Below are 72,089 nucleotides of genomic sequence, written 5' to 3' on the forward strand. Positions count from 1 at the left end.
CAATAAGTGTATTGGGCTCCACCACACGCACACGAATGTTCTAAAAGACACACACATGTGCACACACACATGTGCACACTCCCCTGTGGCGCTGCTCTGTGCAACTCCTTCATGTTACCATGGAGATGATGAGCTTGCTGTACATCATCATAATGGGGTCGTGGCACAGTTAAAGGTCAAAGGTTGTGGGTGGCATGGTGTGTTTGTGTATAAGGTATCAGTGTGATTGTCCCGGTGGTTAAATCTTGCAATGTGAGAACTTTTCATGGGAAGTCAGCCTAAAAATTAAAAAAAAAAAGTTTGGAGTCATTTACATGCGGGAGACATAATTTAATGCATGAAACTGAGTTAAAAAGACAGCTAGTAGAAAGCATTGCCTAAACATTTACACTGTGTGGCTTAAATTCCCTACATTTTTAACCCAGTCTGGAGTAAAATAAACTATCTTGTAAGATTCGGATAAATTTAAAGCTACGTGTTAACCTAACTGAAACAAAGTGATATGCATTATATATATATATATATGATATATATACAAATTTAGTATTCTCAGTATATATAATTAGAGCAACCTTTACGAGAACAGTTGGTATAGTTTGCCACACAACTAGGGTCCATTTAGGTCCAAGTAACATAGATTTTTTTCCATCAGGCGGTGGGTGAGAGTTAGGGTCTGTGCTGATGTCTGCATGCCTGCCAAGTTTTTATGACCCTACAGACTCATCCGTGGAGACTTAATATTACAGTGCACCTACTATGCATGCGCAGCAAGCACAGGGCTTCAAGCAGACTTCAAAGAAGTATAACAAAAACGACTCCTGGGCTGTCAAGCCTCCTGCTGTCTGGATCTAAATAAGACCTTACAACTCCAATAAGCCTGGCTTAGAAGTTAAAGGTGGGATATTTCAAGAGCTTTATTTAAAAAAAAAAAAAAAAAAAAGTTTAATTTCTCCACCCTTTTTTAAAAGCAAAATAATTTTTATAGTGCATGACTCCATGCGTGACTCTGCTGCATCTGCCAGAGAAACTATAAGAAACTGTTTAGCTGGAGACCTAAACTTCAAGGCTATGGTATCAGCAGGTGTCTGTGCCCAGAGGGTAAAGCTGGATTCTCTAAAATTCTCCAAAAGTCTCAAGTTCAAAAGTAGTGGGTGACGTCACAGTGGCAACATCCATCATTTTCACGCAGGGTGGACCAAGAAGAAGCTATTTTTTCTGCTTGTTTTTAGCCTGCACTAGGCTAAAAATGAATGTTAGCCTGCATTTAATCATTCCCTCCAGTCGTTGCTTGCCAAGAGCTTCAGCAGTTGTTGCATGTACCGTTTCTTGTATTGACACCTTCCACACTGAATCAGCAATAAAGTTCACATTAAAAGGCTATAGAAGGTGGTTATAGAAGGTGAAGGTGAAGTTTCATGACCTTCACTTAAAAGATTGTTGTTTGAATCCTATGCAGTACACATATTTTTACATTCAATGTATAGTAGAAAATGATTGTGGTTGGAGTTAAAATCCTGTGTTTATCACATTTTTGAAAGCTCCACAGTTTAGGTTGCTTGGCTTATGACTTCAGTCAGGGGGCTGTATTCAAAAATATTTGATCCAGGCAGAAAATCTATTTTATATTTAAATAAAGTCAGAGTCATGAAGTGACACAATCACATTTTGTTACTTTTTCACAAATCATCATGAGACCGAGCTGGCAGTAGTCGGTGTTTCTCTTCTTCAACATGAGCATCCGTTGCCTCTGCAGTAAATAAAGTGACGCTGACGTGATTCTCGTGTGTTTGTGTGTTTGTGGGTGTGTGTTTGTGTTTGTGCGGTGCTGAGCGGGAAAGAATAGAAAGGAAGAGAGAGAAAGAGAGATAAATGCTGCTGTCGTGCTGTGCGGTGCGCCCCGTCACTTTGATGAATCTCACAGTGAGCTGACGACACCTGCTGACAGCACACTCAAACCTGATTGGCTGGAAAGGCTCCAGGTCAGGAGGATGCTAATGGATATGATGTGGACAACAAATCGCACGCAGCAATGCAGACTCACACAAGGACACACATGAAGAAATAGGTCACGCACGCCCACATTAAGAATATCCAGCACACAAATGCAGTACGAGCACACAATCAGCCCTTGTCTGGCTTTGTGTACATCATTATCGGGGCAATTATAGCTAATGATACAGTTGCCGCTCTGACTTACCTGATAATTAATTAACTCATTCATTATTATATTACAATATGCAGCTATTTTAAAGAAAATCCCTCCTGCTAGGCCATTACAGCCTACAGTGAATCCAGGAAAAGTGTTAACATGAGCAACCGTATACAGAACACAGAGTAGGGCCACTTGATACACATGTCAAGCATGTAACATGAGCACTCTATAACAAAAGAGCCACTCTGCTCTCTGTTTTGATTTGTGCTTTCATCATAGAGGTCAGAAAGCCTCATGCTCTTCCACTTGACTCCCTGTATCTGAACTCCGCATATTTCTTTTTCAAAATGATTTGATTTCGTTCTGATTATGATTTCAGCGCTTGCTGCTGAGAGAGAAACGCAGACACACACACACACAGAAAGAAAAACAGGGTGAACGGAGTCCAGCATGAGTGAAACATCAGTGAGAGGAGCTGGAGAAAGTCATGGTGTGTGGGGGCGAGGGCGGGATGATGAAACGCAGGAGCAGTCTGACCTTTGAAGAGCCGGTGGAAAATGTAGGGACAACTTCAAAAAGAGCACCATGAAATATACAACACACCACCGCCTCTGTCGTCGGAAAACCTCGTACCTCCAGGTGTGCTGTTTTCCAGCTGGTTGTTTTCGGGCCTGGGCTCGCCTTTGATATTTACCTTCACAGGTCAGATAAGCAGCGTTACCTCAGAAGGCCCTGTGAAACACGAGCTGCTGAGATACAGACTTGTTTTTTTGTTTGTTTCTGTCACTGTATTCGGCCAACTTTGGCTCTGAGATGGCAGGAGTTGTTTTTTTCTGTCTGTTGACAGTGAATCAGATGCAGCTTTGTCTCCATCCCTCTTTAAATCATCTCTCCTTCCATCTCTGTCCACGCTTCACATCTTTCACTTGCCCTATGTGCCTTTCCCTCATTCGTGCTGTTCCCCCGTCCTCTGCTATGCAAGTGTGTGTGTGTGTGTCCTTTCTCTTGATCTGCCCATCTATCCGTCTGTCTCTTTCTATCTTGCTTGCTTTCTCTCTATGTGTGTGTGTGTGTGTCTGGTTGATGCAGATGAGACAGTGATACATGATTTGCTGCGAGTCTTTCTGTCAGAGGACATCAGATCATCAGCAGCACACACACACACACACACACACACTCACACTGTCACACACACTTGCAGGCAAGCACACATACATAGACATGGGGTGTCTGAGGAGATAAGGGAGTCTTTGAAGGTGGAAATTAGTTTTGGCGCCTGGCTGCTCCTGTCTTGCAGGTCATGTGACTAAATCCTCCAGTTACACCAACATAAACTGATAAGACAGCTACTCCGAGTGTGTGTTTGTATGTGTGAGTGTGTGTGACTGTGCACATTTACCTGAATGCATGAACCCATGTGTGTGTGTGTGTGTGTGTGTGTGTGTATGTTTATAGATTCCATTTATCCAGTGTGCATCTCTTGTGGCAGGCCGAGGTAATTGGTGGCAGATAAACAGCGCTTAACACACACACACACACAGACACACAGATATACACATGCACAGTAATCAGAGGGGATTTACAATGTGTAGTTTGGAGCCTAATTGCTCTTCAGGTCCCAGTGAGAGTGCTGCCAAAGCCATTAGCCACTACTGTTCTCTGAGTATTCAGTGCGTTGTCACTTGAATGTCTGTGTGTGTGTTTGGTCTCTAGAAAATGATCGTGCACACCACTTCAATGTATTTATGCATGCAAGCAAGTGTGTGTGTGCTTGTTCTTCTGTGTGTAGATCCTTATTTGCTTCTCATTGGTGCGCGCGTGCCCGTAGCTTTAGTGTTTTTCTCAGAGACTTGGCTCCCTTCCAAGCCCGAAGAGCTAATTGGAATTAGAATAACATTCCTCAAAGGCCGCTCGTTTAGTGCCAGAGCTGAGTGCTAACGACAGAGTAGTGGGTGAGAGCAAGGTGGGAGTGAGCGCCCTAACGATCTGCGCTAACAATGTTTTATTCTGATTTTTAATGAGGGGTAATCACTCAGCTGGATAAGAAGAGCAGCAAAAAAAAAAAAAAGGAGGGAGATGGAGGGGGTGGAGAGGAGAGAGGAAGAGAGGTGATGAGGAAACAGTAATTATCTCCTCTTCGAGCTCTGAATCACAGCCGTCTTGCTGTCTCTCCCAGGGAAATTAGAGATGCACACTAACTGCCTTTATTCAGAGTCACTGCTACCTGACAGCACCGTGATAACACACACACACACACACACATAAACATAAAAAAAAGGCCTTTCAGAACAACAAAACTGCAGCCGTCACCTGATTCTGGTTCTGATGTCATTTAAATGGTTTGCACACTGCTGGATGTTTCCCTAATCAGTGAAAACTGACTACATAGGAATATTTCTACAAACAAACTCACGGAGATGGATGTTTAAATTGGAGTTTTGTGGATTAAAGGTGGGCCAGTCTGTTGATCTTAAAGAAAACCCCAACAATTTTAACTTGTAGCCTCAATATTGTATAAATGTGCCCTCCTATTAACTCCACTGCTTTTGTCTGTAGTATTTAGTCAGAAGGAAGAAACTATGTCCACACTAGCCCGGATAGATTTGAAATTAAGCGCAATCAAAACAACTGCTCTATAATGCCCTCCGCTAGCTTTGTTTAATTGGTCACATGACTGCATCACATGACTAAAATGCCTCATTGTTCTAGAAAGTCTGCGTTTTCGAGAGCATTGTACCTTGGCGAAAACGCTGTTTTCAAACGAAAACGCATTAGTGTGGACGTAGCCTAAAGTAATATTAGTCTTCACACCTTTCCTGTCAATGAGAGAAGGCCTGGTTCTTCTGGGGGGAAGGGTTATAGAGCTTACGATATAACCTACGTAACAGGACGACATTTTTGCATTTCTTTGTAAATTCACATCCACTCTGGTAGTTTCAGGAATTTCCCACCAGGAATTTGCTCATAAGTTGCTCATAATTTCCTTATGATAGGCAACGATTACTATTCTTTCACTGATAAATTAAAAAACTGTGGTAAAAAAAAAAGTAGCCATACATACACAGGAGGATAATCACAATAGCTTCTGCTTGCATCGAGCCAATGTGTGGTTACACGTTCTCAGGAAGTGTACGACAGGTTTCGGCATTTTGATTCAGGCTCATCTTCTAGTCATGACTCCTTCTGTGTCAAACAGTTTTCTAATGTAGACTGTTTTTGATATAGTATATATTTTTTTAACATTCACGACTGTAGCTAATGGCTGTGAGATGGAAAAGCAACACTGGTATCACACTCATCATACAACTTTACTTCCTGGATGGATGCCATCTTTGTTCGGCTTGTGGCAATTTTCTTTTAGCATACGATGGCGTTCCCCTAAACTCACTTCACTAAAGACTAGAGAGGAGCATGGAGCTGCTGTAGCACTTGTGTTAAGTGCAGCGTCCTTATCCACTTGGCTCATACTCAGACATCCAGATTTGGTTGATTATATACAGAATGATCGGCAGGGCCGGGTATGGAGCGAGAAGGATGAGTAATAAATGCTATCCTACAACACTCAGCGTCAGAGAAAAACAGCCTATGTGTATTAACACTCGACAGATCACTGATGTAACAAAGATGGAGCATCCAAATGCTTTCATAAATATTTAAGCATTAGATGTTTGGTTTTTTGTTTGCTTTTTTGCTCAAATTTGCTTTTCCTCTCATCACGCCTTTTCTTTAGGAAGTTCTACCAAACAGATAAACAACATAAAATGAGCTCTTGTAAACACATAAATCTTACCCCCGGGCTGTTTTCATAACAAAACATTCTCCCAGATGTTTAGTGACATATACCCTTCGGCATAGTCACATAAAACATATAAAATGAGCATTAATGGGAAGTTGATGCCGTATATTAAAATCTTACCGACAGAAGACAACATTTAAAGACTCCATCCCCATTAAATCAACTAAATGTCACCGCGTGTGGTCGTGAATTCAAATTGAAATCCCACAATACCTTGTTCCCAATCCACCTAGGCCTTTAAATTGGTTTATATAAGCTTTACACTGGTGATAATGTTCCTTTCTTCAGAAATCAGTAAACGAAAAAGAAGAAAAAGACCCCTGTTCACCCCCATAGGCACTGAAAAAAAAAGGCCCGTAACATTAAAAGCTTAGAGAAAGAAATAGCTTGATGTAGACTTTTTCTGGGTCATTTATAATTGATAAAATACACATACTGTACAAAAGGGATGCGGTTTCTTTTTATATATATATTTTTGTGTATTTCCCACAACATGAACAATAAAGTCACCTGTTAGTTAACTGATATTGCATAGAGTGAATATTAAATTGCACTGTGTTTCCCCCGACGTTTCACAGTCATGGCACTTAGTTAATATGTATCATAGTTTAACAGAAATCTTTCCAATCTGGCCAATAAGATTGAATCAGACAAGCCAGTGAGCAGCTTTTGCATTAAAAATCCCACCAGGAAGCCATCAAGGCTAGCAGTTACCCCCCCCCCCCCCCCCCCCCCCCCCCCATCAATATATTGTAAACTTGCAAGATTTTTCACCCAGTCCGACTGAGCGTTAATCAATACAAACCACAGAGGGGGTTGGTGAGAGAGCAAAAGCGGGGCGAGGGAAAGGACTTGAAAGAAATCAGATTTGCAAAAGAATCAGGGATGCACTTAAATGGAAATGATGGCCGAGAGAGAGATGAAGCCAGAGAGAGAGAGATGGAGTGATATGGCATACAGCAGTAGTGGAGTGTGAAACAGATGCTGCTCAGTGGAGAGTAAGAGGCCAATGGAGCTTGTAGCTTCGAAAGGGCAGAGGCTGAATCGATTCAAGCACGCAAACACACACAACGATCTGCACTACATCTGCGTGTGTGTGTGTTTGTGCAAAGTGGGATTGTGGGGGTGAAGGAGAGTGAAAAATGGATGAAGAAAGGAGGGGTGGGTGTGTGGAGGGTACAGTGAGTGATAGCAGCAGGGGAGAGATAGAGGTGGAGATGGATCAGCAGAGAGATAGAGGCTGATTATCACTGAGCACTGACAGAGTAAAGGTCCTGTGGGTGTGTTACTAATACGCATACATCTACACGCGCGTGCGCGCACCAACACACACACCCACACCAGGTCTTCAAGTAAACACATGAACTTACGCACTCAGCCACAAAGTGATGGAGATGAAGCAGCCAGTGTGTAATACAGTTAAACCCCCATTTCCACAGGCATCATTACTAAATGCCTGTACCCCCTCCTCTCAGCTCCGCCTCTTTCCTCCTGTTTTCCCCCTCCCTCCGACAGCCTTTCAGCTCCCCCAACCCAAATCACAATCAACTCTCAGTGTTCCTCTGTCTTCAGCATCCTACCTCTTTTCTCCTTCTTTACACGCACCCCTCTTCCTTCTCCCCTTTTCCCCCCACTCCTCTTCTGCTTACTTTATCATAGCTCCTCTCTACGTGAGGGGATTCTCTGGCCCCTCGGAGCAGAAAATGGAGGCTAGTCGAGGGAGACAGCAAGAGATAAAGAAAAGCAAATATGTTGCACTGACACACATGTAGACACAGAGACATACATGCCTCAGAAATGCTCCTGTTCAGTAGTACAAACGTCCAGTTTCAGCCATATTCAGTTCAAATCAGTTTTCTGTATATAGTGCAAATTCACAATAAAGGTCACCTCAAAACGCTTTACGGTTAAGATCTTAAATGAATACAGAGAAAACACCAACAATTCGGCAAACCCCTGTGTGTAAGCACTCGGCGACAGTGGGAAGAAAAAAGTCCCTTTTAACAGGAAGAAACAAGCTCAAGGAGGGCAGGTCACATATTAGGAAAGAGACAAGAATACAGGTGAGAGACTCTCTTCTGTGACTCAGCTGAGAGGAGATGAAGGCAAGCAGGCAGCTCAGGGCTACTGTCACGTATGTCACAATCCACCCGTCCGTCAAGTAGCTGACACATGTACCTTTAACTAATCAGTTTTGATGAACATTATACGTTCTGCTTCTCTGTAATTTTTGGCCATTTTAACAAACTAATATGGATATAGCATTACGTGACTTGTTGGCTAGTGAAGTCTAATTATGAGGGCTCGAGCTGACCTTTGCTGAATTAGCCATTATGGTATTTTCAAACCAGGTGTGATGAGGAGGGGTGGATCTGATCTGGTAAAACCTGGGACAGTGCATTTGTATGCCCTGGATAATCCTATTCTAACCACATTTTACCAGTTTAACTTAATTTTGTATTCGATTAGGCCTAAAACTAGCAACTGAGCCCACAATGGATTTACTGGTGTCACAGAGCAAAGGAACTGAGGACTATTTTCAACCTCGAAGATTTTCTGAAACCAGAGGAGTTGCGCTCTGCTGGTTATTAATGTTAAATTCTGGTTTTAGACACTTCCATCTTTGCTTCACCCTTCTCTCATCTTTAATACAGTGGTCCCTCGCTATATTGCAGTTCACCTTTCACAGCCTCGCTGTTTCGCTGATTTTTTTTGTGCAATTTTGCATGTTTTTTTGTTTGCTTGTTTTTACAGCGCATTGTGTTCTGCATCCTGATTGGCTGTAGACCATTGTCAATCAATCTCGTGCTGGGTCTCCTGTACGGTAATGCCTCCAGCATGTCAAATTTACTTAAATCTTCGATCGCTAGCACTGTGACTCTGAAGTACCGAACTGTATGTTTGTAAGTTTTCTCCCCAATGTCGATGAAACGTTTTGCACCGGCAAAGGCACCTGGTTTCATTCTATAATACTGGACTTATTTTTCTGTTGTTCATACCTGTCTGAGAAAAGTGTGTAAAGTGTGTAGTGAGGGGGTTTTAGAGCCTTAAAACATCTATAATAATTGTAAAAAAATAAAAATAAAAATAGCGTTGGCTACTTCAAGGATTTCACCTATCGTGGGTTATTTTTATAACGTAACTCCGGCGATAAACGAGGGACCACTGTACACGTTATTTGATAGTGCCTCTAGTGGCCACCTGAAAAACTGTAGTTTCTTGGAACTTCCTGTTGGCTTCATTTTTCAGTGTGTTATGTTGTGAAATTGATTGTAATTCAACTACCCTTATCGTTAAAGGGATATCTGGCAATTACTTGGATAGAATTTCTAACTTATCCAAATGGAAGATAAATGTACACCTCCCCTTAGCTGGTCTGTCTTTTTCTGTGTTGATTAGAACCTTTGAAGTGGTGCTCAAACTTCAGGTCTTCTTTTGGGACCTCAGATTTCATGGCAGCATGTACTTTACACTGTGGTGGAAAGCTTACGTCACAACATTTAAAACTACAATTGTGTGGGTAAATGTTTTTCTTAAATAGCTAACAGATTGGACATTTGAGTGTTTGGTGTTCCATGTTTGATTCTGCACAGTACATAAACTACAATAATAGCCAAATAATGTCATTTTCAAATAAATAAGGACTTGCTTTGAGACCACAGTGAGAAGGATCCAAGCGTGCTTCATTTAACATGATACAGCAGCATCAGAGGTGACCTGTAGAATTAACAATGTCGACAGATTAAAAGGAAAAAAAACATAAAGCAATCAGAATCCAGTGTTTAATCTCCATTATGATTAGAATTTTGATCAAGTGAAGTCTAGCGGGAATGGAGAACATTACAACGCCCTTTTGTTCTGGATTTGACTGTGAGCATGAAACACCGAGTTTGTCGGAGTGCGAAGAATAACACCTTTAGAATCAGTGAAACAAATGGATGCTGTTTCACAGTCTGACAAAAAGGATGGGATGGGGGCGACAAACAGAGTTCTATCAGAAGAGGAGGATTATGGAAATCAGGTTGTGATCTCTGGTGCGGTAATCCTCGCCACAGCAAGCAATCCCATAAAAAGTGTTAGTGAGATTAACCAGCAGATTAGCCACGTAGCCACACACATGTTTAACTGATTAAAACCCTTAAAAATCCAGACTCTGGGGAAGACCCATTCCATTTAGCGTCTGTATTCAGAGTTTCCTCAAGCATAATTAAAGAAAATTTTCTGAGTTGCCCCCTGAGTGTGTGAGCAGTGGCAGAGGCAGGCTAAAATGAATGAAGATAGAGGATTAGTATGACCCAGAGAGCGATAAAAGAATTTTAATTCCCTTTGTATCCTGATGATTGATGAGAAATCCCCTTTTCCCCTCCACTCTATTGCTGACTGAAAACATAACATTTTGAATTAAAAATGAAATAAAGAAAATGGAGATATGAACTACGAGGGGGTTTATGCATGTATGTTTAGTTGCTTGTGGTTAGCGATAGCTGAAATGAGGTAATCGATGTCTCTGATCGGCAGACTCCAGTTTATAGCTATTGACTGGGTGGTCAATACATGATGAGCTTTCAGCCTGCTGGGAAAAACAACCCTGGAGCCGTGTGTTTGAAAGCAGCTCGCCAATTTTCTGATCAATTCCCCAAAACTGGGTGAGTCAAGGGCTGAATGTCGAAAGTTGTTCCACTCATAGGAAAACAAGCTCAGTTAGACTCATAAATTAGAAATATTGAAGAAGCTTGTGCTGGTATATGCTGCAAGTTAAACGCACACACGCACACAAAATAAACAGCAGATAAGGTCAGTGTACTAGGATCAAAGAGCCAGTACATCAGAAGAAGTCTTGCACATATAGAAATGACCCTAAAATAAGACTGAAAGAAGAAGAAAATAAATGCAAGTGCAGTTTTTTCCTTAGTAAACTTTACTGAATATGACTTTTTATGTGGTGCTGTATTTTCAATCGGTCTCTACAGTGCATTATTGTGCAAAGGCCAAGTGAGGTAAATAAAGTCACCTCCCATTACCACCCAGGTAGGCCACGCAAGACATCTGGATGAGCTTACTGTAGTTCTTCTGTGGATTTAGGCTGTCTTAGTGACTTCCGCCTCGTCTAATCCCACATTTACTCAGTGATGCAGAGATCAGGGCTCCATCTGTTGCAGGACTCCTTGTTTTTGTTGTTGCTGAGGAAAGATCTCTGCGTATCTGGGATAAGTCAGACACTTCCCTGATGCTCCTGGATAATGGGCAACAAGTTAAACACCTACGCTGCCTAAAAGTTGAAGTACAGTATTGTGTTACTTCCCACCTTACCAGGATCGCAGATAGAGTGATTATTGTGATGCAGACAACTGTATCCTATAAGTGAATTCAGTGTTTAAACCTACAATGAGTGAGAAAATAGTAAATGTGCAAAGACCGAATCCTTGTGAATGCTATCATCTGTGCCAGTGGCTGAGGTTTCTTAGATACCTTAGCACTATTCACTTACACGGCACTCTAATCATTACCACATTTTCATAAACGATTTATTTTACAAGACTAATCCAAGTTACATTTCTCTGATTATGCAAGTCCAAGGTTAGGAAAACTCTGTGGCTTATTTAATCCTAAAACCTCAACTGACTCAAATATGAAAAACACATTCACATATAATGAATAACTACAATTACACACCCCTTCAACAAATTGCCACCCACAAACTCAATAAATGAAATTTGTGTGGCAGGAGTAGAGATCAGGCTGGAAAGGTGGAGGTATGATCTGGAGAGAAGAGGAATGAAAGTCAGTAGAAAAAAGATAGACTACATATGTGGGAATGAAAGAGAGACAGGTGTAATAGTGAAAATGGAATGAGCAGAGGTTGTGAAGGTGGATAAGTTTAAATCCAAAGCAACGGACAGTGCATATGAGAGGTGATAAAGAGAGTGTAGGCAGGGTGGCATGGGTGGAGATGAGAGTCAGGGGTGTTTTTTGACAGATGGAGTGAAAGGGAAGGTTTATAAGATAGTAGTGAGACCTGCTGCGAGGTATGATTTGGAGACGGTGACACTAACAAAAAGGCAGGACGCAGGATGTTCTTTGGCGTTCGTCTGCTTAACAATTAAGCTCCTAATTAAGACTTTATTGTAGATGACATTTCAGCAGCTGCAGTTCCTCTGGGTGGGGCCCAGGCTGAGGTTTAGCTGCTGGTGCGGACCGCTGTGGTGTGCTTCTTTTTTTTAAATTTTTTCAATAACTCTGACTGACAGTCAGCTTCAGGTGAGGATGCATATTAAAGATGGAAAAGCCTCACTCACATTCACACACACATACACACACAGATGCAAGTACACACCTTTATCTCTGTCCTATTGAATAACTCTCTGATGCTTTCCATATTCCATGCAAGGGATTATTACAGCTTACCCACAATCCCCAGCAGCTGATTATCCTGTGTGTTGACAGGACAGAGTTGTGCTATCGGCCCTGCGCAGCAGTCAGCAGTCAGCTGTGTGTGTGTGTGTGTGTGTGTGTGTGTGTGTGTGTGTGTGTGTGTGTGTGTGGTTGAGAAAAACATACCGTGTTTGATGTGTGAATGAACATGAAAAGGAAAAGGAAAGATGTATTCTGCATTTATGTGTACGAGTGTAGCAGAGGAGGAAGAAGGAAATGATTTTATTCTCACGTGTCTGTGTTAATGTGAGTAAAATGGAATGAAAATTAGTGCGTGTGTATGTGTGTGTGTGTGTGTGTGTGTGTGTGTGTGTGTGTGTGTGTGTAGTAGTAGTCCTGAAACAGGCAGGTGTTTGTGGTTGATACCTGCAGCTCCAGCAGTGCTGATCACCCCAGCATGGTACCTCACCTTGGGAGGGAGGCAACTCTAAGCTTATTAACACGCACACACGCATGCACAGAAACACACACACACACGGGGGGGGGGGGGGGATTATTATAATAATGATAATAATAATAGTAGGAAATAGAAAAGTAAAAGGGAAAAATCGAATAAGCTCGGGGGAGAGCGAGGAGGAGAAACCATCGTATGTTTCCAAAGGAGAAGGAGACGTGTGGAAAACAAGTAGAGAAAGATGAAGGAAGGCGCACCAAGCAGGACCAAGCGGAACTATAAGAGAAGAGGAACCACAAAAGGCAAAAGCATCTTAGCTTTGAAAGAAGATAGAACAGAGGGAGGTGGGAAATAAAAATGAGAGTGAGGGCAGGAATAGAGAAAGGAGGAGAAAGAAAAGTAGAAGGAGGCTTGAAGACACAGCATAACAGCATGTAATAGTTTTAGAGGCCCCGGTTTTATTCATGCTGGCAGCACCCGCTCTCTCATTATCCCCTAGTCAGATTTGTGTGAATTTAATTTAATATAGGCATTTTGTAGCTTGTCTTTCTTCAGACTCTCTACTGTATGAGAGATGTCCTCAAACTCTGTGAGGAAAATGTAAACAGCATTAGAATAGAGTAACATAAAGCACACAAGTGATCCCGGAGTGACCATTAATAGTGTTGGAGTGCTTGTGTGACAACATTATAGCTCGTGCTATTATCATCTTTCACATCGAGGTGTCATTTTTCAACTTGAAGGGTTAATTCGACCTAAAAATCAATGTTTCCCCCAGCCTGCAGTGATACTTATTCACTAGATTGTTTGTGTGTGTGTGTGTGTGTGTGCGTGCGTGCGTGTGTGTGTGTGTGTGTGTGTGTTGGCCAGGTTTAGCAGAATAACACAGAATTGGATGGCACTCGGTTTAAAGAGCAGATAAAACAAAATAACTTGAAAAACTATGCAGCAGGTAGACGAAGTTTCACCTCTCTAAAAGCAGAGGTTTGGGCAGGTTGCTGGTCTGGCGCAGTAAGGTGTCAGTGTATACAATTACCAAATAGGAAAGACATCAGCAAGGATCGTTATTGCTGTCTGCCAGTTTAGGAAGGGTTATAAGGTCATGTCCAAACACTTTGAAGTTCTACAGTCAAAAAAATTATTCATAGGTAGAAATCCTTCAGGCTGATGTTAGAAATGATAGTGCAAGAGACTGGCTGGGTTTAGGATTTATTTTTTTTTTATCAGTTTTCTTTCCTTCAGCAGCCTGAATGACGTGACTGCACCCACTTGATTTTTCTCGTTACCGACCAGACCAAATTGAAACAACCTAAGAACAGTTTTCCCATTGCACTACAATTATATGCAATTGTGTTGTTTTGCTGCTAGTTAATGTCCAGCTGCAGAAAGCTGCATATTCATACTGCATTGTAACCATTTCTCATGCCTGTGTGCACTGACATAGTATTGCTATATGATTTTAACTCCTGAAAATGTTGATTTTTGAGGAGAAATTATCCTTAAATACCCATGTGTGCCAACTTTGCTTCCAAGTGTTTAGTCAGGAAGAGTGTCAGATCAAGAGGAGCTTGTGTTTTTTTTTTAAATCATTTCTTTGTGCCATGCAGCTTTTAACTCACTACAGCAATAACCAGTTTGAGTTGTTATGAAGCTTCCTGGTCCTCTGTCCCCAAGCTTTTCACCGTTACCTTCTCAAAATTATCCACAAAAACAAAACAAAACATGGTGACTCACGTTTGCATGCCAACTTTTTTTTCTTTTCCAGTTTTAGAGGTAGTTGAAGCCTATGATGTTCCTGTCTTTGCTCCTTCTGCCTGTGAGTTAGAATGTAAACCCTCCTCCCTTTGCTTATATCGCTGCTCTTTGACCTCCAGTGAACTCTGTCTAGCTAGCATTGCTATACGCTAACTCAGCATCTTATCTCTTGACCTTGACCGGTGTGCACAGTTCAAACTCCTAACCTTGTTTTGAATGTGATTATGACAATGAAGCAGAAAATACTAAGAAATACTTTGTACATAGTTCAAATTCAGTACTTGGGTAAGTGAGTATGTACGTAGCGTGAGCTAGAAGGTAAAGTTGGCTTTTTAAAAATGATAATTTATCAATAAAAAAATAAAAAATAAAAAAGAAATCCTTCAGGCATTTGCCAATCTTCCCGGGAGTGGACATGTCAGAGAAACTGCAAAAAACATAAAGGCTACATCTCAGACACTACAGGCCTCAGTTAGCATGTTCAATTTTTCATGACAGCACAGTTAGATAAAGACTGGACAAGCCTGGCCTGGGTTGCCAGGAGAAAACATCTTCTCTCTAGTGAGGATGTTTCGCTATAATGCACAGCATCACATTTGGAGGAAACCAAACACAGCATATCAGCACAAACAGCTCCCACCAGCTGTCAAGCACACTGGTGAAGGAGTGATGATTTAAACTTGCTTTGTAGCCACAGCACCTAGACGCCACGCAGTCATTCAGATGACATTCAACTGTATTCCAGTATAAGTAAATGTGTAACTTTTGTATAGGCGACTCCATCTGTCTGACACCTAAAGCTTCCCAAAGCTGGGCCATGCAAGAGGAGAACAACAAGCAAAACAGGAACAGAAAGACTGAAAAAGAAAAGAATCATGGTGTTGCAGAGACGAGACCTCAACCCGATTTAAATGCTGTGGTGGGAACTTTAAGAGCGCTGTACACAAACAAATGCCCACAAACCTCAATGAACTGAATCAGCGCTGTAAGGAAGAGAGAGCTGAAATTCTTTCACAATGACAAGAGACTGATAAAGTCATACAGAAAGGATTATTGGGGAGTACTTAGTTGTTCACAGGAACTGCATAGTAGTGTCCAGTGAGAACTTTCTTTTTCGCATTGACTATGCATGCCTGAATAATATAAATATTAATCACAATGATGGAACTGACTGTATGAAGTATTTTAAGAGCTTTTTTGGTCGTTCTGATCTTCCAGTCTAAAACTTTACTGTTTAACGTTGAGTTTCTCTGATCTTAACTGAGATTTTGTCCACAGCCAACTGTTTTTAGGCACTCCAAAAATCTGCGATAAAGACAATAACCCACTGTGCACCACCTCGTAACATGAAATGGTCCGTGGCGTTAACAACCAGTAGGTACAGATATGGTGTCACATTTATCAGTTAAAGATTCATGTGTAGAAAACCAGAAAAGATAAAAGAAGAGTGAACATTAAATATTACTAAAAAGGTGGCTAGAAACAAAACTACAAAAGAAAACAAAGCTGTCCTTGTGTCTCTGTGTCATCCGGATAAACATGTTTGCTTTAACATTTAAAGCTGTAATATCTGAGTGCAACTCGTGTCACTTCCCTGAGAGATGGAAGACGCTGATTGTCGGCCTTAAAACACAATAAAGTCTGAATTATGCTGAATCCATGCATTATAGTTTGTGATAAGGTTGAACCCTGCACGTGCATGAATCAGTCGCGTTAACGGAACTTTTTCATTCATCAGTAGATCATTTCTTTCTGTCTCAGGCATGCTGAAGGAAGAAATATCTTGTACCATACATACGCACTTCACCGTATGGGGTTTTTGTATTTGTCTGTATGAACGCTGTAGGAACCCAAATCCAATCTCTACTTGTGTTTAAATCCTTCAACAGAAAGAGCACAGCCTGAAATATCTTATATCCCAAACCGGTCCTCATGAATGTAGAGATTCGTTTCTACATACTCACACCCGTACTGTACACATAAGCTGAGCAGCAGGAAGAGAGCACCTTTTTTGTGTGGCGTTGAGATAAATAGGATTAGGGATTTGGGAGATTTAGGAGGAATAATCCGTCTGTGTATCGGAGAGAGGCAGCAGCGGTGATGATCAAAAGAGAACACTGTGATTCGGAGCTCAGACATCTCCGGATGGACTGAAAACTTGGAGTGACATTTTCTCCATTTTTTTCCTCCAAGGATCAGCTCTCATTTTGTCACTGTGAGTGCTGTAATTGCCACATAATCACCTCGTACTGTACGACAGTGTGTTTATGCAAGTGCCAGGAACGGATGGAGAATTATATATTCAAAGTAATTAATCAGATTTACAGTTTACATCGGGGGAAACAGCGAGCTAGTCTGCTTGTTGTTGGTGTTAGTATTAAGCAGGGGATTGGACTTAGTTATTTAACACACAGATGATTTGAACAGCTGCTTTGTTCAGCTGTTATCTATATGTCCACATCAGTACAATACAGACAAAAAATGTTTAAAAAACAACAACTTTTTTTTCCTGCGGACAGATTGTTAAGTGGGCCACCCAACAGCTCCATTCTTCATCTACCCATTTAATGCTACTCTTAGCCATGAGATTTACCCTCAAAGCAATGCACAGAAAGCAGGAAAACACTTCATAGATGGAGGTCAGGTGTTTCTTCTAGTCAAAATGAGTGGTAACACAGGAAGAGGTTAGACTTTAGTGAAATTCAGCAACTTGTTAGCAAGACGAAGGCAGTCAACTGAAGCAACAGGAGAAATGGACGCTGTCACGTACAGATGTGGTCAGAAGTTTACATACACTCATCATGGGTCGTTAATGTCATGGTGATTTGTGGATTTTAATGATTTCTTTGAACTGTTCTTAATTGTACAACATGCATCAGAATTTAAAAAAGATTTTTTCAAAGAGAGCTGGATGCAAAAGTAGGTGGTTATATTTTGTCAAACATCCCAGTATGCAGTTGGACATCCACCAGATGTTTTTGGTAGCCATCAACAAAATTGGTTGGTTTCCTGGCACGGACCCAGCTTTTAAGAATAGTCCACAGATTTTCAGTAGGGTTAAGGTTAGGTTGGTTTTGATGTGTGTTTGTTGAGACCATCGTCCTGTTGGAACACCCAGTTGTGTTTCAGTTTCAGCTATTGAAACTATTGATTTTATCGATTTACCTTAGCTGTTTACTTGAAGAATTTGGAGGTAGTCTTTCATTATTCCATCTACATGCAATGTACCAGTGCCCCTGGGACCAAAGCATGATGCTACCACCACCATGCTTGACATTTGATACAGGGTTCTTAGGTTTGAAAGCCTCCCCTTTACTGTCATTGAGGTCAGATAACTCCGTCTTTTATTGATCTGAAGATAAAAAAAAAACATTCCCCAGAAGGCACCTGACTTTCTCCTACAGGCAGCTACAAATTTCAGTGGAGCCTGAAGGTGTCAATTTTGAAGCAGGGCCTTTTTTTTAGTCTGCACCCTCTCAGTTCATGGTGATTTAAAACTCTGAAAACCTTCTATGCCCTTTTGCTTTTAATCATTCAGTGCAGTCTAATACCAAAACATTTCGCTCACTGCTCTTCTTCTGTTTATTTGCTGATGTTGTGCGTTTTCCATTTAGCACCTATATATGTTTACATTTAAGACATCCCATGAGGTTATTCTCCAACTGTCAACACCAGCAGACCCAAACCCAATCCAGTCAGTAATTATGGTCAAAACATACTCATTAGGTGTCTTCCTGTTCAAACAACGTTCAACCCCAACCGGGACAGACTGTGTCACGCCTCCCTTTAGCAATAACCAACTGTAATATACCAGAGTGCTGTCATTAGTGAGTGAAACAGTTACACAACTGCGTTGCCTTAACGGCAGGTCTCACCATTCAGATGTTGTACTAGTGTTGCAATCTTGGCAAAGGTAAAGCCCTGAGGAAGTATTTTGGACAAAGCAAGCACCAGTACATCTCCCAAGTTATTCAGCTGACTTTTCTTGGCGACCCTCTCAAAGCTGCAGTCATCCCAGTTGCTCGTGAAACTTTTCCTGCCACACGTTTCCAGTTAACGTTCAATTTAAATGCTTTGATAAAGTTAATCTGTGAGCAGCCAGCTTTCTGTGGTGTACCCTCCTTGTGAAGAGTATCGATAATCATCATCTAAGCAACTGTCAAATCAGCAGTGTTCCCCATGATTGTGGTTGCATTTATTGAACTTTGTGTTCTGGATGTACTCAAACTTGAAATGATCTATTCTGATCATTTGAGGTGCTGATTTTATGATTTTTATGATCTGTAAAAAGCCTTCAAAGTTAAAACAAAAAAAAGGCTTGCAATATGCCATGTTCAGTAAAGAGTTTCTAAATTATGAAAAAACTATGTTCTCATAATATCTTTTTGTTGTTGTTGTTAGATGCACTGGCATGCTAGCTTCACTTAGGACTGTACAGGTTGGACCTTTCAGCTTATAAAGTAACAGAGGTGACAAAATCATAAGATTTTATCTCGTGTCAGCAGTTATGTGGGAAGCAGCGCACTCTGAATCTTCACTGGATGTTTTTCATGTGACTCCCAAAATAATTATCCTTGATCAGATGCAGTAGGCCAAGTCACAGCTATTCATTTCATGCAAGTTTATAGTGGTAAGATGGCCAATAGGAGCAGACAGGATGCAGCTTTTAGCTAAGAAAAGCAATGTGTTGTATGAGAGTTACATAATGACACTCAACTACAGTGCATTTTATTTTCATGATTCATCCACAAAAGCCAATAATTCCCTACATCTTCCTCCTTTAAAAACTTGAGTGTTGTTGTATCAAAGTGCAAAGTTAAAAGACACACGTTTTAAAAAAGAAACATTTATTGTCTAGACATTTCAATCATTTTAGACCCACTAGCATTAAGATCACTTAGTATTTCTCCCGATTAGACGTTTCTGCTTCATGTAAAAGACGTACAAAAAGTTTGTTTCTAAAGCAAATCTGGTAAGAAAAAAAGAACATATGTACATTTATACAAACAGAAACAGATTTAAGAACAAGCTAAGCACAAGGTCGTGAAATTAATGAGCTGAAGCTAACCGACTCCTTCCTGAAGCTGAAGTGCGACTGCACCTTCTCTACCCTCGTCCTTAAGACGACGGTGAAAAATAACGATTTAAGCTTTTCTTTAAAAAGTGACATCACATGTTTCATTTCAAAGCTAAACTTTGACCTAGTGTCCAAATTCAGAAATACAAGGTAAAGAAAGTATATAGCAAAAAAAAAAAAAAAAGTAATTTATTTAGTGAGTATAATCAGGAGAAGTTTTGTTTTGTTTTTTTACCCATCCTAGTCACTTATGATTTTCCAAATACAAGAACATTAAATTACATGTTAAGCCTTAATTTGTTCCCATCCAGGAAATATAATCATCGATTCATACAATAAGACATGACGTGTTTCAAAGATTGGTAAAGGCAGGGTGGGGGTGACTTACAGCGGTAAAGACATGGTGATTCTGTGACATCATTTCAGATCCATTGAGCAAAGCCCTTTCCGACATGCATTTCTTTCCTTTAATCACACAGCTTCATGTCTGAATGCACGAAGCAGCCTGTCACACTAGAATGGAGCCGGAAACACTGAAGTGTCACTTTCAACACAGAACAAAGTCTATTTGTCATGCCACTGTATTAACGGATGCACAAAAACTACTGCTGTCTCTCTCTCTCACACACTCTCTCTCTCACACACACACACACACACACACACACCTTTCAGTGACTGACAGGGAGTTTTAAACATCCAAATGTAACCACACTAGAGTTAACACTGCCAGTGCAATAAATCTTTTGCACGTATTGCAAAACTCAAATCGGACATCTGCATATATCACGTCTGAATGAATTCGTGTTTACTTTACCACTGCCCACACCCTACAAGTCAAAGAACATAAACCCCAAATATTTTTTTTAAAGTCATTATACTCACTTCACTACCCCAAAGTAGTCAACCTGGAAGAAACAAAAAGGGACCTACAGCACTTTACCAGTATGATGAAGCCATGGAGTATGATGTCTGAAAGGGACTTAACTGTGGGGTTACTCTAAGGAAACACCCACCAACATGCACTGATGGCATAGATTACTGCCATATTGTTATTATTGCCATGCCCCTGCCCCTTGCTTTTGTTAGAATAAAGCTCCATCTAAATATTTCTGTCAATATTGTGGAGATTTTACATTTGTGTAGGACAACTTTAGTGTGAAAATATATGAAACCTATGTAATAATAGAATTTGACAATTAGTTAATCAACTTTTTTGAAAACACCAGGTTTTCACTCTTGCTCTCACCTTTTCCCCTTTTCTTTTTTAAAATTAAGATCACAGAAAGAAGGTTTTTCAGAATAACCCAAGTTAAGCATTCTGTAACATATTACCATTTCCTGTTCTTGAAGCTTATCTGGATTGTTATGCTAATTTTTCTTCACATAGCTGAGTGCTTCACTTTTTCCATTTGAAACTGGTATGGATCTTTAAAAAAGAAAACAACAAAAAAAACCCTATCATGTTACATGAGGATCAAATAAACTCATGACAGATGTTCGTGGCAGCATAATGTGAGACAAGTCATCATAGCCTTCAGCGTGTTTTAAAAAAATGTACCATTTGGACATTTTAAGTAGTTAAGTACAGCGTGTAGGTGGAAAGCTACAACTACAGTGCAGTTAGTGAGGATAGGACTTAAGGTAAAGACAGAGAATGTACTTTTCAGACAGAGTAGGCGTATCAGAACAGTAAGCTGAGGTTTTAAGGTCAAACAGCCATAGCTAAGAGGAACGAAAGGCTGTGAGCGTCTTCTGAACCAAAATACAAATCAACATATTCCGCATTCACTGTTTGAAAATGTCCCTCCATTCTGTTGTTCCTCTTTTTCTACCATCTTTCCAACATGATGCCAATTCTTGTCCATTCTTCCTTTTCCATTTGTCGTTTTTTTTTTACACAGTCACCCCGCAGGCCTGAGAGGTTGTCCAAATGTAGTTGTGCTGACATTTAGTGTGTTTCAATATCTGATGTTCAGCAGTGTTGTCTGAAGAGCTCGTTTCAGAGTCCCCTTTGGTCCTTCTCTGATTCGTGTAAATGATCCCAGGTTAGCCCCCAGCAGTAAGCAGATATCTGAATATTTCCTGTGCTTCCATTATCATCCACTTGCTCCAGTTTATTCCCAGCTGAGTTGGAGTCATGTACACAGGCACAACAGATCAGTGCATATACAACATGGGTCTCCTTAATGTGTTTCTCTGAAGGTTTCTAACAGAATAAAGAATGTGCCATCAAGGTCCACCTTATCTGTGGTGTGTTTCTAGAAACACAGAGCATATTGGAAAAAGAAGAAATGTCCCAGCTTTCTTTCCATATATTTAGTAGATGACCTCATAAACAGTGGCCTTCTTGTCCCCTGAACCAGTAACAATGTACTTGTCATCCACAGATATGTCACAGCTTAGTACCGAGGATGATTCTTTAGACTGAGGAAAAAAGAGATAGGGGAGAAAAAAAAAAAGTCAGTAATGAAACGTTTTAAAAGAAAACTAGAAAATAAATTCATGTGTGTTTGTATGGAACACAGTGCTTAAAAGTTTTAAAGTTGTGCTTTTAAAATTTACTGAATAGTACTGAAAGTAATATAGGAGCGACTATGAGACTGCGAGGCTTTTACCTCAGTACTCATATTCAAAGTTTAAGCACGTTTTTCTGTATAATTCTCTTTAAACAACCTCCTTTGTTGGACAGCACTGACTGTTTCATAGCATTGACTCAGTTACTGCATGGATGCAAAACAGTGCTAGTGGATTTTGCAGGGTGGTTTATTAAAGCCAATGCAGCAACTTTCGAGGAGCACATTTTGTGTCATTTATGAAAATATATAATACAATGAATGTACTGATCAATTGCCACCAACCTGGAATATGCTCGCCCCATAAGGTGTCCTCCATGCATTCAGTAAGTTGTCCTTTCCTGTGCTCACAAACCATTTGCCTAGTAGAAGAGTAAATACAAGCATGCACAATATAAAAAATGAAAGCACTGTAGAATGGAACATACAACGTACAGACATAACTTCAGTGAAACCACTGGGCTGGGGGTGTCTTCACCTAACAATGGATTCCAAGCCCACGTTTTTTTTTTCCACCTCTATTTTGCAGCTCATTTAATATGCAAGTTGCTTACCACAGTAGGCAAACTGCAGGGAGAGCACACAGCTCTCATGTAGATGAAGCTGGTATTTATCCGGTTTGGTTACATGAAGGACCTCAACATTGCTACTCTCCATTCCAACAGCGAGCCATTCTCCTGTCGGACAGTAGCCGAGCGAGAAGATCTGAACACAAGAGAAAATAAATATTAATAAGTCCTGTCAGGATTACAAATTTAACCAACTGATACACACAGATTTTGTTTTAGTGGGGATGCTACTTTAAAATAAAAACTGAAACTTGTGGATTTCTTTTTAAGTAAATGACTGAAATAATGTTCAAATGCCTGTATGATTGTGCACCTGTGATGTAAAGTCATGCTGCTGCAGCTGCCGTCCCTCCCTCAGATCCCAGGAGCGGACTGTGTTATCCAAGCCTCCGGTCCACAGCTTGGTGCCATCATTGGAGATGTCGATACAGCTGGCTCCATCTGTGTGGCCCTGGAACTGCCTGTGGGATACACACATACATTCTCAATTAAATAAAGACGGACATTTTGGAACAAGGCACCAACCATGAGCTGTGCAGGGCAGTTGGTATGCATCACATGTTACCATATGGAGAGTGCTTACAGCATTTCTCATCAGAAGCCACTTTTGTAGTACTAACACTACAGATTGTCTGCCTCTTGGTGCTACAATCATAAAGGTTAAATCAGTCAGGGGCTGAGACTGCAAATTAAAGGTCAAATCTGTTGCTTAGAGGAGATTAGAAAAGCCAAGCAGTGATTGTAGATGTCCTTAACATTTAGCAGAGGCATATATTTATTTGCAGCAATCTTCTGAAGAGTGACAGAAGTAAAAGCATACAGTTATCTTTTACCTAACGAGTGTCTGGTTGTGCAAGTCCCAGACTGCAATGTTTCCATCGCTGCAGCAAGAAAAGCAAACTTTGGAGTCTGGGCTAATTGCCAGAGCGTAGCATGCTGGTGCTGATGATGTTAACTCTGCTTTAATCCTGGGAGTAGGCGTGGCCAAATCCCAGATTGACAACGTGCTTGCCTCGCCTCCCACAATAAGCGTCCGACCATCAGGGAGAAGACGGCAAGACCGGATGTAGTTGTCTCGGTTCTAATTTGGTAGGCACAAAAAAAGTTAATATTTAGTACAATATACAACATTTTATTGTGTTGTATATTCACCACATACATTTCATTCACTATTCTGCAATCTAGAGCACAAATTCTAGTCTGATCATTTCTGACAAACAAGTGTTCCTCAAACTAATACTCAACTATATATTATAAGGCCATTACTGTAGTCCTATCCCGGAAGGAGTATAGTAAGTAAAGCTAATTTTTCATGGGGATTCGACAAATTTGGCCTGTCCAAACAGTCCAATACTTTTTGTTATATGGACTGATCACCATCAAAACACTGCCAAGTGGTCAAACCAAGTCTGGACAGGTAAAAGGGGAGCTGTTGTCACCACACGAATAACACAGACAGGCAGAATAACAACAAATTAGTGTTGTAGAACAGTTTTCTCCGCTATGCATGTTGATGGCAGCTGGCCAGTCTCCCCTCACAGCTTCTATGTTTGGCTTTGTTTTGTGCTCATGTTAATTTCCCTTTTACTTCTGCAAAATAAACTCATTGTTATATGTGGTCTCCTCTTTTGAGCTAGTCCAAAACCCTATTGTGGCAGGAAATATTTTCCACTTCTGCACCTCAACAGGCCTTGCAGCAAAAGTACATTAACTTTTGGGTGGTGCAATTTTGAGAGTCTCAAACTGGTAGGCCTGGGAAGACTTGTTTTGTTAGAATTCATTTGCTGCTACAACTCGCCTTGCTCTTGTGGCGGCTGATTCCTTTGCAAATTATCCCCTAAATTCTAACTTAAGCTATGTATATATTGAAAAATTCTCCTGTGTTTGTAAACTGCTATCCACTTTATGCAAACCATGAGCCAGCTCATAACAATACACCTCACTCACCAGACAGTCTAGCTGGGACACAGGACTCTTGTTTCCTGGGTGACTAATGTCCCACACCTTGACACAGCCCTTTCCTCCTGTGTACACATGTCGGGTGGGGTTACTGATGGTAACGGCACACACCACCTCTCCGTGGTTCAGTGTGTTGATCTGACGGGCATGGCGAGGGATCCCAGGCCCCACCAAAGCATCTGGAGGAAATGGAACTGGCTGCATCTGTCCGTCGGCCGCGACATGAAATGAATAAGCACTGATGACAGAGTGGAAAAAGGATCAAGAAAAAGAAATCATCATTGTCACCATCATCATGGGAATTATAAGACTAATTAGTTTTACAACTATACTTACGGTTTGCCACCAGGGATTCCTGTCAGACTAGGAGGCATTCCAGGAACTCGCATGTGAGGATGAGGATCAAAACCAACCTTTTGGACAGAAAACAGACATTTTATAAGCCCAGGACTAACAAATACCCATGAGAATTGGCAAAATGCTCACAGGTCAATACTAACCTGTGAAAAAGAGCATAAACACTCATGAGCGCAAAGCTAACACATACTCTCAAGCACACATTAAACTGCTTATTCTAAATGACAACTACAAGAGACAGCAAACACACACAGGCAGATCTGTAGGTATTTGTGACTGCCTCCCACCCCATCCTCATCCAACAAACAAACACACACAGCTGCTAAGTACACAACCTGAGTTGCTATCAAGTGTTGCTCAGACACTGCTGTGTGACTACTAAAGATATTTAAACAGTGTAATGAACACTATGCAAATACAGCAAAGAGTAATGTGGCGAATGTACTGCACATAGGTATGCCATCTGTATAAATACTATCCAAAAGAAAGCAGGGACATGAAGCTTTGCAACTATTCACAATTTAATAGTAGGTTTTTGTTGTTGTTTTGATTCTTGTTTTAAAGTATTCACATTGATTAATGTCACTTTCTTTAAAATAAAATTTCCATTCTTTTGAGTATTTAAATGCCCTTTTAAGTTACAATGCATGACACGGGAAACTACAACATAATGACTATTTCTTTAGAGGGGTGTAAGTTCAATGAATGTGGTAGAGATGAAAATCTGCCTGGAGCAGGTTACAGAGTTTTATGGCTGAGAGGTGACAACAACTGCTGCCCACCTGCTTCAGGTATAATAGCAAAGAGAAAGGCACAGTTGAAAAGTTTCATGTGAAGGGAGCAGAACTCAAAAATGCACTCTGTTCTTTTCACACACATTCACTGACATGAAAATTCATAAAACTAAAGAATCCAGAAGTGCAAACCTGACACCAGGCTAACATAACTCTAGCATCTGAGTTTCTGCCAAAGTTCTATCTTGGCATGCAATCCATAGACATACACAGATTTAAAGGGTCACCTCATTTTATCACGTTAGTCTTGTTCTTCTACTCACCATTGGTGACCGCCCGTATGCGGCCACTGCAGCTGCCGCTGCAGCACTCATCTGAGGTGACATGTTGTGCAGCCCAGCAGCATAGGCTGCAGCTCCAGCTGCACCAGCTAGCTCCCCGTTCATTCCTGCTGTGTGGGGCAACATGCCAAATGCACCTGGATATGGACCTGGTACAGCCAGGGGAGTTCGCAAACCTGCAGCTGGAAACAAGCACAAGAGGATTAATTAGTTAATGTCTAAGAATGCAAGTCTACGTCTTTTCACCATGCACTTACCAGACATTACTGCCAACGCTTGACTAGGCTATCATGTAAAAGCAACTTAAGCCTAGGTAAACTGAGATTTCTAACCAGATATCTTGCAGTCACACTTCATATTAAGCTGTCTCTAGGATAAGGTTTTAAATATCTTCCATGAAACTGACTGAACGAGCAGACTTCTGCCTGAAGCAAGCAAACTCATTTTATTTGCCTCTAACAGAAAACTACATCATTTTTATAACCATTTATTAAGTAGTAAGTTTAAATGACCTACTAGGTGGATGTGGTATTTCCATTGAGGGGGGTTTTGAAAGATTTGGTCGGATTCCAGGTGTGGAGCTGGGCCCGGGGGTGGAGTCACCTCTAGGCGTGGGTGTGCTTGACTTCAGCCCAGGTGTACCTGCCTTATCTCGCTGCCAAACACCAAGGAATAATTATAAATATACAATAAATAAATAAATCACTCCATTTACTGGGTTTATTTATATAAAACAAATAAGTTTTTCTTTTCCATTCCTACCATTGCCATCTCTTTAGACTTTAAGGAGGAGGAGCTGGCTGATGATGCAGTAGAGGCTGGACTACAGGGGTCTTTCTTGAGAAGACGCGCTTTATCCAAACCATTTTCTCTAGGAGAAGGAAGAGGTGTGCCACGAGGGGAGGCTGGATCCTGGTGAAGTAACAAGAATTCTGTTAACTATTTGGGAGTTCAACTTAATACAATCCTTGAAAGAAGAAGACCACAGACGCCTGAATATGATGCACATCTTAAAAATGGACCATTGATGTAATGTAATTTAAGCATGTACCAGACAGCACAAAAACTAACATTTATAAAATATATTCAAATGTACTGACCTCATTTGAGACATCCACCACCAAATTGTCATCACTTTTCTCTGCGTCACTATCCTAGGGAAGAGGATCAGTTAGATAATCAAATTAGTCCATTGACTGGCTGTATAATTAATAAAATATGTTCAAATGAATGAAGACATTCCTTTTCCTTTGTCACGTTACATTAAAGACACAGGTACCAGAGAGATTCCTTACATAGTGACTTGAGTCCTTGTCATCCACCTTTCGCTTTTTGGTGTCATTTGAGAAGTCAGGTCCGTTGCGTCGCTTATCTGAATTCCTAAGACTTTCTGGCAGCAATGAGTTACTCTGCGAATGAAAGCAACGAGGAGGATGAGAAGGGCAGAACACTGCCGTTCATAAAAATATGAAAAAGAAAAAGGACAATTTGGAGGATAAAGACAAATTTTGCCATTTACGGTTCTGATTTCACTCAGTTGTGTATGCATCCTGCATGAGCTCACTAAAGTGTCTGATCCGTCTACCACTAATTACAAGAGCTATTCAGCTATGTAGAGCAGGTTAGAAAAACATACTCCTACTTGCAAATAGGTTAATAGTTCACAGAAGCATGAATTAAGCAGCACTAACACTTAAACAGCAACCTCTTTTCTCACTTGACCAAAGCCCGTCACAGCCACACACAAACACATGCCTCTGAAGTTGATGATTACATTAAGTGGCTCTCAAAATCTATCAGTGCTCCCTCTCCTGGCTCTGACAAGCTGCACTGGCTGTACTGAGAGTGTGGGTGAGAGTGTGTGTGTTTGTGTGCACAGTGTGTAATTGACTGTGAAAGCCTGTGTGTACGAACAAGTGTGTAACAGACTGTGAGTGTGTATTGCTTGCATAACACTCCTGTGTCCCTGCGTCCCAAGACTACACATACACACAGAGCTGCCTCCCCCTGGCCTCCTGACCAATGGATCCTTTAATGGATTAAAGCTTCATGTTGAGTCCATTATAGTCTCAACCTGTCAATGAAATGTGCATCCAACATACACAAACACATGCGCATGCACAAATCAAGCAAGGGAGTGAGTGCTTGGGCTTTGAGGGGGGAAAAGGGTAAATGAAGGAGGAATGGAGGGAGGGTGTGAGAGTGTGGAGGAAAAGAAAGGGTGACAAGAGACGAGGGACGGAAAAGAGTTTCGGGGGGGGGGGGGATCTGTATTCTGCCAAAGGCCCCTTCCTTCATACCCCCCCAAACCTCCTTTCCTCCCCTCCTCTCTTTATTGAAAGGTTTTAGTGAGCTGAGCACAGAAGCACTGACCCGCAAAACGTAAGCAATTTCCCCCCTCCCTCACTCTCTGTTCGCTTTTAGCATGGTGCCTCTCTCTCCCATCTCTGAAATACACACATATACACACGATGTCACATGACTGCTGGTCCCTCACCCCCCACTCTTCCCCAAGCCCTCCCCTCTCAGTGGTGATGATATTAAACACAATGAGAGTCTTTAAGCGCGGGATAAGGGGCGGTGGGAGGGGGAGAAGGGGGTAATCTGCTCACTGAGGTGTTAAATAGGCACAACAATGCAGGCTAGGGTTGAGAAGTGTGTGTGTATGAAAAATGTGTGTGTGTCTGTGTGTGACCATGCTAAAAAGCTCATTTGGAGGAGAAAGGAAACCTAAGTTCAGAGCAGATCTAGGGCAGAACTAAAGAGGCAGGCCAAAGCCCTACCCAAAGAAATCCCACCACCCCTGCAGACACAGACACACACAGAGACACGGACACACACACACACACAAGCTGAGAGTCAAAATGCACAACTTAAAAAGGTAAAAGCTACCTGGGTGTGAAACAGCACTAAAAACTACAAGGTGCTTTTATTCATAATGACATGTCATAAATTTTATTGATCCCTCAGGGGGAGTTACATAATAAAAGCAATTTCCATATAATGGGGACACACACACACACACACACACACACACACACACACACACACACACAGCAACAGGTGACATCTACTCGCATTATGAAATTCTGTCCTACAGCATTTGGATGGATTTGACATCAACCTTTAGCTACTGCATTTTCAATTAAGCCCTACACCTTCTAAGAACTGTATGAGTGGCCAAAAATAACCTTTTATATAAGTGCATTAGTAAAAACCAAGCAATTAGCATATCTCTTGAAATTATATAAATTAAATATGTATAATTAATGTGTGTGTAAATTTGCATTTGACCATGTTTAGGAGCAGTTTACTTACTCACAGCTATCTATTAACTAGAAGAACAAAGCAAATTTCCCGTAAACCTAAACTATCCCTCAAACAAAAGTAAGACAATAGTAGCTCACCAGAGCAGTAAACATTGCTGCAGAAAGAGGAAGTACTTACTGTGCTGGGCTCTCGCTCTGTTGTCATTGGAAAAGCATGTGTGTGGTTGAGGTCACGGGGGGTTTACCAGAGCAGAAAAAAAACCAAACAGATAAGGGAAGAAGAATGAGTTCAAACAGACTTCATTGCAACACAACTCATACATAAACAACCCCTTTCTATCAGAAGTGTTTCTGTGCTGGAAGGTGCGTCTCCTTACCTCTCAGGTGTTCAGGTCCTGCAGGGTGAGAGTCTTGTCCAGACATGTGAGGTTTTTTCTCACCACTCTCTTTTCCTGCCAGATGAGGAGGAACAGCTCCGAGTGCTCCTGACAGAGCCAGAAGACTAGCTGAACCACCCAGCTGAGAAGGATGGAGGCCAGCAGGGTGAGGAGTGAGGGGCACAGGAGCACCACCATGGTTATGGGACAAGTGCTGCTGCTTTAAGAGAGGGGAAGGGGAAAAAAACAGAAGGCGAAAGAGGTGGTTAGTTGGGAAAAACATTTTTAAAAAAGTGACCTGCTACAAAGAGGCACCAGTCCATTTTTATTTAGTCTGTGGTATACACAGCTGGACCTGTAACAGACAGGTCAGACAGATGAATAAAAAGCAGTTTAAAAGAACCACACCTATGTGGGTATGGCTTAATTCAGCAGTTGTGATGTAGTGCAGTACATCACAATCATGGCTAAAACAAAAAACAAAAAAAACAGAGAAGTTGAGTTCAACGAGAAGTCTCAAATTTCATAATACAACTACCATAAATGTTTAAAGCATCAGTATCCGACACCAAAAACCCAACATAAAAGCAAGCCAAAAACAGCTAAAACTTAACAATGCTCTGTAACCTAATCAAAAGAGACTTCTGTCCCTATTAAAGTCTTCAACAGATGGGACAGTTTCTCCACTGTCTGGGGTTTACACCACCTCAACAAGCTGCTGCGCTCTACAAGGTGGTGAACACAGCCTCTCCCCCCTACACACATCCTCCTCCCTCTAAGGTCAAACACTGAACAATACTGACAGCTGGGATCACAGCCCAAACCCTGAGGATGTGGAGGGGGTAGGAGGGAGGAATGACGAGAGCCCCAGCTGCTGCTTGCACTGTCAGATCTTGTGAGAGAGTGAGGCGACTGAGCAGAGAGGGGAGGAGAGAAGGAGAGAAGAGGGTCAGAGAGACAGAGAGAGAGGGAGAGCCAGTTTGGCTGGCAGCCCTGCTCTCTCTTTCACACCAAATCAGGCGCTCGTCTGAGCGTGAAATGCCTTTGTGTTCCAAAACATCATTATTGCCTCCTCAGACAGTAGCTGCGGGAATCCAAGCTCACTGATTCGCCGCAGGGAGGGGAGGAGGAAGGAGGGAGAGAAGAAGGAAAGGTGGGGCACAGGAGGCGACTCGGCGGGGGTGGAAGCAGTGCTGAAGGTCAAACCGACTTTTATCTCACCTAATTGACGCACCCACCCCCATCTCACTTTGGATCCCCCGCCTCCTTTTACCTCTCCATCTATCCTTTGCTCCCTGCATCCTCCCCCAAAGAATGGAGGTAAAACAACAAAACAGTCTTTTAGCATCAACCCCCATGCCTGCCTGCGCTCACACACTCAATTTCCAGAGTTAGCTCGCCTGCCAAACAATCAAACATAAACACACCCACACGTCACACTTGATCACACTTAACATGCATACGCATAGTCTAGATAAACAAGGCAGGCACACACATCCTCACTCAACCATCCTACCTCTGCCTGTTGTTTTCTGGGGATAACAGAAAAGCATGCTCTGCTACACACAAACGCACACACACACAAACAGATGCAAAGCACACACACGCACGCACACGGATACACAAACAGGACCCCTGATGGGAGTAAATGGAGGGGAAGTATTGGTAGAGGCAAGGGGAGCCTGGTTTGTCATGGGATGTTAGTGTGAACTGGTGTGTCTGCGTGCATTTGTGTGGGATGTGCATGCGTGTGTGTGTGTGTGTGTGTGTGTGTGTGTGTGTGTGTGTGTGTGAGAGAGAGTGTGATGGTAGGGGCAACATGCTTCATTACGCTCATTTAACTCACAAACGGGGTGAATGACAGGCTGGCGTGGGAGACGAGAGGAGATGGGAAGGGGGGGGGTGTAAGGGCAACGCTGTGACCCCCCCTTTTACAAACACAAAAATCCTGCAATTAAGACTCAAACAGCAACTGCCAAATCCACCTCTCACACCAATCAGACACTAACAGAGATCCCCATCAGTTCACGCCAACTAACAAGCCCACCCCACATCACACCAAGCCCTCTCCAGACCCCTCCTCTTTCCCACATTCCCCTTGAACCAAAACCCATAGCGTCTCCTCCAGCCAGTCAAGCCCCTATGGCTCCTATAAGTCCGAGTAATAATGGTTCTCTAATCCCACCCAAAGAGTCATCACCACCAACAGCTAGACTCTCCATCTCCGTTTTACGTTGAGCATCACTGTCAAACCTCAAGGAAAAAAACTACTTTTTACTCTTAGTGTGCCAAATCATTTTCTACTTAAGTATGAATAGCTGGTCATGCCCCATCAGTCTTCCAAGTCTGTCAACATCTTTTCAATAAACACCTTTCATAATTCCTGAAGCATATCCTCTTTGTCAACTTACTCATAACGAAAGAGTCCAGTTCTATCAATCAAAATCAAAACCATAGTCTCAAAAGAGAAAACATATTTGCACAAGGGTTAATTTTCTTTCATTTCCCATAAAAATCACTCATATGCCCTACATCTAATTCTACAGTCTAAGTCCAGTGTTGGCTTATATCCTTGAGTTAAGTCTGGTGACAAAGGAATAAGGAATCTCATTTAAAAAAAAAAAAAAAAAAAAAAAAAAAAAAAAAAAAAAAAAAAAACAACACACAGTCTCAGGCATATTCCTAAAACTTTATATAGATATCTGTTATGATTTGGTAGCAGTTCTCAGGGTTTTAACTGAAATGAGAAGAGAGAAAAAAAAAGACAAGACAGGTGACCAAAATGAGGACTTTTACCTTGTGTTTGACTTTGACCCATTTGTGTTTGAGTAAACAGTAAGATGTGTATTTACAATCCGTTTTTACTATGTAAACAGTACAAATTGTTTCTTCAAATAGAACACAGACCTTTGATGACACAACAAGACTGTGGAAAATGTGGCTTCTATGTTAATCATTAAATGGTGCATATGCAATGTATTAGGTAATTTGCTATACTAATGTCCATGTCCTTATTATGGTTGCCCCCTAGGCAGCGACTAACACTAGTCATACTTACTATGTTAATTACACACAAAGAACAACAAGAACAAACAAAGAAGATTACTGTGGTAGCCAACAACAACCTGAGAACTGAAATAATTTTATTACCAGAGCAAAATCAAACTGTGTTCCAAACTTGTTTGTGTAGGGAAAGAAATATTTCCTATGGAGTAAACACACACACTGCGATAGTTAATGCAAAGAGAAATTAAAGGAATACACACTGTAGGTGGAAGACCGGGCAGTCCACGTACCCCGATGACAGCATTGAGCTCTGCCATGGTCACCTGTTTGGCTCGCTCCACAGCCTGAACCACCTGCTGCTGATGCTGTAAAACAAAGATGCACAAACGTTTGCCAAAGCCTGAGAGTAATGGCAGATTTACCAGTAAAATTAGAGTGTATAAATGGGATACAAAGCACAGTCTGTAGCTCTAAGTCACACATACTTACCTCCTGTGAGAGGAAGGGAATGACTTGTGCACAGATGGTGTTTAGTCTCTTGGCAATCTCAGTCTGATGAAGTAAGAGACACACACAGATAGAAAGAGACTTAATTGTTGATAACATAATTACATTCATTTAGAAAAGACATCTGTTCAGTAACACCAATAAAGCAATAAACGTGCACACACACACACACACACACACAAGAAAGTGCTGCCACCACAGCAAGCAAGCAAAATACCCCCCCCCCAAAAAAAAAACCCTACCAGACAATGATACCGATGACACTCATCGACTTCTCTCCACACAGAAATCCAGTGTGTGCCATTTTCAGCACACACAGTGTAATGAGATTTTCCTCTCTAATTATAATTGTGGGCTCAGCTCAGGTTTCTCTCTTACCCGTTCTATTTCTTTTGCTCCCTCTCCGCCTGTCCTCTGTGTTCTTGTCCCCCTTCCCATCAGCACTTCAACATAATCTCATCAACTACTAACTTGGTTTGCTCTCCCTCGGTATCCATGCCAACACATCCGCCTGCCCCTTAAACCCCCGGAGGTGGTTACAATTGGCTGAAACCAGATACCCCCGTGGTGGCATCAAATCAGATAAGGGGACTCATATTACACATCATCCAATCAAATTGATACGAGGACGACCAGAGTGAAGTGGGAATCGGGGACCATGAAAGGTAGTAATGGCTCAGACGACACACACATAAATATATAGATACATAGAAACATGCATCATATCACTTTTTATTGTTGGGTGAATACTCAGGAAAAATGCGATGGTTGTCGTCACCGAAACAACAAATGGTTTTATGGAAACTTTTCAAAACTCAGCCAAAATTAAGTCATCAAGCTAGAAAGAAATGTAATATCCCACAGCACAAAGCAACCACCTGTGTGGGTTTAACTAACCCAAAAATGACTTCCCTTGCTATGCAACTGTTATATGTCCTGTTGACTCACTTTACAGTAATAGCAAACAAGTAACTGTTCAAGAATTCATTGCCCTAATCTCCCATCTACATATAATTAATTTAACCTGACAATCTGCTATTGTTTACAAATTAGAAATTTGAAGAAATGGCCACAAAATCAGGGGATTAAAGCTATTACAGATCATCCAGAGAGTGATGGTAAAGCTAACATAGGCAAAACCTTTTTTATGCTGTCACCGAGCAAAAATTCAAGACTAATCTATGAGTAAAGTGTAATCAAAATGGTCCGAGAGGAAACCTGACTTCTGCATGTTCTCTTGGCTGTTTTAAAACTGTGAAAAAATGCAGAGAGGAAGACTTTGGGAAAACGCTTATATTTTTAAGAATAAAGGAGCTCCTGTTGGCTGTTCTACAAATGCAGATGTACATGAATGTCCCTTCAGATGGAAACCCTGATTGAGTCATGGGAAATCCCACTGGGAAACTTGCTCTTCAATCACTGGCATGAACTGGCCGCACAAAAAGGAAGATGGTCTTGTCAAACAAAGAGTCTAAAAGGGAGACAGCCAATAAACATATTAAAGCATGGTGTATGTTTCTTTTACAAGTTGGAGGATCGCTCATTAGGTAAAGGGGAGTGTTAGTAACGTTACACACCTAGCTAATGGCATGGTAAGTTCCCAGACATCAGCAACTGTTTGAAGGAGACATCAATATACAATATGTTATAGAGTTTTATTACCCGATGAAGGTACATCACAGCACGACCGTTTTGGAAGCATGACTGTCTGTTAAAACTTCATCTCAGTCCTTCCACTAGTCACTAAGATATTTCAGCCTGGGCCAAAGTCCAAAGGCTGACAGGCACTGCCATCTCTAAAACTTTAAAACCATGGCGTTGCTGCTCTAAATTATTTAATGATTTTAATGGGTCTGACAGCTCCTGAAAAACTGAAGTGGAGACGTCCTCTTTAGCTGGAGCATACTTGCGCTCAATTAGATGTCTCTGTCACGCACACACCTGTCAGCTCGCCAAACAGCCACAGTTCAGCCAATTATGTACTTGGATGAGCTAAATCAAGTGCTACCGTTTTCACAATGAGTCTTGAACTACACACATAACTGCTTCAAAAATAATAGTACTTTCAGTTATATTTATAAAAATTATGAATATATTTATAAAGTAACACAACATACATCTTGACAAGTCAACAAATGATACTCCCCAGACAAATTTAAATAAGGTGGTTGAATAAATACTCCACGTAAAAGTAAGCAAAGTCAGAACAAATAGACGTAAGTATATATGGAACAGCTTCCCTCTGAGAAAACTAAACACCGAACAACTGACTCTTTATCCAGAATCAAAAGACATGTTAAGCCTTCAGAGTACGCATACCTCCGTGTCATAACTACATGAGCTCAGCAGCCTTGCCACAGTTTTAACATTGCTGTCTGTGTATGTGCACCTGATGGCTACAGGACACTTTCGACAAATAAGAAAGGGGGATCTTAAAAACCTGTATTCTGTCCAGTTTTAAAGTTTCAGACTTTCCTGTACTGCCAAAGTGCGTCAAAAATAACCAAGTCATTCCATACCAAGAAAGTTTGAAATGAAAAGCTATTTCTGGCATACTATGTATATCCATTCTCAGAATTATGAGTTGTAAGCCTATAATTAGCTTTGTATACAGGGTCAATCATTAGGCTGCCTGAGAATAGTGTGACCAGATACTAGGGCAACCCAGCAAACCTAAGTCGAGAGACAAAGTCAAATGCTCAAATTTCCCAGGCTGCAGCCAAGACTTACAAGTTCATGGTGTTGGCCTCAAAGGTTTCTCCTCTCACTCACTTTGAACAGGGTAACGTTATATGTTATCTAACTGAATTATATTTGCTTGTGGGGAAAAGCTGCAAAAAGTTTTCAGGCAGCAGCTCAGGTGCTAACCAATCAAATTATGTTATGCAAATGTCCTGAGAGAGCAGAATGAAGATTGAGTACTCTGTCATTCATTTGAACTTTAGCAATAATCTCCAGAAAACAAACTAGACTTCTATCAGTGGAGGGACGAAGACTGTTTTGTGATTTTTGGCAATATTTATGATGAAAATGATCAAGTTAGAAGCAACAAAACATGTTTCTTTTTCCTCTACTTGGTGCCCAGCCTTTGTATAGGTGGTACAAAGGAAGGGAAATAAAGTATTGTTGTGTGCACTAAAGGAAAAAGCAATGTGACTGTGATATTACTAAACCTAAATGTCAAAACTGAAAGCTGAATATCCACCCAATAATCAAATATTAGTGTCCAGCTCGACCAGTTCTCTTGTATATGCTTACATTTAGACCCAACCAGCTACACTAAGCTCATAACTGCTAATCAAAGCTTTCTTTGCTTGCTTTGTGATTTTACACAATATGATCTGTTGTTACTCTACTACGCCTCTCCCCCAACATTGAGACATGTCTAATGTCAAGCATAAAAAAGTAACAAAATCCACAAAAACTCACAGCCCGTGCATCCAAACCCTTAAATTAACATTTCTATATAGTGAATGAATCGAACAATGACTCATAACTGAGACAGTGGGTGAACAGAAGTTGAGGATGCAGAGACAAGATGCAAGCATACACAGAAAATGTGCGAACAGAGAAGCAGCTTCCCATTACACATATAATTGGAGCATTATGCACCCCCCACAAACGTACATCCTCAGCAGGAGGTGAGTTGTTAGTCTATATCCTCCATACCCCCACCCACCCACAGAAGCTTGTTGCTCTGACAACTGCAGTCCCAAGCTAATGACCTCCCCTGGAGCTTTAGTGAGTGTAACTGTGTGTTTATGTGTGTGTGTGGACAATAGGAAGAGATGCATCTCCCTTACAATGAAAGAGCAGTAGCTTCACATGGACATAAAATGAAAGAGGAGCCAAAGAAGGGGGAATTTGGGGTGGGGGGTGGTTTGTAGCAAAAAGGAAGAAGAGATCCCATAACTGTTATTGGAGAGCAGAGGAAGGCAGAAAGAAAAGAAGAGGACTTGGGGTATAAAAAGGGAGAATAACACAAGAGGAGAAGGAAGGGGAAGGAGTGTGAGAGAGGCGGAGAAGTATCCCCACTCTTCACTGAAGCATCCAGCCAATCCACCTCCAATTTCCTCTGGTCTGACTGGTCGATAGCTGTGGTAATTACTGGTAAACGCTCTGAGCCCTGCACCACTCCTGTGGGGAAATGTGTTTGTGTGTAGCGAGAGGGTGAGTTTTTCCCCTGCTCATCATCCACATGTCTACACACTTAAAAGAAAATTTTTAACTTTCACTGTCTGTGTACATATGTATATGCATCAACAAGTTCTGTGCTTGTGTTCACTCTACCGTCTGTGAACTGAAACTGTCACTATCGTCGCGTTTTTGCATACATTACTTAGAGCTATGCAAAGTGCCCTTGCCTTTCTGCATGTGCATGTACACTGATTGGGTAATTGCCCTTGTTATTGTGCGCTTCATGTTTGAGTCTGCCTCGTTACTGTGTTAACCTCCCAACTTCAAAAAAGGGAGAGCTCCACTGTATCTCCTCCGTCTGCCTCACCGTGATCGATTCCTCTGCCCTCACCAGCCCTACCCCTCTAATGTAATAAAGCAGGCCGCTCCCCTAGACAGCACCAATCAATCTACAGAGCCATTCATCCTGCCTCTGGGCTCAGCCGGCCGGCCCTAACTGGGGAAATGGAGACAGAGCCCCATCGATCACAAATAAACACACATCCACACACACATATACAAGCATACAGTAAAAGAGAGACACACACACACACACACAAATGCACTCGTGCACACGCAAGGACACGTCAACAGGCCCACACTCCACATACATCAAAATCCATCCATGAGAGGAAGATAAACAAGAAGACCGACAGAGTAGACGAGCAGCCATACCTGTTTGTGCATTTCAATGTTGAGGCCATACGACATCTCATAGTACTGGGGGAGGGGAGGGAGGCAAAGAGTGAGAGGGTTAGAGGGGGTGAAACAAATCCTAAACCCCTGAAAGAAAAAGCCTGAATAACTTAAACAATAATTAGCTACACTGTAGATGTCTTTGAGGATATTTGCAGATCTTTTTAAATGAAGTGTTCCACAAAGAGGTCAAACTACTTTGAAAGTCAAAACATGCAAGTCAAATGCTTTTTAACTTGAACATGAGGCAATGCAACATGCTCGCAAACAATCTGAACTGAACAGCATTCGTGTCCATGTTATGTTTGTTTCTGTGCTAGATTAGAAGCTTTTGACACACAGCCACATTGCTTTGTGTAAAAGAGGTAAAACTTCAGTGATTTAAGGTGAAAAGTAAGCTCTCATGTATATTTTATTTTCTGAAACAGTGAAACACATTTTAAATCAACGTGAAAAGTCGTAACAGCACAGCATCTTTACGCAGTAAAAGCAGGTGACACTTGCATGTTGCTCTTCCTCTTCCCTTCATTTAGTATTTAACAATACATATATTTTGTATTACGAGTCTTCAGATAGGAATTTGTCCATACCTTATAAAGCAGAATACAACTTTCTCCTCTAGGAAACTTTAGAACTCAGGCATGTGATGTGTGACCCTGCAGGGCAAATGAATTGAGTATAGGGAGCTCACCATGACGTAGTGCCTCTGCATCTCTGTTTTTTCACTGGCCAGCTTCTCACACTCCAGTTTGAGACTTTAAAAAAAACAACAAGAAATACAATACACCATTTACTTTGAGTGGGACTCAACATTTCAAGTTAAACTAATCAGTTTTCATTCTTTCTCTCACCCCTCTTGCTTGATGATTTAAACACCTTCTAAAACAGACCATGGAGATGTTTTTAAAAGAATTGGTGCAAAAATGGAAAATAAAATGATTGTTCCCGTCAAATAATGGGTATATGTTTATGACAATCCTCTTCTTTGAATATGTAAATCAGAAACATTATGTCTGCAGGTCTAGCTTTCACCTGTTGTGAATGACCCACACTGACAACATCTAGAGCAAAGTTAAAAAAAACAAAAAGAAAAAAAAGAAACACTCACATGTAGTACTTAAGCAAGCCTTTTCCCTACACAGCTACACACACAGGGGAAAATAAGGCGTGATTTATGAAACCCTCAGCCCACACGCCACCCCTCTGGCTCTCACCCATCAAGAAGATGTAGACCTACCGCAGTGCAAGCGCTAACACTGATGCCTGCTTGCATATGTGTGCACTTTTGTATGTGTACGTGAACCTAATCCAGGTTTATGGGTTAGTCTGAAGCCAGGGTTGAGGTTTTGTTCATTATGGTTATGAGGATGACTGTGGTTAGGGTGAAGTTTAGTGTTGGGAGGGCAGATGACAATAGAGGAAAATGTGAATTGAGTGTTTGTGTTATCCACCTGTGGTACTGTGCCTGAAGAAACTGAAACTCCTCCTTGATGCGGTCCAGTGACTCTGGGATGGTGAACTTGAAGGGCTGGCCTGGAGCCTGGTGGGGCGTCTGGCGCGTGCGCGCGCGCGCAAACACACACACACACAGAGACGGATTACCAACATCACACTGGTACATTACTTACACATTATTGGTTACATTATGAATCTGGTACTTTTCAGCACAAATACAATATCAACAACTTCGAAATATTAGTCGTTATTTAAAAAAAAAAAAAAAAACACAAAAAGCTAAAACGCAGTATAATCAATCCCACTGTAGAGCCCAATTAGTTAGAGGACTGAGCTTAATATAAACACACAGGCAGCCCGGAGGGGCGGGTCATATAACGAGGTAATGTTACCCGGTTAGCCCGGTGAAATGAGCGTCTGTTAATGCACAAAGAGCGTCTTACCGGGTGTCGCCCCTGGGGAAACATTGTTATCTCCGGGAGGATGAAACTGTTTCTTTCTTAAAACCCCGTCAAAGTGGGATCAAATGGGGATGAAAAGTAAGGTTGTGGGAAGCTCCCAATCACGGAGAGGAATCCATCCGCCGTTGTTATTAGGACCCCCGGTCGTTAATTACAAAAAAGCACCGCTTGTCCGCTTCGTCTGGGTTCACCGACCGTTTAACGTGAATTTCCGCTTCTCCCTGTCTCTCGGTCGTCTGTCCTCCGCTCCACAGGCAGCGCGACCGTAAATCAACCGGAAAAACACGGGAAACGGCTCATTAGTTGAAAGCAGCTGAAGGGGGAGGGAAGAGAAGGGCAGGAGAGCCAGGTGAGAAATGAAGAAAAAAAAATAGGGCTGGAGCCACCTTCGCCACTCCGGCGTTTGTTTTGTGTGCGAACTGATGTATTCCGAGTACGGAGGGCCGACCAAACAAACAAACAAGATAAAATCAACCCCGTAGATCCTCAACAGACAGCCGCAAACTGCCGGCGCTCAGTCAGAGCATCAGAAACAAATCCACACAAGTTAATTGTAGAGAAGAGTTCCCACTTGACTCGCCGCAGTCGCTGGCTGGCGGTTGAACGGTCAACAAATACAGAAATATTTACTTCCTCGATCAGTGTGGAAGCAAGCCTTGCCTCCAAAATAGATTTCTCGTTTTTAAGACAAAAGATAAAAAACGAGGAAATATATCGTTAATTTTGATAACAACAACTCCCACAGCGGCGGGAACTGCTCACGGTCTTGCTCTGCTTTACCTCAATGGCAACTTTCTCACGCGGTTTCACGCTCACCCAGCTAACCGAAACTATAGGCCAGCCCACAAAACGCCTCCGAACCAATCAAAGTCTCCGCTCCACGTGGGGACAATAATGTGGGTTATGAAACTGGCCAATGGTCTCTCTGCGAAGTTCCTCGATTCCGTTGACCTCGTTGAGCTACGCAGATTTTGACCAATCAGCGCGTCGCAAGGAGTTGCCACTTCGGAAGCGCGCAGGGCGGGCAGTGCGGTGGGGAAAAAGGCAAGTCTCAGCTGTCAATCAAAGTAACGTGGGTTCCAAGAGCAGAGCTGTAAATGTGCGCGTCCACACATACACACACACGCACACATTAACAAGCACACGCAGGCACACACTCAAACAGAAAAACACAAATATTGTTTTTCTTAGCTGCCGTGAACCTTCCCAGCAAGTGTCGTGACAAATAACCCCAAATCTCTCTCTTCCTCTGCTTTCTCTCCCCTTCTATGTAATAATTTTCAGCGTGGGAATTGATTTAGTAGGACTTGAACGCGCTTTATGTTCTGCTCCTAAAAAAAATCTAATTATGCTGCTCATCTGTTGCAGTTTATTGCTATTTTCATACAGTCAGTCTACAGAAATCGCTCAGTTTGCCTGATCATGTTTCCTTCGCTGGCCAAGGACAAATCCAAAACTCCTTACTTGTACTGTGATGTCTTTATATCTCTTCAAAAACGTAGCTCGGCATTGTGCAAATGCGATTTTGACCCAAAGAAAGCAGAAAAATGCCAGGGGGGTTCCCGATTCGTTGTAATAAAGCTCACAGAATGGTATTTTATTATACCAGCAGTCAAAGCCAGACTGAAGCAGCTGTAAATAAAGACACACTAACAAGTGAGCAGCGCACACAAAGAAAAAAAGCAGATAACAAGTCAAGAGTAGCTGCTAAAGTAATGAATACAAAAATATAAATGATAAAGAGGCTTTTATTGAAAATGTGTGAAGAGATATGCCACCTTCATCAAAAACGAAGACCATATCTTTTGCACATAAAAGTTTCAGCAATGTTTTTAAAATAAAGACGTCACCATTTATTGCTCTTCTAACCAACAAGCACAAGTTATAGCTCCATTCCCAATAAAGGCTATTGCTAAGTTACACTCATGTGCCAGCTACCTGATGAAATACTGCATGGCTGAAGTCCCCACGTTGTGACTGGCGAGGGGTGTTTGAAGCTGAGTCATAAAGGAGGCTCGCGGGATCTTCTTTACTCCTCTTATCCCATCTACGCACTGCTCACTTCACATTGGATGGCCCCTCAGAGACACACTGGCCCGTGATTGGCTTGGAGACCTCAACCCCCTGACCCACGTGACCTCTGACCTCTATGGTGGCTGATCCAGTCCATATGAGAGACTCCTGACTGTGACCAACAGTGACCTTTTTTTGCAGGTCTCACACATGCACAGACACGCAGGTGCTGTGGAGTGGGTGGTACGGTTACAAAGGCTTGCATGGCAGCTACACATTTGTGTGGGTGCTTAAACGCATTTTGTCTTTTATAAGTGTTGGTTCACATTTGTGTTAACCTTTGCTGCCTGTGACCCACACCCTCACCCCACCCCCGGTCCCTCTAAAATGAACAACCAGGATTTCCTTGAAGTGCAACTCAGCCACACTGTTTGGAATTCACAGGAAAATTTTGTGCTGCATCAACCTAATGGTTGGACCTTTTCATTTAGGCTGTTTATATTAATTTATTCGTTTTGGCTGTATGCGACTGGCTTCTGGAGCTACAGTTAATCACAGTTACTGCCTTTGAATATATGGTAAATTTCCACTAAAGAAAATCATCCTGAGTGTGTGTAATTTCTGAAATTTACAGCATGTTTTTAGAATCTTGGCTAGTTATCTGTTTGCTGCATAATGTTTTGTTTTTTATTGTTTTCCATTCTTAAACCTCTCTACGGTGCACTGAATTATGCACATTGCTACACTTTCATGGCCCCAGTTCCCCCATCTTCTCTTCTGTTCTTCTCAAATGCTTCAAGGCTTAATGTCATCATTTTTTTAGTGCAGATTCAGTTGTTCAGAATCAAGTGCAGTGTTGGCCTTATTGAGTGTACCTGAAACGTAATCTAAAATTTAGATCAATAACTTGTCCATACTGTGTGATAAGTTCCTACAAAAAAGAGGTACAATCCCAGTTCTGCAAAGTTGTGATGTGGTGAAAAATGTAAAAAATTAATAAATAAATAATCTCATAAACACATACTTTATTTACACATCAAATCTTTCTTTTTAAAGTATTGAATTGAATTCGGTGGCAGCAACATGTCTCAAAAGTTGGAGTACTGCCACATTTACACCTGTGTAGTATCCCCTCCTCTTTACCACTCTGTAAGTGTCTCGGAACTGTGGAGACCAGCGGCTGCCCCCCTTTAGAGCAATGTCATCCCATTCCCTGGGTCTTCTTTATCATATTTTCCATTTTATGATCTGCCAATTTCTTTTAGTTGTTGGAAGGAGTGGGCCGCAAGCAATCCAGTTCAGCATCTGAACTCTTCTACTACAAAGTCATGCTGTTGTAAAATAGATGGAACATGCAGTTTAGCATTGTCTTGCTGAGGTATGCAAGGTCTTCCAAGAAAAAGATGTCATCTTTTAGGATACGTTGTCTAAAGCCTCTGTATACCGTTCAGCATTGATGCCTTTCCAGATGTGGAAGCTGCCAGTTCTTTTCACTATTATATCGCCATAGCATCAGAGACTTTTGAACTGCAGACTTTTGAACTGAGTGCTGCAAACCAGATGGTCCCTGTCCTCTTTAGCCTAGAGGATGCAGCGTCCATGTTTTCCCAAGAGAATTTCAAATTTCGATTCATCTGATCACAAAACAGTTTCCCACTCTCCTCTGTCCAGCTTTGGCCCACAGAAGACACCAGCAGAATTTCAGGATCATGTTCACATATGACTTCTTCAGTGATTTGCATGACAGAATCATCCCTGTTTTTAATGCAATGTTGCCCAAGGGCCCAAAGATCAAGAGCATCCCAACTTTTGTGAAGCATGTTGCTGCCATCAAATTATATTTGAGCTGTTATTTTTCATGAAATAGTAAAAATTTAAATATTTGATGTTTTTCATGTTCTTATGTGGATAAAAAATATGGTTCAGTGCAAATCACTGCATTCTATTTTGATCTACTCTTTACAGAGAATCCCAACCTTTTCAAAAACTGGGGTTGTAATCATTAACATTTTTAGTGCTCTATTAGTTCTACAAACACAGCAAAACAAGAAGAAGCACAAGGCAATATGCTCCTTTTTTCCTTACCTTAACTCACCTCAATGCAAAGATCCTAACAGCCCATCAAGTAATAGTTAAGAGGTCACACACCAGTCAAAACTAAACCTTTTTAATACACAACACAACATCTATAGTTAAACTATACATTGTATTAATAAAGATCCATGTTTTCTGTTGGTGTCTTTTCTGCACTATAGTATTTTATTTAACACTGTATTTTGAATATGCTAATCATCCAGTATCCCCAAATAAACAGGATGATTAGCATTTTATTATTACTTTATGAGAGATTTGCATTTGAGGTTATAGACACAAGACACCACAAAGTGTTGAGTAATGATGAAAGTGATGAGTGAGACAAATTGCTTCTACCTAATGTTAACCACAGGTTACTGGAGAAAAAAGTAAAAATACAGAAAAACACATGTCCTGTATAATAGAACGCTGCATTTTTTCTTAAAAGAAACACTGGCGGTTTTTTAAATACAGTTCAGTTTAATTTAAATTATATGGCATCAACTCACAAGAACAGTTTCCTCAAGGTACTCTAATGTAGAAACCTCCATATCGTGCACTTGGCGAAAGTAGGAAGGAAGAACTGCCTTTTAACAGGAAGATGCAACCAGAGAGGGGCAGCTATGTGCTGTGATTGGTTACGGGGTGAAGGGAAATATAAGAAAAATAGAAAGCATGAGGAGATAAGGACACATCACAAATTATGTTAGAAGTAAAACACGGAAAGTGAAAAGAGTAGTGTGGAGAAGAAATGCTCAGTGCAGCAGGGGAAGTCCCCCAACACCCTACTTGGCTCGATTCGACTCAAATCTACTCTACCCGGTTTCCATCATTTTCCATTACAACTAAGTATCACCTCAATGTGGGTGGGGTCATTATAGAAAGACTGCCAGAAAGTATGTTCACATTATTTGTATACAACACAAACACAGCACAACGAAGCGATGGTATACCTGCTGCTCGGTCCATGGCTTTCTGTCAGACTCAGGGTAAAAGAAGAGCACCGGAAAAGAGTGAAGTCGGCAAGACAAAACACTCCAGACCACGATGTTGGTTTGCGTGTTGCCATTTCCCTCAGTTTCAAAAATCACAGGCTTTATTCTTGTGAAGGAGTTGCTCTCATGACTCATCCAGTGACATCACTTCCTGGCCAATTAATGACATGCAGTCTGTTAACGTTACATTTTTGGTTCAACTCACCTTACTTGGAAACCCATAAGTAATAAAACCCATTATTACGGGTAGATTCGATCTGACCCAAGTATGTACTATTGAAAAAGAGGCATAATAGATAAGTCAGTTGATCTAGCTCTAACTATAAGCTTTACCAAAAATGGTTTGACCTTAACCCCAAAACTAGATAGGATGTCTTCTTATTTATATATATTAAATTTATAGTGCTGGTTTAAATCTGCGCCATAACAGCCCCCAGCTATTGTGATCGGCCGCTGTGTGTACCCGCTGTGCGTGTTCAGCTAGTTTTTCACTTCAGTTTTTGAATTTATCAGTGCGATGATAACAGTCATCACCTCAATATAAGTACTCAAAGACATCAGCAAATCTCTAGACTGGGACTGCAGAATCAGATTAAGGGAAGGAAGGCACAAATTAGTGGAAAAACTTAAGGGATACATATGATAAAAATGCAAAACACAACCTCTTTGCCTTTACTTGTCATTTTGTATTCTATTTGCATTCTATTCATTTTATATTCTATTCTATTTGTATTCTATCTTGATGTAAGTACATTAATCAATGTATCATGACAGGATTAATCATGATTTCTGGGACTAGTATCAAAAGAATCTCTAATTCACTCATGAGCGTTGATAAAAATCTAAAGGTCATCAGTGGATCAGTAGCGGATGTTTGAAAGTCTGTATCCTGTGCAGTGAACATAAAAAAGAGGTATCCATACTTGGTAAATCTAGACCTCTATAAATATATTTAAGCAGGTCTTCTAAAGCAGGGGTATCAAACTTAAGGTCCAGGGGCCAGAATTGGCCTGGCAAAGACTCCAGTCCAGCCATCTGATGGCTTTGGAAAATGTGAAGGAGCGCATAAAGGTTTTTAACTTTAGTTCAATTGCAGCTTTTTCTTGTGATAAAGACGCCCCCCTTCTCTCCCATACCATTTTATTACACCAAAGTAATTAAGAAATGAATGAACAATTAAATGACACAAAAGTTCGCGTTTTTCAACTATCTGCTATAGAAATGTCTCTTCTGTTTGTTTGGTTTTTGTTACAGTGATTTCACTGGTGCAGCCCACTTGGGCTGAATGTGGTTCTCAATGTAAAAAGAGTTTGACATCCCTGGTATGAAGCGTTCATTTCTACTGCCACATGCCTCAGATATCCTCAGGAAGATTCAAGAGAGCAGGTCCAATGCCCTCAATGATACCTTGAGTTCCACTCCAGTGATTAGACGGCAACAGCGATTAGACGGCAACAGCGATTAGACGGCAACAGTGAAGATGGCGCATGAGCTCACTGGCCTCATGCTTTCCCTAACAAATGCCCTTCCCTTCATTCACTTCTAAAGTCTCTCCCTCTCTGTGTCCCAGTCATTTGTTTAGAGTGGGCAAGCACACAATTAGCCTCTGCTTTCGATGGGGTAAAAGAGCCTGCCATACAGGCCTCATTTGGTTTGCAAATGCCCAATTTCTTTCTGATTTTAGTAGCTAAAACAAATGCTTGAGCTTTGTTTATAAAAGAGGAGGGAGAGAGAGTGGGGTAGAGCGAGAGAGTGAGAGGAGCGAGGAGGCAGAAGTGGCTATTTTAACTGTGACCCGGTCATCTTGCCTGTAGAGGAGAGAAGAGGCTCTCCCAGATAATGACTGAACAAGCAGCTTTGTGTGGGATGACAAATGGAGTGATCCCACTCTCATCCCACTTACCACAAGAAGAGCTTTGGCGCAGTGTGTGTGTGTCTTTGTGCGCGATCTTATATGCAAACATATGTGTTTTGTTGGGCTGTGTGTCATTTGAATGTGTGCATATGCATACATCGGGTTAGTTTGGTTAGTGTCATTGTGTGTGTGTGTGTGTGTGTGTGTGTGTGTGTGTGTGTGTGTGTGTGTGTGTGTGTGTGTCAGGAGAGGGTGTTAAAGAGTGTATTCATGGTCAGGAGGTGGTGTGTGTCAACAGCAGATGATTTGCGTGAGGGTTCTGGCCAAGCTGTCCTACGGAGGCCTTTTGTTTTGTTTTGACTCTTCTGTTTTTAATAGACAACCAAGGGCGTAATTTGAATACCACCGACCCCGCCTGTGTGCCACTTTCTCTGTATTCTGGCTGTGGAAGTTCTAGGCACCGGTCAGCTCCTTCTCTGGAAAAACGCAACTCCCTTTGTGCCAAATCCAGTCATCCTGTGCACACTTTGGGATGAGGTTCTGCATGAAGAAGAGCAAAGGATATAATACTGTATATATGTTCCAAAACAGGTAGGAGGCCAAAGTCTTTGGGCAGATGTCTGAATCTGTTCACTGGTTCAATATTTGTCAGGATCAACTGAAAGATCAAAACCATCTCTAATCTGTAGAGTCAACATAAACTGCTGCCAGTGAAGAGCCATGACGCAAACATACAGAAATGTATTTGCTTTGCTTGTTTCACTGTACCCTTTGAGAACTTCACTCTTGATGCCTTCTCAGTTAACACAACCCTTTTTTTTTTGTCATTTTCCATTTTTCTTCAAGAGCAAATATAAAATCTTTTACATATTTATCAGATTTCACCTTTCCAATCAAAAACATGCTTTTTTATTATGACTCTGGAAGTCTGTTTTGGCATCCGCCTGGATCACTTGTATCACCCTCTTGCTCAAGTTCAATCTCAGTCTAAGGAGTGCCCATATACAAACAGGATTTTGAGATGTAGCAACTAGTTTGGAAGCCAGTTGCGATCCAATATGCAACTTACGCAAGTGTGATGTGGAAAGCTGAAACCACAGGTACACATATACTGACAATGGATGTTTGAGCGAGAGGTATCTTGGATCTACAAAGCTAAAGTTTGTGAATTGATTTCATTAGTTTTAATTAATCATTTTAATCATTTTCACTAGTACATGCGCATGCTGCTGTATTATTTGGTGTGTTTCAGGTGTTGGCAAGCTGACGTGTTTAACCACACTGGGACAAGTAAAAAAAAAAAAAAAAAATCCGGAGTGGTAGATGGTTTTTTAAATAAACAGAAGAAAAGTATGCAATTCACTGTGTTTACAGTGCTTAACGAATTTATTACACCATCACACAATACATCCAATGTAAGGTTTATGCAGCATCTTACCTAAATTAACAGTACTGGTAATTACCCAAATCATTATTTGTGTTTCTGTAATATTAATCCACAAGTATGTACAATCTCTTTAATCAAAATCACAGGTTTAATACTAAAATGTGATTATTGTTGTTATCCATGAACGTTCAAATGTACTATTTTACAGAAAGGCAGAAAAAAACAGCAACACACGTTATTACAGTCAAATTACAGTTATTTACTTGGATTGACTCATTTCCAGTGTGTCACCTCAAATTTGTGTATAAAAATGTGAATTCAGTTTCTCATTTCAGAGTCAGAATACTTTGTTAGTCCCAGAGGAAATTATGTGATCACAGTTGCTCTGAGAACAATAATAAACAAGTTAATGTACTAAAATAAAATAATACAATATATTACAAAATTCCATATAGCTTAATAATACAAATATCTTTAATATAAAAGTATCCTGATTTGTTACACAAATTATAATATTAATAAAGTTGTATAATAAATAGCAATATTTAATAATAATTTTTAGTTTTAAATAAGATTTTGAGAGCTTTATAAGATATTTGTGTTTTCTTGTTTTTATGACAGGTGGTTTAATAAATTTGTTTAGCACTAATATATATATATACGGGTCCAGGTCAACATATAACTTCATTCATCAGACACTGTCAACCCCTGTAAAGTGTAAAGGGAAAAAAATTGGTATCCTGAATTTGCATTAGTATTTATTTATTTTTCAGTGGCCATGTACAAAAATTAGTCTCCTAAGCGACTCACTGAACCAGATTTAGATATTTGCTAATTTCCATCTGCAGTCTCTGGGTGGGTCAAACTGTAATAAAAATACTAGAGATGGCACGATACCACTTTTTTATGTCCGATACCGATATCATAAATTTGGATATCTGCCGATACCGATATGAATCCGATATAGTGTTTTTTAATCAACAAAACTGTTTTTTAAAATATCTTGCTGCATTTTGCAAGTCTGCAAGTTCATACTCAAGTTTAAAACAACAACTACACTAAAGCTATTCTGTTATACCTGTATACAAAAAAAATATTTCATAGTTCAGCAATACTGATCAATCTAATAAACTTAAACCTACACCATCCTCCCTATTCTGGTATTTTAAAGAGTACTTAGCGTAAATATTAAGCAACCTAACTAATAGGGTTCCAACTCCCAGCAACAACAAAAATAAATAAATAAAAAATAGGGAACCACCCCTCACACTCCACCTCATGATGCTTAATCGACGTAATCAACCTTAATTTGATGCAGTGTGAAAAAAAATGCACAGAAATCAATTATTTTTCAAGAAATATTAAATAGATTCAACATCTTTCTTCAACAAAATTGCAGACTGCACAGATGGTACCTTCCCAAAGGAAAAAGTACTATAGCTTACTAGGGTATATATATTAGACTTAATAGTTACTATATACAGTAATTGACTTCTATTCATTTTACATCAAATTAAAACTTTGTGTGTCAGATAATTATTTATTAAAAGCTAGACATTTTAAATGAGAATAAGAAAGAAAAGTATGTCTTTGTGCCCCCTTTTCCCAGTTAATGCCCTATCGGCCCCCCTGGCTAAACTTTGCTAGATCCGCCCCTGCACAGTTACCAGCGTCAGCTACGTAGATAAAGATCCTCGAGTAGAAAGTAATATTAAATAAATTCTAACAACAGCTTATCAAGCTTAAACGTGCTGCTGTTGTTCAGCCGCTGGTTTCCTCTTTCTGGTGCAAAGTGGGCCAAAAACAAAGACGGACTCGCGACAGAAAAGCCGACCAGCTGATCATTTAAGCAGTTTCACGATTGAAGTAGCAGCCGGAGAGCGAGAGGCAGTCGCTCGTTAAGCTTAACGCAGGAATGCTTTACAAACATTCAGAGATGGACTTACACACTTGCTTTACTTCTCTCGGGGATAACTTTGTCGGAGATGAAATGCCAGGTTGCTAGCGAAGCTCCAAATGCTATCCAGACCACAGGTCCCGCATGCCACAGCCGCTCTATCACGTGATGCATACTGCTCCGACATGCTAATGTTCTGAGGTGAGTTACGGCGTGTTGCAAGTTTTGTGAGGTGCTTTCGTGATATTTAATGGATCGGATTACATTTTTTATTTTTCTCCGATATCCGATCCAGTAATTTAGGTCAGTATCGGACCGATACCGATAGGTAATATCGGATCGGTCCATCTCTAAAAAATACACAAAAAAACATCATCAAGGAACAAATGATACTAATATACAACCTACTCACAGTTCCCACATGATAACCCAAAGCTCAGCTCAGGTGGTAGATCAGGTCACCTACTAATTGGAAGGTTTGTGGGTTGATCCCGTCTACTCGAGTTGCTCTCTGATGCAGCCACTGGAGTATGAATGTGTGTGAATCATACTGAAATATCAAAGACACCTAAATGGCCCTCTTAAATCTTCATATTTAAAAGAAACAAAAGGACTACAAACTCTCTGTTTTTGACAGATTCTCAAAATCCACCTTTTGATATCACATGAGACAGACTAGAGATGTATTCCAGATTTCAAGCATTCAGGAAGATAATAGTTTTAAAAGAAGATGCAGGTTGGGAGAAAGCAGAGTATCTCAAAGCTCCAGAATAAATATATTCTTAGCAGCTGAATAAAGTTTTTTGCAACGTTATTTTTTAAAAAACTGTTAACAATAGTTAATGTAAGAAAAAATAAACATTCTGTTTCTTTCATGAGTAAATTGTGAACTTGTCCAAAGGTAATATTGTGTGTTTCCTGTCATTTTAAAACTTTTAAAACTAAGTTTAGGTTTCCCTTAATGTTTAACTTCACCAATGTTGCTTATTGTGATCATTTCATTTAAGAAAAGAGGATTTAGTACAACAACAAGTTGTTTATATCCCTGCTGTTATTTGCACAGTTTTCCCATTTTCTGTAAATAGTCGGTTGTTTGTTTGTTTTTTAAGCGCAAATCATTTTAAATGCACTTTTTCTACATTAAAAAAAATCTTACTCAGTTGCACATTTCTTTCAATGTGAGCCTGCTGTCTTTAATAACCGTACAGTTTGATATTCTCTACTTTTGTGCGAATCTGCGTGCTCCATCTTCCTGTCACTTTGCTGCCGGAACACCTGCATTTTCCCAATGAGGGACAATAAAGGACAATTCTATTCTATTCTATTAACTTCACCAAGGTTGATTATATTAGGAATAGAGAATTTCAGTGATGGTATATTGAGGTGCTTTGTGGTTGAAAAACACGTATAAAAGATTTTTTTATATAATGGATGGAAATATCAAAATTAATATATTCAGTATTTGTTAAATTAGATCATACTACCTGGAAATGAAATTTATATGATGCTTTTATGAGGTGGTATTGGTGTCTAACTGCTGAAATGGGTTATTTTAGCCTGTTGCTTGGTTGCTAGACAACACAATTATGTCATAATATCTGATAACAACCTTCAGGTGCCTCAGATATACCTGAGAACCAAATCTAGTTTCTCAACTTCTGATTGTGTAGGATTAGTTTGCTGACAAGGAAACAGAAAGACAGACGGATAGAGCTTCCTTATGTTATAGTGAGATATTTTGATATGCAACAGATTTCTTTCTTTCTTTCTTTCTTTTTGAAAAAAGACTGACTCTTAAGTGCTTCAGTCATGTCCATCTCAGAGGACAGCCTCAAGCAGGACCAGATCACACTGGAGAGGTTTTGTTTTTTTTATCAGGCTTGGAAAAAATTGCAATATCTCTCCAGGAGACTTATATACAGCAATAGGGAAATGTGGGTAGCTCTGATTAGGCTCCTGACCTGATTGACAAAGACCTGGATAAGCATTAAATACTGGATTGATGGATGTCTTGAGCTAATACTTCACCACAAGCATCACCTCATCCTTCCTTGCCATTTACACTTGATACATGGCACAGAGTGAACTGTTGTGTGCGCACTGAAATCTGAGTAGCAGTGAACACACTACTGCAGTCTTGTCTCATTTTTACTGCTATGCCTACAGGAATGAGCATCTTCAACTGAACCTCCACCCATGCCTTTGGTAAATCACTCGTTTGCAGTTTCCCATCATCTCCAGTCGCTCTGGTGTCGTGTTGTCATGCAGAGAGTGATTCTCTTTCCACAGACTTTTGTTTTGTAATGCTGGATCAGCGCTATTCGTTTTAACACTGTGTATACATTCTTATAGACACATAGCTGAAATCAGAGAAGGGGAAAGTCCTATGTAAATATGGAATGCAAATATGTAAATGGTATTGAAAGCACCCTGAGTGTGGTTCTGTTTATTCAGACTATAAGTTCGTGTTTCATCTTTATATAGGTCAGAAAACCTGGCTGCAATGTTTTCATTGTATTTTACTGATGTATAGAGTAAGCACTTTTTCTTTATATATCATCTATGCACTTAAATTCTGATTGGGCCCTGGGTTAAATTGGTTCCCGGCACTCTTACTTGTTACTTGAAGGGTTAACTCCACCTAAAGGTCAAGAGTCTATAAATTGCCACACTTAAACAACAAAATATACTGTAAAATTGGACTAATTCATTAACAGTTTGTGTGTTCAGATCATAAAAAAACTGATTAATTGATTAATATTTTATGTACAGTGACTAAAGCAGCATGAAGCGTGCACAGACAAGATCATAATTTCTTTAAATTTAAATCACGTTACAGTGAAATAATCAATTATACGTGGCTGATCTACTTTTCAAAAGTCTTTATGAATCACGTGGAGATTTTTTTTTTTATTCCAGGTTGAATGTAAGACTTCCCATTTCACTCTTCAAGAGTCCTTTTTACTTAAAGGGCGTCACAGATTTAAACTGAACCTGTGAAACAGGTTTTTGGCATTTCTTGAAGTTGCAGTATTGTGTTCATTCCCAGTACGCTGAGCTCGTGTATAATTTATGACGGCGCATTAAACAGCCAAGCACCAGGTTGCCTATCATGTAAACAGATCAGGATTTTACAGCCCTCTTGCCGGCTGTTTAAACAGACGAAAGGAAAAGGAGGGAAATTAAAATCCAAATGGAAAACATGTGTGGCACTGCACGCGCACGTGTGTGTGTGTGTGGAGGGTTCACTGCAAGATAATGTGGAAGTGACGCAGCGTGAGGCAAAAATCCACACATTAAAAACTTTCAAACACACACACATACTCACATATGGACACACACACACACATTAACCAAAGTTCCACAAAACCTCCAATTTTATCAAGTGCAGCTGTGAGCAGAGTCGTATCAAAGGCAACATGTGGAGCAGGGCTGTGGTGCTGCAGAGAAGATCAGGTCCAGATGGGTTTAGTCTGTCAGACAGATCTGCTCACCTCTGCCATCATATCCGACTTAGTTACGTTACTGTATATATTGCTCCAGCCGCCAGACTGATCGTTTCTCCTCTGTTCTGGCCCTTTGTTTTATTTTATGGCTTTCCTGTTTTAGCAAACCCAAATAGTAACCACAGGGGTGACATGCAACAAAAGCGACGAACCGGTTCAGGCTCGTATCGTGTGTGTGGGTTGTGTAACTTGGCTTCGAGCCACCAGGACGTCCGTCTGTGTTTCTGATCACAAAGATAGCCAACCAAGCCAGAACTGCATATTGTCAGTGGGGAGAATAAAGAGTCTCTAACTGTGCGGATCGTGTGGATGTGTTTTTAAGAGGTTACTTTGTGTGTCCTAACATGTGTAGTTGCAGTCAAAGGCATGATCTACAGCAGATGGGTTAGAAAAAGACACATCCACACATGCAAGTTCAAAGAGTGGGTAAGACTTGTGCCATATATATGCCACAGACTGGAAATAAAAAACAGCTAATCATACTCAATGCTGAAAATGAATTCTAAAGAAGACATCATAGAACATATTATACAGCAATTAGCACAGACCACATCTGGTCACAGTGGTAGGAGATTATACTACTGTCAGAATAACTAACACTGTCGTGGACAAACATGTGTGTGCTTTAGCAACAAAGCTGTAATTAAGGATGCTGTGAACTTTCTTGTATGTTTCTTGTATGTGATCATCACACTGGTTTTATCATCCAGCTACATTTTCCCTCATTCCTTCCCGTGTGGTATAAAACAGCACACGTGGCTGCAAGAGGTTGCGTGCTGACATACTGTATATGACGACACTTTGAGTTATCATGCTCAAGTTAGTCTCCGTACACAATGCCTTACCTCTCCCTGGAAGTCTCCTTCGAAACAGCTGCACTTGGATCACCTTCAGTGTGTCACAAAGGTGACCCTTCAATTTAAATTTCATCGCAGAAGAAGGCAGAAAGCCGGCCTACTCGGGGAAAATGGCAACCATGTTAGACAGACATGTGAGACAAATGCATGCAGCTCTGTAAATACTGAAATAAGCATGCTTAAAGTCACACTCTTGACCTCATACCCTGCCAGTGGGCTTCAACAATGTGGACTCACAGCCTGCTCTCCTAATCAGTGATACTCCTTGACGTGAAGGTTGGATCAGTTTGGATGAGAACATGATGTTTGCTCCATGATAAAATCACACACATCCATACATTCATTATCAGAGCTACACTTCAAGGTTGCATCAGTAGCTGCACTGGAAACCATCCAGACGTACACAAGAACTTTGAAGAGAAAAATTCACATCGGGCATCTTTTGTGCATGCAACATTTTCACCACACAACCTTCAGTTTAAACCATAAACTTTGTCATGCATATTTACAAAATTTGCTGTTTGCATGGGGGGTTTTTTTGGTTCAGAAAACATATGAATTTTGTAGAATTCATTTTCACTTGCATTTTGTCTTATTGTGCACCAGAATGATGGCTTTAGTCGTGCTGAAATATAAAATAAAGAAAGGCTGAGAGAAAATTCTCCAGAAACCAGCTAAGCAAGTAAAAAAGAAAAGAAAAGAAAAGAAAAGAAAAGAAAAGAAAAGAAGAGCACAGTATGGCTTATTTTCTTGCTTTTATTATTCACTGGGCTGACCAAAGTCAGGGGGAAACCTGGGGTGGAATGAAGCTGATCAAGAGAAGAGACAACTGCTCTTTGTATTCCAAAGTTTTACATTTTTCCATATACATATCAGTAAAATCTACTTCCATCCTCTTCACCTAACATGCCCTATTGCTGCAGGAGGTTTTGTTTTGTTTTTCTTGCTCATCATGTGGGATAACTATTTGTCCTCTGTAGCTCAGAAATAAGTCAGTCGAGGCTTACAAATCCCCCAAGGAATAGCCCATAATTAAAACTTGTATTAAATACTGACAATAAAGTGCTCCACCGTGTTGTGTAAGAGCTCGAGGACATAAGCTCAAAATCCAAGGCTCCCACTTTTGTCTTGAAGTCCTATCTGAAAGCTTTGTAGGGTTTTTGCATGTCCATGTTCACATAATGGTATTCCGCATAGCATCTCATGATTTTACAGCGAGCTAGAAATGTTCAAAGTCTAACGCTGAGAGTCAAACTTTATACCACTAGGGTATTTTGATCTGTCTTTTTGATCTGCGCGTTTGATCTGGCTATTCTTTTTGAAGCACTCTCCTTTTAGTTTTCCTCTTCACTTTAACAAGGATAAAACAGAAAGCAGAATTGTAGATGCCAAGTCGCTCAGGAACCAAAAAAAAAATCTTTTTTGTTGAGCGTGGAATGAAAGATGAAGTCTACTTCTACTTCTGCAGCCTCTTAACTGGAGACAATATTGCCAGTTTATATGCATTCTTTTTGTTGTTATTGTTATTGTAGGGTGTGTGGGTGTGCATGTTGCCCTGCAAATACACTCGAACATACTGTATTGCATTTATAATCTCTGTGGCTGCTCAGAGCTTCCACCACATTTGTTTGTTTTTGTCCACACACGGCCGTGTATCTGTAGGTGTGGGTCAGGAAGTAGGTGCCAAGGAGTGGATTCAAGGTCAACAGGTGTGTGTTTTCTGACTAACCACTATCAAACAATTATGCGTGCATGTGTGCGCTATTCATGGCTGGCCCTTTGTGTGAAAAAGGAACAAAGATGCCTCTCTTGATACACCAACACCCAGTTTGTTTAACAGCCATGCAAACAGGCTTTTGGGAAATACCCACCATGAGTGATAATCAAAGGCTTGTTATGGTCATGGGAATGCAAATAACAGTGTGTGTGTGTGTGTGTGCGTTTGCATGTGTATCACTGTGCTTTATGTGTATGGCAAAGTCATGTGCAGTTTTAGAACACACACATTTCACAAGATAGCTTGACGTTAAAATCTCCTTGTTTAAATAATTTGCACAAAATTTGTGTGACAATGATCTCATTGTAGAAAGAGATGCAAATACAAGAGTGTTTGTGTGTGTGTGTGTGTGTGTGTGTGTGTGTTTGTGCATGTGTGTGTGCGTTTGTGCATGTGTGTGTGTGTGTGTGTGTGCACACTCTCCTTGGCTGTCTTGAGCACGCTCTTCTCAACTGTTGCACTAATCCAAGAGACAGGCTCAGACACTGAGACTCTTGCGACCCTTTAAGTAAGCACTAATACCGTTAAACCACAACTGAGCTCTTACACACACTCTGAGAGAGCAGATAAAGATAGATGCCATGTGTGAGCTCTACCCCCCCCCCCCACACACACACACACACACACGCGCGCACTCACACAGTAACATAAGCAAACACATATATTGCTTACTGTATGAACCTCTAATCATCCACTTCCATTTATAGCCATGCCTCTGAATTGTTCAGTGGTGATTTTGAAAATTTGAACAATCAGCTGGGCCAAAAAGAACAAAGATGGGGTTTTACATCACGATCGTCTAGCCTGCTTTTGTGACCCTGGGCAGGATAAGGATTACATCAGAGCCACTGGATCTAGATTTTTACACAACAAAATGATTATAAAGCACTAAATATACATTACAAAATATTATGACATGGTCAGACGGAGAAAAACCACAGTCGTCTAAATTAAAGTATCTATTATTGAACTGACGTGGTAACATTAATGTTAGACGATTATAGTGAACACAATACGATCCACCAACTCTAAATACAGTTATAGTCTAGTATTGATAGAATCACATGTTATCTCTCCAAAAACCACAAGGAGCTTAATTTATTATAGCTTTACTGTAAAAAATAAAAATAAAAAAGACAAAATGTAAACTGTAAGTACATGTGAGTGTTCATTTCATAAGAATGGTGTGAGCCAGTAAAAGAGATTAAAAGTGGGAGGGCCGGCAAAAATAAAGATACAGAGATCCAGCGATAGAGGAACGGAGAGTCTGACAGAGGAAAGGAGAGGTTAAGAAGCTTTAAGTAACTGAGTTATTCAACACTAATGTTAAAGAGGCTTATGATTCCAGCATCACTCCCAGCTACACACACACACACAACCACACACACTGTCTGTCATCATCTGACTGTTCCCTTGTAGGCCTGACCGTGAGTGTGCGTGTGCGTGTGTGCCTGTGTGTGTGTGCGTGCGTGCGTGCGTGCGTGCGTGCGTGTGTGTGTGTGTGTGTGTGTGTGTGTGTGTTACAGCCCAGTTTTTGCATAATAGGATCACTGTGAATCCATCTGAACTAAGAACTGGCCCCTGGATTTAGATTCATGAGTCTATTTGGCAAGGGAAGGCACAAACGCACACACAATGGCGATCATAAACTTGTGTATTTACATATAAAACTACAGATTTTCAAAATAATAAGAATAATAAGAATAACTTTATTTATCCCGAGGAAAATTCTTTTGTCATGTACATGCTCAAAGCAGCAGGAGAGACAGAGGAACAGATAAATAAGATATACAATATATACAATAAGAACAGTAGTATACAGTAATATACAGTAGTAGGATAGTGCAAGACATAGTATCAAATAACTCTAACAAAGTAATATAAATGACTGTATCCTGGAGTATAAATAACTTAACTATCAGTGTAATTCTAGAAAGTGACAGTATTGTGCAATAGAATAAAGGAAGTAGCAGCGTATGATGGGGGGATGAAACAAATATTCAATATTCAATAAGGTACTGTTGGGTAATATTGCACGGTCTGAAAGGGAACAGAATAACATTGGTAATTGTCTCAGGAAAATCACCTACAGAGCTAGGAAGAGTTATACAGTCTTATTGCCACCGGCACAAAGGATTTACTGTGGCGGTCAGTTCTGCATTTCGGGGCAATGAGTCTTTTGCTGCATTTGCTCCGATGGTCCATCATGGGGGCGTGCATGGGGTGACAGGGGTTGTCCATGATAGAAAGAAGCTTTTTTAGCATTCTCCTCTCATACACCTCCTCCAGGTTCTCAAGTCTGACACCCAGGACAGAACCAGCCTTTTTAATCAGTTTGTTCAGCCTGTTGGCATCAGCTGTTTTCACCCCACTTCCCCAGCACACAGCTGCAAAGAACACGACGCTCTCCAACACCGAGTGATAGAACATGGTCAGCATTTTTCTACCAACATTGAAGGCCCGAGTCGCCTCAGTAGGAAAAGCCAACTCTGCCCTTTTTTAAAGATAGCATTGGTGTTCTTGATCCAGTCCAGTTTACAGTCCAAGTGGACCCCCAGGTACCGGTAGTCCTCAACGATCTCCACATCAGCCCCTCTGATGGTGACAGGGTTAGGAGGAGGAGCCTGCTTCCTAAAGTCCATAATCAGTTCTTTTGTCTTTGTGATGTTAGGTTGTAGGTGGTTTAGCTCACACCACTCGACAAAGCTGTCCACTATTTTCGTATCTAATGACAAGCTACTGATGCTTAACTGTGTACACACACGTGTGCCACTCATGTCAGAAACAAAGATAATGTTAATCTGTTTGTTGGTATTTAGTTTCAGTTGGATAATGTTAATTACATGATAGACAAGAAATAAGAGATACAGGACCATGAATACTGCAGATATACACTAGTACATTTCAGTCCATCACACTGACAGGCACACACGTGTGTGTGTGTGTGTGTGTGTGTGTGTGTGTGTGTGTGTGTGTGTGTGTAGGATATATATCATAATATTGTTCTGTGGATGATATTGCCATTAAATAAAAGTAATACAATGCTTTTATAGGCAGCAAATGCTAAAATTGACCATTTTAGGTCATTAAATTGTAATAATATCTGATACTGATAAGAATCTTCAGGGGCCTAACAAGGTTTAATTGCTGAACCCATGATTACGTAGAGGGAGTTGACCTGAAACAGACAGAGATTTGGCCTGTTACAATAAAATGACCATTAGCCTACCAACTCCCTCGTCACCTGAGCACTTTATGTTGTTTTTCCAGCAGTAGTAAAAAAAAAATATGGGTAAAAAAAAATACAAGAAATCAACAGCACAAATACAACTGCCATAGCAACACCAAAGGACATGTTCCATTACTAAAAAAATATCCATAAAACTGTTGTTCTGATGAACGCACATTATTCCTGTGGCATTCCAGGGCTCATAGGATGAGGTCATGCTTAGCAGTAAAGCAGCAGTCTCAGCTATCCATTTAGTCTCAGTGGCAGCTGTTTGACCTTTTATGAACCTTGCTAACAACTTTACAGCCTTACAGATCAATGCAAAATCTATTAGAAGAGATTAGCATTAAGGCAGAGCGTAATGGCTAGCCCAGTATCTACTGGGATCTCAGGTGTAAATACAGACTAATGCTAATGCTGCTATTGGCACTGGACCAGCCACAGCCAGTGATGAAAGCCATTATAAAACTAAGGTAGCTTCAAAAAGGTCAGAACTTGCTGGCCAATTAGAAGAGTCTAATGAGGCCACATTACCATAAGAGGAGGTGAGAGGAGTGAAACAGACTGGAAAGTAAACATGACATGTGGATGGAAGGTGACACGCAAAGGGAAACACTTACAGTACAGTGCAAAAGTCTTGTTTAATCCCTGATTTCCGTATCTTTCGCTCACAAAAAGATTGAATTAGAGATTTATTAAAACATGCGCAAACATACACGAAACAGAGTATGCAATGGATTTGTACACTTCGAACAAGTTTGAAAGTCTTGAACCACACAACCTGAACTCTCTCAGACAACCTTTTTTGTAATTTCTTAAAGTAGTCTTCAGGAATAGTTGTTCAGGTTCCCTTTTGCCTTTTATTCCATTTTTTATGAAGATGATCGCACACTGCTTTAACAGTGTTGAGGTCCGGGCTCTGGGGAGGCCAATCCATGACTGAGTTTTCCTATTCGGGGATTCTTTTGCTGCCGTGTCAAGTGTGTTTGGGAGCATTGTCATGCTGAAAAATGAACTTAATGCCAATCAGACCTTTTCCAAATGTTGCTTTCCAGATTAAAATCTGAATTCATCCCTTCATCAGACCTGTTTCTGCTAATTTTCACTCCACTTACTGTGTAATTTTGCGTACCTCAGTCTTTTCTCCCTGTTTTCTTTCCATAAGAATGGCTTCTTGACAGGCCCCCTTCAACTGAGACTATTTCTGATGAGGATTCGGTGAATAGTAGGGGGACGAGCTGAAGATGTATCTCTCAGGTCCTGTGTAAGCTCTTTCTTGGATATTTTTTTTCCTATTGCCTAATGACATCCCTTTCAGATACTGTCAGCTCCTCTAGATAGTTTGTTAAGCCTGACACTTTTTCTTTCGTCCTCCACTTGTCAATGTCCTCCAAAATTTTAAGGACACACTGCACAAAAATGGCAAGATATGCAAAGTTTTCAGTTAATAGTTGTTTGGGAATCACCTTATTAGTGCAAATGTACTATTTTATGCCTGTCACACTGCATTATCTTGGGCATTTTTCTTGAACTAAAGGAATGGGAATGAATAATGTGCTTCTGTGACAGGCTGGTGGTAAGAAAGTGACTAAAGGTACAATTTAAAATTGATTCTTTGCTATGCTGTTTGTTATGTGTAGTCCCAAATCTGGTTCATCCCTTTTTATGCTTGAATGATTCATAGGTCAGTGTTAAGTTGCTTAACATACAAAGTATGTACTCTGAAAATGTTCAAGTAGAAGGACTGAACTGAAAATGAGTGAAAAAGCAGCAAATGACTGGAATAAAAACCATACCATACCATCTGAAACACCATCAGAAAACTACTCAAGCTCACTTTTTACACAAAAAATAAAGGAATGAGGGGTGGCTCAATACTGTTGCACAGTACTGTATGCATGTAAGAAAGTAAAAATAATTTTGATCTATGACTCTAGTCCTTCCTGCTTAAATGGGATATTGACCTATTATGCAGTAAAGCTTAAAAGCAGGAGCTGAATTAGCAGTATGCCTTTAATGTGGATGAACAGAAGATAGACCGGAGGGATGAGATGAGAGGAGGAAAGAAGATGAAGGAGAGACTTCAGCAGCTGTGTGGTTTTGAATGGAAAACCGCAGCCCTGCCTTTTTTTAACCAGTTAAATGACAGCACATTTATATTTACAGTAAACACCGGAGGGACATCTTGAAAAGGAAAAGGTTTTCTTACAAGTTTGCACAACCCAAACACACCCTGGGAGGAATTAGCAAATTAATCAGAGTCCATCACATGAGGCCTCACAAACAGCTCTTGGTGCCATTAAATTTCAGCATGGATACGCTAATAGGAATGGCAATGTAGGTCCAATAAAAAAAGAGGGGGAAAACAGAAGAACAGAAAAGAAAATTATGACGATATAAGGGTGGGTTACTATTCTCAGAAAAAAAAATCAGCAACTCAGAATTACCAAGATCGAAGATAAAAGTAAATTTACTTTAAAAAAAAAAAGACAATTCTTTGAGACTGAGAAAAAAAATCTCTAAATAAGAATTATTGTTGAGGTTATGAGGTCACAAATTTATGATTAACTGTAATCGCACAGCAATAAATAAATGGAGGTTACTTTGATAAGGAGAAAAGACACACGCACAGATAAAGTGCTGCCCTTATGGCTTCTTACTTGGTAAAGAACCCTTTCTGAAAGTCAGCTACTTTATAATTCAATATTTTAACTTTATATTTGGCCACGGCATCAGTTTCTAATTAAAAGCCCCCAAACTGTATGTTTATAGTTCTGCTTGACCATACCCGCTCTAACCTTCTATTCTTCCACTTTCTTTGACTTCACATTTAGCTACGAATGCCATCCGGTCTTTAAGTCTGACGTTATTAGCCATATCTGGGCCCAAAGTCAAACGATCACTGCGGCATCACTGAGAGTTGAAAAACTGTCTAAATTCTTTCATCTGTAATAAAATGATCAGTGTGGCTGCTCTACCAGGTGTAACAATGAAATTTAACATCCAGGCATCCATGAAAATGGAATTTATTACATTTAACGGAGTTAGAAGTTAGCAGGGAGTTAGCTCGCTAGTTTCAATCTAAATATAATATACCATCTTCTGACTGAGGAATTTCTGAAACAAATTAAGACGTACAGCTCTGCTATCACTTCCAACATAAATGAAGACAGGAAAGTAAACAGCAGTGGCTGAAAGGTTTGTAGGGTTACTGAAGTTTGGCTAGCATATAACGATGTGCTACGTGATCACTAGCGACACAGCTATGTTAGCATAATATAAACAGTGAAGCTGGAGGATGAACGCTAACTTTTTTCACGTGCACATACATTGTGTTAAATGGACCCATCCAGTCACGGTGTGTGCAAGACTGAACCAGTGTTGTCTGCCGCTGTAGGTGCTCCACGTGGAAATGCTTTCTCTCAGAGTGGACTGTTCAGCAACACGAGCAAGATGAAAGAGCACTTCAAAGTTTGTGCGCGAGTCCATGAGACATGAGTAGCAACATGTTGTGTGTGATGTCTGGACTACTTTATTGTTGGTTTTTTAACACCACCTGATTGAAATATTATCACATATTCAGAGAGAAAGTGCAAGTGCAAAAATACAAGTGCAAACCCTAAATGCAGGCTTAAAATCAGTCCAAAGTGTCACTCATTTAGTTATCTATATCTTTTGTTTACATGAGCACAAAAACATTATTTTAATTAATATTGACCCTTAACACATGTATGATGTTGACGTTGTATTTGCTGAGAAAGGACATGGTAAGAAAACAGAAATAAAGTGAACTGCATCAGGCAGCTCAGGATTGCAGCTCTCTTCTGTCAGGTATTAGGCCATGTTGCAGTGAATAGGATAGGATGAGTGAGATCAGTAAGTATCCGAGGAAATAAAAGGTGTACTACTGTATGCAACTTCATCTTTTTAACAAATACTTTTCTGTCTTTTTTCTTCTGGATAGGCACGCTGGAGCGCATGCCCCTCACAATGTCTGTGCATGGCTATGAGGAGATGGCTTTAGTGTATCAGATAGCTGCAAAGACATTCCTGGCTATACCAACTGTCCTTACTAACCTGTCTCTGTGGCCTTCACTTTAACCAGTGCCATCTGTGGTGTGATTAAGTTCATTCAACCCTGCAAAAATATGCTGAATGCCGGCTGGCTACATATCACTCCTGTACTCTCTTCAACTGTACTTCCATCTTCCACCTCTATCCCTCTCAATAATGACTAAAAACGCACCAAAAAGGCAACTGAGCAAGTCTTCCACAAAGCACAGGTTTTTTGTGTCTCCACATGTCAAAGTGTTCTTGGCCAAGACATTTTTATGCCTGATGGTGAGGCCATCAACCTGCATGGTGCTGTCACTGCCATTAGAGTGTCAGTTTGAGTATGTGAACAAGTGAATAGGTGTGGGGCAAAGCATATACAGCCACTTACCATTTTTTGGCTGAACTGTTGTGCCAAGATTCAAGACCCTCTCAGGGTACATTTGTCGTGTAGCTCCATCATCGGGTAGTTGGTGTTTTCACTTTGTGCATGTTGGCTTGACTAACAAGCAGTTTGCACAGCCTGTGCTGAGCTTCTATAGCATGGCTGTAGGCCATTAGTCTTGTTATTATTGCAAAGCTGAAATCTTGATTTTAAAAAAAGAACATGGAAAAAAATTAAATGAAACAACATTTCATGTCAAATCCAGAGGGCCTGTCATTAAACTGAGCCTCAGTCCTGAAACCTGCTAGGCTGCTTAAATTTATTCACATTTTTTAAGGTAAACATCAAAGATGTGCTGAATGCTAGTTACAAGTTATTTTGGTCATGTTTGACACATAGCAGCAAAGCAAAGTTGGAATGGTAACTAATGCAGCAAATCACCAATGAATCATTTGACTCCATGCTAACCGGCATACACAATGCATATGCTAAGACTAATCTACCTAATGAATTATCAACAGGAGCTACAGTGTAAATTTGCCTTCATTTAACGAGCCGTCAGTCACAGCAAACCCATCAGCAGATACCATCAAAACTGGAGCAGGTGGGCAAGTAAAAAGGAAAGGGGGCGTGTTTGAGTCCATTGGGTGTGTGGGCAGGAGTGTGACCCGGCGACTCCACCGAAAGTCACTACTGCGCAAAGTCTGGGTCCAAAAGTGCAACATGGCAGCTCCCACAAACAGGAAATTTTGGCTTCATTTTTGCACACTGGGAGGAAATGCGGCCAGGTCGTCCATTTCTTCTACAGTCATTGATTTGTTTTGTTTTTAAATTTATGTAATGTACATGTGTGCAAGCAAAGGTGGCTTCGCTTAAATGTGTTGGAGCTGATGTTTACGAGTGATTTGACCCTCGGAAGATATCAGCATACGTTAAAAAAAGAAAGATTGGTGCATAATGTGGCACTTTTAGCTAGATTTAAACTTCAGAGTATTTATTTACTGAAGTCAGAGGTGAGGTAAGGAAGGAAGGAAGTCAGTGTCTTTAGTTGGTGGAGAGCACATTGACTTGCTTTTGAACTGCCAGTATTATTAATTATTATACAATTGTCATAAGACTACCACGCAAAGAAATACAAGAATTCTCCCTTTGGACGAACACAGCCTGGTTACTCATCTTTAGACAAGGAATAACAAAAATGTCTGGGGTCCAAGGGGGCTGGCAGCAATGCACTCAGTGAAAGGGATTGTGACAGAGAGTGATTTTTTCATGGAAATAACTGCATGCTTCCAAAGTCTTGGCACATTTTTATTACCTAACTGTAACATCTATTCTTTCCAGTGCAGTTTATAAAAAGATTAAAACAATATTGAGCAAAATTGAGTTCAGCTTATTGGTGCAGACCGCCACAAAAGTTCTAGTGTCTCATGCGGCCCCTTGGGAAAATTAATTGCCTACCCCTGAACTAGAGCAACATTTCAAAGGAGACTATACTATTAAATCTATTAAACAACTTCCCTATGCTTCATAAAGTAGTGCCCTGACCTGAGAGCTATCGTGTTGTCATATGAAAGCAACATGGAGCCACACTGACGGAGGATTCGTGGAAGTAGAGAAAGACAATTATGAAAGCATGACATTGATTATTCACGCTGTGTTATCAGTATCACATTACAAAAACACAAAGTGTTTTGGTATGTCTGCTGTTACTGATCGGATCCTGATGACTTGGTTGTTTTTTTTTAAACTGTGTGCCCCTATTTTCAAGGTCATGGGTGTTGAACAGCATCAGATGCTATAAAAAACAAACACAGTCATTGTTTTCAATGGCTGCAGGCAAAGTCAAGCTTTTAAGTGGTGTGTAAAAGCAGTTTGATTTGGTTCCCAGATTCAGCTCATAACCAAAAAAAAGAACAGCTTTTATCACTGAGGATCAGTGCAAGGAACTGATGACCACGCCTAGTCTGCAGGCAGTGCTGAAAAGTGTCAGGGTACTAAACTGAAAATACTGCTTCTTGTTGGCTGGAATGGAAGATTAATGAAAACGAAACAGCAGCAAGTGTGTGAAGACATTTAAATTAAGGAAACAAAATAATGGAGCATCAGCAAAAAGGAACCTTTAGGAGGACTTTGATGTGGATAGTAGAAAAGAGTAAGTTACCAGTGGAGACCAATGACCAGCAGCCAAACCATAATTGTTCCCTAGCCTCACTTGTTTATGACCAAAACCAAAACAATAATGGTCTCCTTACATGAGTGGTCACATCATCCAACGCCATGATCTAACCCAGCCGCGTCATCTTTGTGTCTAAATGTAACCCAATGTTAAACATAGCTGCATGATATTACGACACTAGACACTGACAAATGATGTCTTTTTACTGGTAAAGATGTCAGTTCATACAATCAGCAGAAAATGTCGTCTTCTACCTGTGTGGATGTAACATTTTACTAACCATTTAGCATCTTCAGCTTCATGAAGTGAGACAGAGGTGGGAAGTAGAATTTCCAGGTATCTGTACTTTACTAGATTACTACTAGATTTAACAGTACGGACTGCTCAGTCAGATTTGATCAAATGGAAATTTAAAGCTTACATGTAAGTCCTCGTGTTTATTAATGAGACATTGGGTCTGTACTTGGGACATACGTTGTTTTCATATTGTGAAACATGCTGCAAAACAAACTGAGGTAGAGTAGCTGTGCTATTTAAATGTTGCATGAAAATAATCTGCAGGTTAGTGCAGGATAAGCAGGTTAGTTTGCTGCACGGTGATGGATTTAAAGTGTGTGTGACTGGTGCACAGTGGTTGTGGTTTCATGGTCAGGGTAAAGTACATTAAGTATAGCAGGGATCAATTAGAAGTTAAGCTGAAGCTTAGATTCATTGACTGAATTCCATCTTCATACCAACTCTTTATACCATCTAGGGTGGGCAACTCCAGGCCTCGAGTGCCGGTGTCCTGCAGGTTTTGTCACGGTTTGGCATGGCAAACCGTGGGGGGGGGGTGGGGAAGGAGGACCCAGGCGCGGTGCTCAATGTACAAGCAGTGCGTTTATTTACAGTGATGGAACAAAACAACAATAAATCCCCGTGCTCTCCCTGACTCCAGTGTCATGTCTCTCCGTGACCAGTCCGTGTCTCAGTGCTCTCCGCTCCCATGTCTCAGCACTCCTCGTGCTGGCTGCCGTCTGGCACTCCACACTTCTCCTGGGGACACAATAGACGCAGCCGTCAGGACACATATAACCGCGGGCATACACACACTAACTCAGCTCAACAGGCTGACTGACATGGAGTCTCACGGAATGATCCCGCGTTGGTGGGAGCTCCAAGACTCTCTTAAGTAGCTCCCCCTGACGAGGCCTGATCAGCAGCAGGTGTGTGGCTTCGGGTGTGGCCAGACCATCAGCAGGGCCACACCCATCATGCCTGAAGGCGCCCGCTGAAACACATATACACACACGCAAACAGGGAGAAAGACAGCAACACCAAATATACATACAATAATAATAATATAATTCATAACTGCTCAGGGATCCTGGGTCGCTCAGACCCAGGACCCTGACAGGTTTTAGATCTCACCCTGGGTCAACACACCTGAATCAGGTGATTCTTCTCTGGAGAACTTCAAGACATGTTGAGGAGATAATTTAACAATTTGAATCAGCCGTGTTGGATCAAGGACACATCTAAAACCTGCAGGACACCGGCACTCGAGGGAGGCCTGGAGTTGCCTCTCACTAGTCTAGAAAAAAGACAGCATAAACAGTGTACTGTCAGTGTAGTGGATCAAAATGTTGTTAAATTCAGTTGTGTCAGAAAAAGCAGTAAACCTCAGAGCAGCAGCTCAGCTGATCACAGCCTGAACACTAACAAAATCTACTGCACGGCTCAATAGAAATTATTTATGCACATACACACAGATTATGATTAAATATTTTGAATGGTGTATAAAGGTGCACTGTTACTATTGTGTGTGTCTATCTATCTATCTGGTGCTCGTGTCATTCAAATGTAAGAAAAATCTTGGCACCCTGGCTTTTACGAGTGATAGTTAAGGTCTTGGACAATAGTAATGGTTCTCTCTTGGTCAGAGTGACTGTAGGCAAATGATGACAGCAAAACAAGGGCCAAAAAAGTCTAATTAAATGCAATCCAAGAGGAGTCGAGTTGTAACTAATAGTTTCCTTCATATTACCTCCTGCAGCTTGTGTGTGTGTGTGCGTGTGTGTGTGTGTGCAAGAGAGAGAGACTGCTGCACTTGCGTTCGTTAAAAGGGGATTTTCCAGGTTGAAAACAAAGCAGCGCAGTGGCAGAGAAAACATCTGACGCACTAAGTGGGGTCCTGTGTGTGTGTGTGTGTGTGTGTGTGTGTGTGTGTGTGTGTGTGTGTGTGTGTGTGTGTGTGTGTGCGCGTGCGTGCTAAACGCTCCTGGGCGACTAAGGAAATAATGAAAGGCAGAGCGACTACATTCTCATGCAGATTGTGAGGCAGCATGACAATGTGCTACTGACTTTCTTGGCCTAAAAGTAAATATATAAACTTTATCCCCTGAACATTCACTGCACACTAGAAAAATAAGAAGCAACTCTTGTTTTGTAAAACTCTTGATGAAATTTTGAGAAACCCACAAACTCATCGCTAGAAGCACTTTAGAGGGGTTGTATGGTCGAGTGGTTTGCAATGATGCATGTGACACCAGCGGTGCCAAGTTTAAACCCCACATCAGTGAAATTGCTTTTCCACAACCGAAGGAGTTCCGAGAAGAAAGTTGTTTCTCAGACAACTGAACGCCTGAGAAACAACACTGACAAATTGTGAGCTCAAAATTATAAGGCTCGGGATGTTTCTGTGGAGTATTCAAGATCAACGTTTTAACAACCCAGCTAGAAAAGCTTTTATAAAGTAAGATCTGTCTTTAAAACTCAACCAGCCTGACCTGCATCCTAATCGTACTTTTACAGCAATGCAAGTCATGCACGCACTATAAAACCAGTGTTTTCTCTGTCAGTGTTTTTTCTAACACTCTTGAAAAATCATGGTTACAAAAGATCAGTGGTTAGATTAGTGCTTTGTTAAGACTAGGGAAAACAGTTTTCCCATAATAAAGTCCTTTTTTTGTTTTTTACTCCTCTAATATTTGCAGACAAAAACAGCAAAAGTGATGATGACTGTCGGTGATATTGATGATGAGCTCTACATACAGACAATCTTTCAAACTGAAAATAAAAATCAGCATCTATGGATATGTTTTTAAAAAAAAGACCGATATCTTTATAAATATGGTTAACCTGAAAATTTTGTATAAATCCGAATGACCAAGCATCAAACAATGAATGAACATTGTCAGTGATACAGTATTTATGTAATGGAAAAGCTAAAATTCTGAGATCCAGAGAAATCTTTATACTAGAAATGAGAGAAATTAACTTGCAGATCAAGCAAAGTTTGGCACCTTGGAAATCTAGCGATTGAAGCTCAATTTTTACAAGCTTGTTTATCAATGCTGTAATTCACGAAGCTTAATGTGGCAGACCCGTGAAGCACTAGTGGCCTATACCAACAGCAAATACACTAACTGGGTAGTTGACAGCTTTTTATATCCTGCTGCTGATGAGCCATACTTTGCTCATAACATGCCAGGGGTGTATCTCATACTTATCATCAGAGATGGGCAATAACGCGTTACTTGTAACGCGTTACTGTAATCCGATTACTTTTTTCTTTTTTTTTTTTCTTTTTTACTTTGATTTTTATTAAGTTATGTTAACATTGTGGACATACAATAAAGAAAATAACAAACAAACATACATATAAACGAACATAGAGTCTGGAGTTTACATATCTTTTTCCATTTATCACGTTGCAGAAAAAAAAAGAAAACCTATTATGTTATTTCATTTGTGTCACTTCTGAATGTTTTCCACTTCCTCCATAGTCTGTCGTATTTACCTCCCATCAGTCTAATGTTGAGTGTTATTTTTTCCATCTCTGAGATATCCTCTACAATACTGATCCAATCCCGCTGGGTGGGAGGATCTGGGTGTAACCACTTCTTTGTAATTGCTTTTTTTGTTGCGGCCAGAATTATTTTGACTAAATACACGTCCTCTTTTTGTATGTGTTCTTTTATGTTTCCTAGATACATCACTTGGCAAGTATTTGGGAGTGTATAACTCAAAATATTATCCATATTCATTTTTAAGTCTTCCCAATACTTTTTAATTTTAATGCACTTCCAGAATACATGAGAATGATCCGCTTCTATTTCTCCACACAATCTCCAACAATTTTGTAAACTTGAGGTCAGTTTGCTTTTTATTTTGGGTATAATGAAAAAACGTGTCAAAACGGCGAATTAGTTGTACTGTGTTGCAATTCACACATATTGAGCCATTCTTTCTCTGTTATTTTTATGGTCAGTTCAACTTCCCATTTCTTTTTAATATAGAGTGTTGAATCTTGTCTATTTTCTTCTAATGACCTATAGAAGGTGGAAATAGTTTTAAATTGTTTATGTTCATAGCAATCTTTTACTTTTTCGACAATCCCCAGTGGTTTCCTAAGCCAGTCAGATTTTATTTGTTTTGCGCAGTAGTCCCTAACTTGCAAATATCTAAAGAAATCTCTATTTTCCAATTTGTATTTGTTTTTTATTTGTTGGAAACTCATTAGTCTTCCGTTTTTCATAAGGGTACAAACTGCTGTAATCCCTTTTAGTTCCCACTGTTTGAATGTTTGGTCCAATTGTCCTGGCTTGAAATTTTTATCATGTCTAAACCATCTGAGTATAAATAATTGTTCTTTTAACTGACATTTTTCTATTACTGTGTGCCATATGTCTAATGTAAATTTCACAATTTGATTCATTCCACTTTTATTCTTTGTCATTAAATGTTTGTCAGAGATAAAAATTTGAATGTTGTTTCCCTCGATTTCTTTCTCAATTTCCTTCCATCTTGCCTCATATTCTGGTCTACACCAACCAACAAGTGGTCTGAATTGGGCTGCATAGAAGTATTCCCTTAGGTTCGGCAAGGCCATCCCTCCCTTGCGCTTCGGGAGTTGCAGTGTTGTTAGTCTTATTCTGGGCTTCTTCCCACCCCAAATAAACCTTGATATCATCTTGTCCCATATTTTGAATTTTTTTTGAGATATAGGAAGTGGGAGTGACTGAAACATGTATAACAGTCTTGGGAGAACATTCATCTTTATTATTTGGATTCTTGAGTAAAAGTTTGTAGGTGTTGCCGACCACCGTTCTAGATCTTTTCTAATGTTGCCCTCCACCTGATTATAGTTTATGTCCGCCATATCTGATAATGATTTTGTCAAGGTTACGCCCAAATATTTCATGTTGTTCGAGTGCCAATTTAATTTGTATTCGTCTCTGATCTTTTGGGAGGGTATATAATTGAATGATAGAATTTGTGTTTTGGATACGTTAATTTTATAGCCTGATAAGTAGTCAAAGGTATGGAATAGTTGCATCAAAATTGGGAAGCACTTGTCAGGGTTTCGTAGAAAAATAATAACGTCATCAGCAAACAATCCAATAAGGTGTTTTTGTCCAGCAAGGGATACCCCCTCCAACTTTGAATGTTGTCGCACTGCTTGTGCTAGTGGCTCAACGTATAAGGCAAAAAGAATTGGTGACAAGACACAGCCCTGTTCCCTTTCAGTCGATTCACTCGGTACAACACATAAGTATGGGATATCACGCCCTCGCGTGTCCTGGCTGAAGAAACCTTTATTCACGCCTTTACGGCAGATGACGTGTGATGACACGCGCAAGGCCCCGCCCGCACATATAGCCGCTGCCATCACCGTCATCCCTCAGTTCTTACGCTCTTCACCTCGCTGAGAACACCTCTGCTGAGTTGGGCTAGCTAGCTACTGCTAGTTAGCTCCGTTGTCTGCCAACTTGAACCTAGCTTAACTGCCCCTGTTGGTGTTAGCCTCCACCGCCCA

The 72,089-nt window shown here is 40.7% G+C and overlaps 1 protein-coding gene and 1 long non-coding RNA gene across 6 annotated transcripts in view; both read right to left on the minus strand.

Annotated features, from left to right (window-relative positions):
* Window positions 1-19,359: 19,359 nt before the first annotated feature.
* On the minus strand, window positions 19,360-40,982 carry LOC146697119 (transducin-like enhancer protein 1). 5 transcript variants are annotated; one of them, XM_085475625.1, is made up of 20 exons: window positions 40,069-40,982; window positions 39,622-39,710; window positions 38,862-38,925; window positions 38,150-38,194; window positions 33,281-33,343; window positions 33,052-33,156; window positions 29,786-30,005; window positions 29,587-29,603; window positions 27,435-27,548; window positions 27,240-27,293; window positions 26,902-27,051; window positions 26,656-26,794; window positions 26,122-26,321; window positions 25,044-25,120; window positions 24,696-24,945; window positions 23,582-23,829; window positions 23,062-23,209; window positions 22,734-22,884; window positions 22,465-22,541; window positions 19,360-22,030 (listed from the first exon to the last, which is right to left on the minus strand). In XM_085475625.1, exons 1-20 carry the CDS (start codon window positions 40,090-40,092, stop codon window positions 21,923-21,925), a joined length of 2,343 nt encoding a protein of 780 aa, XP_085331751.1. In that variant the 5' UTR covers window positions 40,093-40,982; the 3' UTR covers window positions 19,360-21,922. The 5 variants fall into 5 exon arrangements, with proteins under 5 accessions (XP_085331751.1, XP_085331753.1, XP_085331752.1 ...); XM_085475627.1 differs by having other exon boundaries at window positions 29,786-30,002; window positions 33,082-33,156; window positions 39,622-39,722; XM_085475626.1 differs by having other exon boundaries at window positions 33,082-33,156; window positions 39,622-39,722.
* Window positions 40,983-67,149: 26,167 nt separating this feature from the next.
* LOC146697120 (uncharacterized) overlaps window positions 67,150-72,089 on the minus strand; it is an 11,915-nt gene continuing 6,975 nt past the window's right edge. The window contains exons 2-3 of the long non-coding RNA XR_014923373.1: window positions 67,408-67,862; window positions 67,150-67,324 (exon numbers count right to left, since the gene is read on the minus strand). This is a non-coding gene — a long non-coding RNA (uncharacterized LOC146697120). The remainder of the gene's footprint in view (window positions 67,325-67,407; window positions 67,863-72,089) is intronic.

The sequence above is a fragment of the Copadichromis virginalis genome, linkage group LG12, assembly GCF_057382275.1.
Source record: "Copadichromis virginalis isolate Kocher_CV1m ecotype Utaka linkage group LG12, C_Virginalis_male_GT1.1, whole genome shotgun sequence".
Classification (NCBI taxonomy): Eukaryota; Metazoa; Chordata; class Actinopteri; order Cichliformes; family Cichlidae; genus Copadichromis; species Copadichromis virginalis.

What these genes read in the sequence shown, in the direction of transcription:
- LOC146697119 (XM_085475623.1), bottom strand. Translation starts at nt 40,092, where the DNA reads ATGTTTCCCCAGGGGCGACACCCG. An exon ending in TTCCCCAGGGGCGACACCCG is followed by an intron (nt 39,723 to 40,068) that starts GTAAGACGCTCT and finishes CGCACGCGCCAG; the next exon opens with ACGCCCCACCAGGCTCCAGG. An exon ending in TGCAGAGGCACTACGTCATG is followed by an intron (nt 38,195 to 38,861) that starts GTGAGCTCCCTA and finishes CCCCTCCCCCAG; the next exon opens with TACTATGAGATGTCGTATGG.